General features: G+C 41.9%; 1 protein-coding gene and 1 long non-coding RNA gene across 2 annotated transcripts; both read left to right on the top strand.

Annotated features, from left to right (window-relative positions):
- The first annotated feature begins 13,784 nt into the window (after positions 1-13,784).
- Positions 13,785-21,303, top strand: LOC139449482 (uncharacterized). Its single transcript, XM_071230900.1, has 3 exons — positions 13,785-13,830; positions 17,398-17,467; positions 20,919-21,303. The coding sequence occupies exons 1-3, from the start codon at positions 13,812-13,814 to the stop codon at positions 21,301-21,303; spliced, it is 474 nt and encodes a 157-aa protein (XP_071087001.1). The 5' UTR covers positions 13,785-13,811.
- Positions 21,304-51,573: 30,270 nt separating this feature from the next.
- LOC139449484 (uncharacterized) lies at positions 51,574-58,534 on the top strand. Its single transcript, XR_011652181.1, has 3 exons — positions 51,574-51,663; positions 53,099-53,125; positions 58,215-58,534. It is a non-coding gene; the product is annotated as an uncharacterized lncRNA (long non-coding RNA).
- The last annotated feature ends 2,414 nt before the right edge of the window (positions 58,535-60,948 follow it).

The raw sequence follows: 60,948 nt of genomic DNA, 5'->3' as shown, positions 1-60,948 counted from the left end.
AGTGTAGGTGTATTGGCCTAGACAGTCCTCCAAAGGTCCTACGATGTTACTGTAGGTGTACCGGTCTAGACAGTCCTCCGAAGTCCCTCTATGAAACTGTACATGTAGGTGTATCGGCCTAGACAGTCCTCCGAGGTCCTTCGGTGAAACTGTACATGTAGGTGTATCGGCCTAGACAGTCCTCCGAGGTCCCTCGATGAAACTGTACATGTAGGTGTATCGGCCTAGACAGTCCTCCTAGGTCCCTCGATGAAACTGTACATGTAGGTGTATCGGCCTAGACAGTCCTCCGAAGTCCCTCAATGAAACTGTACATGTAGGTGTATCGGCCTAGACAGTCCTCCCAGGTCCTTCGGTGAAACTGTACATTTAGGTGTATCGGCCTAGACAGTCCTCCGAGGTCCCTCGATGAAACTGTACATGTAGGTGTATCGGCCTAGACAGTCCTCCTAGGTCCTTCGATGAAACTGTACATGTAGGTGTATCGGCCTAGACAGTCCTCTGAGGTCCTTCGATGAAACTGTAGGTGTATCGGCCTAGACAGTCCTCCGAGGTCCTACGATGTTACTGTAGGTGTACCGGTCTAGACAGTCCTCCCAGGTCCCACGATGAAACTGTAGGCGTATCGGCCTAGACAGTCCTCCAAAGGTCCTACGATGTTACTGTAGGTGTACCGGTCTAGACAGTCCTCCGAAGTCCCTCTATGAAACTGTACATGTAGGTGTATCGGCCTAGACAGTCCTCCCAGGTCCTTCGGTGAAACTGTACATGTAGGTGTATCGGCCTAGACAGTCCTCCGAGGTCCCTCGATGAAACTGTACATGTAGGTGTATCGGCCTAGACAGTCCTCCTAGGTCTTTCGATGAAACTGTACATGTAGGTGTATCGGCCTAGACAGTCCTCCGAAGTCCCTCGATGAAACCGTAAATGTAGGTGTATCGGCCTAGACAGTCCTCCGAGGTCCCTCGATGAAACTGTAGGTGTATCGGCCTAGACAGTCCTCCCAGGTCCTTCGGTGAAACTGTACATGTAGGTGTATCGGCCTAGACAGTCCTCCGAGGTCCCTCGATGAAACTGTACATGTAGGTGTATCGGCCTAGACAGTCCTCCGAGGTCCGTCGATGAAAGTGTAGGTGTATCGGTCTAGACAGTCCTCCGAGGTCCCTCGATGAAACTGTAGGTGTAAGTGTAAGTGTAGTCCTCCCAGGTCCCTCAATGAAAGTGTAGGTGTATCGGCCTAGACAGTCCTCCCAGGTACCTCGATGAAAGTGTAGGTGTATCGGTCTAGACAGTCCTCCGAGGTCCCTTGATGAAACTGTACATGTTGGTGTATCGGCCTAGACAGCCCTAGGCTAGCCCTATGGACACAATAGGCTGTATTCATTATAAAGGGTGCATTTCAAATCCACTGTCCAAAATTCCCAGACTACAAGTATTTGATGATATATATACTAGAGTTATTATATATAAAAAAAATTATTAAACGCAGCATAAAAGTTCACCTTGCTAAGTTAGTTTTCTTACATCCAGGTCGAAAATGAGGTTATTAAGGAGATGGGACAGGTATTATCTGACTCTGTCAACATTAAGGTTCCCAAATACCATGCGAAAGTTATTATCGAGGACGAATATTTTCATAAAAAACTCAACATAAAAACATAAAAAGCTTCCATTGAATGTCCCTATTATTGAATAATTTCTTTAACACCATGTCGTAACAACCGACCAACTTGATTACCGGGTGTTCGTGATATGTGACTTGGCTCATCATGTGTTATCGTACCGCGATGGCGCTGGTCGTTGCTCATGTTAACAATCACTCGCGTATATGCTTCACAGGCCGCAGTAATTAATATGGCTGACCAAGTGCTAACGACAGCATAAAATAACATTCAGTCACTATCACTAACCGTTTGACATCACAGTCACCATGACCTCAATTGCAATTTTCAAGTAGTTCAATATCAACCAACCGTGATACGAGCAGCATTATTCTATGACTCATCAAACACACTGACTGTTCAAACGTCGGTAGAAATAGTTCGATATCAGGAAAATGACATGTTTAATGTTTAGAATATGTTAATATTATTCTCTATGAATATTTCCTCATGGAAACAAGTTTCAATGGGACCATAACGAAAGGTTTCGTCCATACGTTAATGAGAAACACCAGCGTCGCATTATCGGACGGAAATTGAAGCTGGCAAGTGTAAATCGTGGGATGTAATATGAGATCGTGGGTGGGTTGTTTTTCTGTGGCCAAGTGGTCAAGCTCTCTTGATGCTGAGTTAATCTTTCACTTATTGTGACGTAACTATTCAAATCCTGAAACGATACCTTTCGACATGGTTTGCGGGTTATTAATTATGTAGTGTGTGTGCGTGCGTGCGTGCGTGCGTGCGTGGGTGCGTGGGTGCGTGGGTGCGTGCGTGCGTGCGTTCGTGCGTGCGTGCGTGTGTGTGTGTGTACATATATATATCACGTACACACACACACTCACACAGGATGAACAGGGATATTGAGAAGGATGAACAGGGATAGTGAGAAGGATGAAAGGGTATATTGAGAAGGATGAACAGGGATAGTGAGAAGGATGGACAGGGGTAGTAAGATGAAGTGGGATAGTGAGAAGGATGAACAGTGACGTAGAGAAGGATGGACAGGGAAAGTTAGATGATGTAGCGGGATAGTGAGAAGGATGACCAGGGAAAGTGAGAAGGATGGACAGGGATAGTAAGATGAAGTGGGATAGTGAGAAGGATGAACAGGGACGGTGAGAAGGATGAACAGGGATAGTAAGATGAAGTGAGATAGTGAGAAGGATGAACAGGGATAGTAAAATGTGGAATAATGAGAAGGATGAACAGGGACGGTGAGAAGGATGGACAGGGATAGTAAGATGATGTGGGATAGTGAGAAGGATGAACAGGGAAGGTGAGAAGGGTGGACAGGGATAGTGAGAAGGATGAACAGGGATAGTGAGAAGGATGAACAGGGATAGTGAGAAGGATGAACAGGGGTAGTAAGATGAAGTGGGATAGTGAGAAGGATGAACAGGGAAGGTGAGAAGTATGGACAGGGGTAGTAAGATGATGTAGTGGGATAGTGAGAAGGATGAACAGGGACGGTGAGAAGGATGGACAGTGATAGTAAGATGAAGTGGGATATTGAGAAGGATGAACAGGGACCATGAGAAGAATGTACAGGGATAATAAGATGATGAAGTGGGATAGTGAGAAGGGTGGACAGGGACCATGAGAAGGATGAACAGGGATAGTAAGATGAAGTGGGATAGTGAGAAGGATGAACAGGGAAGGTGAGAAAGATGGACAGGGATAGTAAGATGATGTAGTGGGATAGTGAGAAGGATGAACAGGGACGGTGAGAAGGATGGACAGGGATAGTAAGATGAAGTGGGATAATGAGAATGATGAACAGGGACTGTGAGAAGGATGGACAGGGATAGTAAGTAGACGTGGCATAGTGAGAAGGATGAACAGGGACCATGAGAAGAATGGACAGGGATAGTAAGATGAAGTGGGATAGTGAGAAGGATGAACAGGGACCATGAGAAGGATGGATAGGGACGGTGAGAAGGATGAACAGGGATAGTAAGATGATGAAGTGGGATAGTGAGAAGGATGAACAGGGACTGTGAAAAGGATGAACAGGGACGGTGTGCAGGATGGACAGGGATAGTAAGATGAAGTGGGATAGTGAGAAGGATGAACAGGGATAGTGAGAAGGATGGACAGGGATGATAAGATGAAATGGGATAGTGAGAAGGATGAACAGGGACCATGAGAAGGATGGATAGGGACGGTGAGAAGGATGAACAGGGATAGTAAGATGATGAAGTGGGATAGTGAGAAGGATGAACAGGGACTGTGAGAAGGATGGACAGGGAGAGTAAGATGAAGTGGGATAAGGAGAAGGATGAACAGGGACTGTGAAAAGGATGAACAGGGACGGTGTGCAGGATGGACAGGGATAGTAAGATGAAGTGGGATAGTGAGAAGGATGAACAGGGATAGTGAGAAGGATGGACAGGGATGATAAGATGAAGTGGGATAGTGAGAAGGATGAACAGGGACGGTGAGAAGGATGGACAGGGATAGTAAGATGAAGTGGGATAGTGAGAAGGGTGGACAGGGACGGTGAGAAGGATGGACAGGGATAGTAAGATGAAGTGGGATATTGAGAAGGGTGAACAGGGACGGTGAGAAGGATGAACAGGTATAGTAAGAAGATTACGTGGGATCGTGAGAGAGATGGACAGGGATAGTAAGAAAATGAAGTGGGAGAGTGAGAATATATATATATATATAATTTTAAGACTGCATGTGGTATTACAGTCTTGTAAGTAAATATATTTTGTAAATGTAAGTAACAAATTCTTTTGGGCTGGATATAATAACTACAGACTTTGAGTTTGGGTTCAATCTTCAATTCTTAAGATCGTTTCTTTTACGCGCTCATCCATGATTTGAGCAGAGAGATGAGAATGACATGATATAGTTGGCCAAATTACTACAGACAAGTACAAATTCAAGTATACGTAGTTGATGTTGACCAACTCTACATATTCCCCCGTGACGATGTCGGGTTTAAGACGGTCCACAAAAACACTATGGTTATTGTAAGAGGCGGCTGACTCAATGGATTGGGTTGTCAGTCTTGGTGTATTAAGTCATCGGCGTGCAATGTTGCTCAATATACCAATTAGTGGTGTGTCCACATCTTCCTGCGTTCCCCAGCTTGAAGAGTTCCCTCTGTCGACATCGCCGAACAACAATACCTGTCCTGCTACAGACCAGAGCTGATGTTCACCTTGAGGGGCTGTGGACCACTAACAGGGATGGAAGAATATCCCCCCTCTGCGCAGACGGTGACGAAGACAAGATCCTGATCTTTTCCACTGATGAGCAGCTGAGGTGTCTTGCAATTATCCAGCCAATCTCGTCGACACCCAGACCTGCGACCCTTAAACCCGAATCAGCGCCCTTCCGCATCGCCCTCCCATTCATAGGAAAAGCCTCCCACATCATCAGCCGCCTCCTCAAACAGCAAGCCAACATCGACACCCACTTCACCAGCTCCAACTCCCTCAACACCCTGCTAAGAGCCAACGGCAGGAACACATCTAAACCCAAAGAGCCTAAAGGTGTAGTCTATAAAATTGACTGCAACTGTGGACAGTCTTACGTAGGTGAAACATCCCGCCCAATCAACACCAGAATCAAAGAGCATAAAACCTCCACCATCAAATCCGACAGCAAATCAGCCATCTCGGACCATATAAGCAACTGTCCCAATCACATCATCAACTGGGACAACGTCCAAATCCTCGCCAACAACCTCCATGATTTCACTGAAAGAAAACTAACAGAAGCAGTACACATTCGCCGCCACAAGCCATCAATCAACAGAGATCAAGGCTATTTCGTCCCACCCGCCTAATATGAACACATCAAACAATAATCACTTATCCTGTTTATTGGCTTCATGACCCTATTGGCTTCCAGCTATGTGTTTTCTGTCCATCGTGTTGTGACAGCACCATCCCTTTGTTGTCACACCTACCAATGTTATCCGACTCATGTATACTATTGTTGTTACTGTTAATCCTCCACCTACTATATATATTCTGCACTATGTCCCTCAGCAACAGCAACTTCAGCCAAAAATTCCAAGATAAACTTAAAACAGAAAACAAACCCACAAAAGAACCAAACAATAACAATCTAGAAATAAATCAACCCTACACAATGGAGGAGCTCCTCTACGTAATCCAAAACAGGAAAAAGGGCACAGCCCCAGGATTAGACCTAACCTCTTACCAAATAATTAAAAAACTCCCCCTAAAACTGCTCCAGGCACTACTCAAACTATACAATCTCATCTACCTAAACGGACAGGTTCCTACACCCTGGAAACAGGCCCTAGTCATACCAATCCCTAAACCTAATAAACCAGCTAATCAAGCTAACTCATATAGACCAATATCCCTAACTTCAAACTTATGTAAAGTAATGGAATCAATGGCTAAAAATAGATTACAACATTACTTAACCCAAAATAACACCATAAACCCAGATCAAAGCGGTTTCACTCCTGGCCGCTCAACCCTAGATAACCTCGCCCGACTAGAACAAGATATTAAGACAGGACAACTAAATAAACAATATACCACAGGCATCTTCTTAGACTTCTCTAAAGCTTTCGACATGGTATGGCACGATGGGCTAATACAAAAACTTAAAAAAATAGGACTCAAAGGTCAGATAATAAACTACATCCAGGACTTCCTAAACAATCGTAAAATAACCGTGTGTATAGACCAAACTCTATCGGACCAATGTCCCTTAGAAAATGGCACTCCACAGGGCAGTATCCTCAGCCCCACCCTCTTCAATATAATGATAAACGATCTATTCGAGGGTCTATCCCCTAAAGTAAACACATCAAAATTCGCGGATGATGGAGCCATCTGGATCCGCACTAAAAGCATGAAAATGGCCACAAATCTACTCCAAAAATCTCTTAATAAAATACAACAATGGGCTGACAAATGGGGCTTCTCCCTTAACTCAGAAAAAACAACAGGAATAGTATTCAAACATAAAAACATGAAACCCGCCTCCCCAATCCTCCAGCTAAACAACCAAACAATCAAATTTCAAAAACAAACCAAATTCTTAGGACTTATTTTCGATGAACATCTCACCTGGGATGCTCACATCCAAAACCTAACAACTAAATGCAGTAAAGACCTAAACACCCTAAGATGCCTAACTGGCTCTAACTGGGGAGCCTCCAAAGATACTCTCCTCTCTCTCTACATATCCCTAATTAGATCAAAACTAGACTACGGCTGCGCCATATACAACACCCTAAACAACTCTCTATCCAAAAAACTTGACTCAATACAATATCAGGCTCTCAAACTCATTACACGCACCCAACATGGCACCTCCTACACCTCACTTCAGGCCTTAACAGGAGAAATGCCACTAAGTCTACGCAGGGAACAGCTAAGCTTAAATTTCTGGGCCGCGTCCCAATCAAACCCTCTCATCCAAAACTTAATAAACCAAAACATCAGCCCTAAAAACCAAGCTCTAGCTCGTAAACACCCCTTACTTACCCCAATATCCCAAAGAATAACAAACTACCTAAATGAACACCAAATTAAAAATCTTAAACAAAACTGCAAACAATCAAATATCTTCACCCCTAAACTTAAAATACCCAAAATAGACACAACACTAGCTAGCCAAATAAATAAACAAACCGACCCAAACATAGCTAAAACTACCACACTAGCATACATACACAAAAATTGGCCAAATTGGTGTCACATTTACACGGACGGATCCTCAGATCCGACCTCCAAACACACGGGTTTCGGAGTCCATACCACACAACCAACTAAAACCACACAATCCTTCCGACTCCCAAATAACCAATCAATATTCACGGCCGAACTAATGGGCATGGCCTCAGCCCTCCACAATCAAGAATCCAAAAACAACCAAAAAATCCTAATACTTACTGACTCCCTAAGTGGACTACAAGCCCTCCAAAACAAAAATACCAAAAACCGACCTAAATTAATAAATCAAATACTTAAAAGCTCCAACGACCTAACAAAAGCAGGCAAACAAATAACCTTCTTGTGGATACCCGCCCACGTAGGAATATACGGTAATGAAAACGCCGATAAAGCAGCTAAACTATCCCTTAAAATCCCAGAAATAAGCTTAAACTTACCCATCTCAAAATCAGAAATTAAAAGTGTAAACAAACAAAAAATCACAAAAAAATGGCATAACCTATATCTAAACTCAAATAGCAAAATCAAAAGAGTGCTCAGCAAACCACTAACCAAACCAAAAATTCTCCATCCATCAAAAAAAATCGACAGAGTAATCACTAAACTCCAAACAGGACACACCAACCTAAATAACCACCTAAAAAAATTTAAAAAACACACTACAGGTAACTGCCCACACTGCAAACAACCAGAAACCCCAGAACACGCACTCATCCACTGCACACACTACCTAACACATCGAACCGCATTACAAACCACCCTCAATCTAAACAAGGCTCTCACTCTAGAAGCAATACTAAACCCACAAAATAAACTAGAAAACTTCAAGGCCTTAGGCGTATTCTTAATAAAAACGGAACTAATAAAACGCATCTAAAACCATAATAACCTACCAAATCAAAATCACATAAACAAACAAGCATCCACCATACCCAGCTCCCTTAGTTCTCCTCCCCAACCCCATCGGCATCTATTCCAAATCTCAAAATTCCCAAATTCTATATAAGCAACCCCTTAAGCCCCCTCTTGGGTTGCACAGACCACCCTCGCCCCTTTCGGAAACACATTAAATGGCCTGGCCGGGCCCGTGTGCGAAATACGCATCAGTCGGAAAGCGCACGTTAAATCTCCAAAGTAAGTAAGTAAGTAACCCTCAGGTCAGATAATAAACTACATCCAGGACTTCCTAAACAATCGTAAAATAACCGTGGGTATAGACCAAACTCTATCGGACCAATGTCCCCTAGAAAATGGTACTCCACAGGGCAGTATCCTCAGCCCCACCCTCTTCAATATAATGATAAACGATCTATTCGAGGGCCTATCCCCTAAAGTAAACACATCAAAATTCGCGGATGATGGAGCCATCTGGATCCGCACTAAAAGCATGAACATGGTCCAAAATTTACTCCAAAAATCTCTTAATAAAATACAACAATGGGCTGACAAATGGGGCTTCTCCCTTAACTCAGAAAAAACAACAGGAATAGTATTCAAACATAAAAACATGAAACCCGCCTCCCCAATCCTCCAGCTAAACAATCAAACAATCAAATTTCAAAAACAAACCAAATTCTTAGGACTTATTTTCGATGAACATCTCACCTGGGATGCTCACATTCAAAACCTAACAACTAAATGCAGTAAAGACCTAAACACCCTAAGATGCCTAACTGGCTCTAACTGGGGAGCATCCAAAGATACCCTCCTCTCTCTCTACATATCACTAATTAGATCAAAACTAGACTACGGCTGCGCCATATACAACACCCTAAACAACTCTCTATCTAAAAAACTTGACTCAATACAATATCAGGCTCTCAAACTAATTACACGCACCCAACATGGCACCTCCTACACCTCACTTCAGGCCTTAACAGGAGAAATGCCACTAAGTCTACGCAGGGAACAGCTAAGCTTAAATTTCTGGGCCGCGTCCCAATCAAACCCTCTCATCCAAAACTTAATAAACCAAAACATCAGCCCCAAAAACCAAGCTCTAGCTCGTAAACACCCCTTACTTACCCCAATATCCCAAAGAATAACAAACTACCTAAATGAACACCAAATTAAAAATCTTAAACAAAACTGCAAACAATCAAATATCTTCACCCCTAAACTTAAAATACCCAAAATAGACACAACACTAGCTAGCCAAATAAATAAACAAACCGACCCAAACATAGCTAAAACTACCACACTAGCATACATACACGAAAATTGGCCAAATTGGTGTCACATTTACACGGACGGATCCTCAAATCCGACCTCCAAACACACGGGTTTCGGAGTCCATACCACACAACCAACTAAAACCACACAATCCGTCCGACTCCCAAACAACCAATCAATATTCACGGCAGAACTAATGGGCATGGCCTCAGCCCTCCATAATCAAGAATCCAAAAAACACAAAAAAATCCTAATACTTACCGACTCCCTAAGTGGACTGCAAGCCCTCCAAAACAAAAATACCAAAAACCGACCTAAATTAATAAATCAAATACTTAAAAGCTCCAACGACCTAACTAAGGCAGGCAAACAAATAACCTTCTTGTGGATACCCGCCCACGTAGGAATATACGGTAATGAAAACGCCGATAAAGCAGCTAAACTATCCCTCAAAATCCCAGAAATAAGCTTAAACTTACCCATCTCAAAATCAGAAATTAAAAGTGTAAACAAGCAAAAAATCACAAAAAAATGGCATAACCTATATCTAAACTCAAATAGCCAAATCAAAAAAGTGCTCAGCAAACCACTAACCAAACCAAAAATTCTCCATCCATCCAAAAAAATCGACAGAGTAATCACTAAACTCCAAACAGGACACACCAACCTAAATAACCACCTAAAAAAATTTAAAAAACACACTACAGGTAACTGCCCACACTGCAAACAACCAGAAACCCCAGAACACGCACTCATCCACTGCACACACTACCTAACACATCGAACCGCATTACAAACCACCCTTAATCTAAACAAGGCTCTAACTCTAGAAGAAATACTAAACCCACAAAATAAACTAGAAAACTTCAAGGCCTTAGGCGTATTCTTAATAAAAACGGAACTAATAAAACGCATCTAAAAACACAATAACCTACCAAATCAAAATCACATAAACAAACAAACATCCACCATACCCAGCTCCCTTAGTTCTCCTCCCCAATCCCATCGGCATCTATTCCAAATCTCAAAATTCCCAAATTCTATATAAGCAACCCCTAAAACCCCCCTCTTGGGTTGCACAGACCACCTTCGCCCCTTTCGGAAACACATTAAATGGCCTGGCCGGGCCCGTGTGCGAAATACGCATCAGTCGGAAAGCGCACGTTAAATCTCCAAAGTAAGTAAGTAAGTAAGTACCCTCATTCATATTAAGACAGGACAACTAAATAAACAATATACCAGAGGCATCTTCTTAGACTTCTCTAAAGCTTTCGACATGGTATGGCACGATGGGCTAATACAAAAACTTAAAAAAATAGGACTCAAAGGTCAGATAATAAACTACATCCAGGACTTCTTAAACAATCGTAAAATAACCGTGGGTATAGACCAAACTCTATCGGACCAATGTCCCCTAGAAAATGGCACTCCACAGGGCAGTATCCTCAGCCCCACCCTCTTCAATATAATGATAAACGATCTATTCGAGGGTCTATCCCCTAAAGTAAACACATCAAAATTCGCGGATGATGGAGCCATCTGGATCCGCACTAAAAGCATGAAAATGGCCAAAAATCTACTCCAAAAATCTCTTAATAAAATACAACAATGGGCTGACAAATGGGGCTTCTCCCTTAACTCAGAAAAAACAACAGGAATAGTATTCAAACATAAAAACATGAAACCCGCCTCCCCAATCCTCCAGCTAAACAATCAAACAATCAAATTTCAAAAACAAACCAAATTCTTAGGACTTTTTTTCGATGAACATCTCACCTGGGATGCTCACATCCAAAACCTAACAACTAAATGCAGTAAAGACCTAAAGACCCTAAGATGCCTAACTGGCTCTAACTGGGGAGCCTCCAAAGATACTCTCCTCTCTCTCTCTACATATCCCTAATTAAATCAAAACTAGACTACGGCTGCGCCATATACAACACCCTAAACAACTCTCTATCTAAAAAACTTCACTCAATACAATATCAGGCTCTCAAACTCATTACACGCACCCAACATGGCACCTCCTACACCTCACTTCAGGCCTTAACAGGAGAAATGCCACTAAGTCTACGCAGGGAACAGCTAAGCTTAAATTTCTGGGCCGCGTCCCAATCAAACCCTCTCATCCAAAACTTAATAAACCAAAACATCAGCCCGAAAAACCAAGCTCTAGCTCGTAAACACCCCTTACTTACCCCAGTATCCCAAAGAATAACAAACTACCTAAATGAACACCAAATTAAAAATCTTAAACAAAACTGCAAACAATCAAATAGCTTCACCCCTAAACTTAAAATACCCAAAATAGACACAACACTAGCTAGCCAAATAAATAAACAAACCGACCCAAACATAGCTAAAACTACCACACTAGCATACATACACAAAAATTGGCCAAATTGGTGTCACATTTACACGGACGGATCCTCAGATCCGACCTCCAAACACACGGGTTTCGGAGTCCATACCACACAACCAACTAAAACCACACAATCCTTCCGACTCCCAAATAACCAATCAATATTCACGGCAGAACTAATGGGCATGGCCTCAGCCCTCCACAATCAAGAATCCAAAAACAACCAAAAAATCCTAATACTTACTGACTCCCTAAGTGGACTACAAGCCCTCCAAAACAAAAATACCAAAAACCGACCTAAATTAATAAATCAAATACTTAAAAGTTCCAACGACCTAACAAAAGCAGGCAAACAAATAACCTTCTTGTGGATACCCGCCCACGTAGGAATATACGGTAATGAAAACGCCGATAAAGCAGCTAAACTATCCCTCAAAATCCCAGAAATAAGCTTAAACTTACCCATCTCAAAATCAGAAATTAAAAGTGTAAACAAACAAAAAATCACCAAAAAATGGCATAACCTATATCTAAACTCAAATAGCCAAATCAAAAGAGTTCTCAGCAAACCACTAACCAAACCAAAAATTCTCCATCCATCAAAAAAAATCGACAGAGTAATCACTAAACTCCAAACAGGACACACCAACCTAAATAACCACCTAATTTTTTTTTAAAAACACACTACAGGTAACTGCCCACACTGCAAACAACCAGAAACCCCAGAACACGCACTCATCCACTGCACACACTACCTAACACATCGAACCGCATTACAAACCACCCTCAATCTAAACAAGGCTCTCACTCTAGAAGCAATACTAAACCCACAAAATAAACTAGAAAACTTCAAGGCCTTAGGCGTATTCTTAATAAAAACGGAACTAATAAAACGCATCTAAAACCATAATAACCTACCAAATCAAAATCACGTAAACAAACAATCATCCACCATACCCAGCTCCCTTAGTTCTCCTCCCCAACCCCATCGGCATCTATTCCAAATCTCAAAATTCCCAAATTCTATATAAGCAACCCCTAAAGCCCCCTCTTGGGTTGCACAGACCACCCTCGCCCCTTTCGGAAACACATTAAATGGCCTGGCCGGGCCCGTGTGCGAAATACGCATCAGTCGGAAAGCGCACGTTAAATCTCCAAAGTAAGTAAGTAAGTAAGTAACCTCATTCAGTCTTGCTCGACAACGGTATAAGGATCTATACCGAAACGTCGCTTTTTACAGTATTAAAGAAGTTGTTATCCAAAAAAATTGTCTCTATCTTGTCTTGCAGAAGTTTATCAGTCTACATGGATGGTACGTTTTCCTGCTGTCCTCATCTCAGAGTGCATAATACATGTACATCTATCCTGTAAATTCCTCAAATTTTTGTTTTCTGGTCTGTTCCACTTAAATGAAAGGTAAACAGGTAACTATTGCTTGACTAACCAACCTTGACTAATCCTGGTAGAAGCTGTCTGACAAATGGGATGTCTGACAATTTGGGAGGTTACCTATACAGACAGAGGGAGTATTGCCCGGCCCTCGGTATCATTAAACCATCAAGCCTGACACAGGACTGAAGGTATGATAATATTCAAGTTATGATCTCGATGAAATATTTCCGGGTGTGAAATTAGCACGACAATGGCAGCACATAGTCGGGTTGTTAGAAATAGTTCCGTGTGCTCCGGAAGCAATAGCAGTTGAATGCATTCACAAAACTCAGCGTGTCACCCTGATGACTTGTGTTTGAGCGATTCACACGGTAATCGCTATCAAGGAAATAAACCTGTCCACATTGAGTTGTATGGATAATTTATTCATTTCCACATCAAATCAAGTAGCATTCGTTTCTACATGTTCTGTTGTGAGCTGCTGTGCATTTCAGAATGACGCATGAGTGAATATTACTACCCATTTATACAATTGGCTTGGCCAAGATGTGTGACTTCCGTACATGTAAGTAAGTTATTTACTGTTAACGAAATGCCAAAGAATGTTTGGTAATTGAACTCTGTGTGTAGGGGTTTATATTTGGTTGGTGTCATGTGGAGAGTTTAGTTTCGTCATAACCGGTTCTTCGGTTGGCTCGCTTTTTTTGCGATATATTAAAGTTGTCTATGTATATAGGTTCATTATTTACATGCAGCCGCCATATAGCTAAAATATTGCTGGCTACGACGTTGAACAACAAACAAACATTCTTTGTCCTATCTGAATAAGGTGGTTCCCGGTATTATTTGTGACACTGAGAAAATTAGAATCATGGTTCCCTGTTGAAATAGTCTTATTTGCTTACATAATATGTACAAAAAGTAATTAATTCGGGTTTCGACGTTGTAACCGAAATAATTAATATGCAATGACCTGATTATGCCAACTAAGACCAGCTGCATGCCATTGCTAAAGTGCTACCTCTAAAGATTAACCTCTTCTACAAGCAAAATGTCGGTAATCATATTTTCATAAAACACATGTAATGTTTTTTAAAATGTTTTTCGTGAGTTCCGGTAAAAGTATTTTTTGTTCTGCTCCTGAAACCGTCATGGTCGTTTAAGGCTGTGCTGAGTTGCGTCCCTTAGGCGTGCCAGAAACCTATGACCGCGGGTTTGAATCCCAGATTAGCCTTCAGTATGTTTTTAGGTTTTTCAGCTCAAAACCCAAGCTCGTGGGTTTCACCAAAGTTGTAAACGGCATAAGAGAAATACTGCACAAAGAGGCGTTAAACCGACTTCACTCACTCATTGTTTTCGGAGGCTCATATATTCGTTTGGTGACCGCTGATCATCCGTATTGCTTGTCGCCTCTTATGGGTTTTTTCAAAAACATTGAAATGAACTGTACCTCCGAATCTGATGAAGCAGGTGTTGAAACATGTTATAATAACCTGATCATGACACCCGCTCATATGGGGCTTTACAAACATTGTAATAAAGTGTTTCTTTTCTTTTAAGTATTTGCACAACACAACTTCATACATGGTAATCTGTAATACCTTGCTTTCTGAAAGGCATTTCGTTATTTATTTTGAGCCCGCTACCAGTTCTGCCACAGGAATAGCGAATATCAGACCGAGTAAATAACGTCAGAAATCAATGCATCTGTATACATCGATGAAATGTCAGACTCTTCCCTGAACAACCCCACCCCAACCCTTACCCCCACAAATCATACCCAATCCCTACCCTACCCCTACCCCCAAACACAATTGTAAGATATGATACAGTCAAATGACAAAGGAAATATACTGATCATGGTCTTGTTTTAGAATATTGAGCGAGTGACTATGGTTCTACGCCGCTTTTAGCAATATTCCAGCAATATCACGGCGGGGGACACCAGAAATGGGCTTCACACATTGTACCCATGTCGGGAATCGAACCCGGGTCTTCAGCGTGACGAGCGAACGCTTTACCACCAGGCTACCCGACTGCCCCTTTAGTAGAATATTGTGATTGTCAAGAAGTTATCCTTTTGTAGAAGCTTTAAAGTGTGTTGTTGATTAATTCGGATGAAGATTGTAATTCTTATTTATCAAGTTTCTAAATCACATTTCTACTGCTGTTTTTACCCATTTCGTTTACCCATTTGTACACCGAAAGGCATTTCGTTTCGGACTCTGATCTCGCTACCAATTCGGGTACTCAGTATTAAAGGACACGTGGAAATGCTTTCAAACGTTACAAGTTATTATTTAGAGATCGTAATATGTTTTTATACTTGTAAAATGATAATTCATTCAATGATAAATGTATTGTCGAATCTGATTCCATTCATAATGAATCATCTTTACGACCTACGTTTACAACATTGTTTGGGCGTCGTGTTGAATTCCTCCTTTTGATAATGGGACGTACACTGAACAATATTGATGCTTTCCTTTTTAATTCGATAAAACTACGGTTGTCTCCATCCGAAACAACCCCGAACGAAAGTACTTTACCTATAACCACTTTATCAATTACCTGCCAAACAGACTTGACATGGGTTATCAAAGATTCTCCCCAAGTTTTCTCACCTGTACAGTCCACTCAGACTGCAGCACTGCTTCCTACCGCACCGATACTAGCTCAAGTTCCCCCACAATCATCTGAATCATCTCAGGAACAGTCATCATCTGAATCAGTTCCAAAACCCCTACCGAGCGGAATTATATATTCATATATAAATATTTCTCATCTGTTATACAGTTGATTAAATAATCAGTAAAACAGCTGATTAACTAATCAGTAAAAGAGTTGATTAACTAATCAGTAAAAGAGTTGATTAACTAATCAGTAAAAGAGTTGATTATCTAAAAAGTAAAACAGCTGATTAACTAATCAGTAAAACTGTTGATTAACTAATCAGTAAAACTGTTGATTAACTCATCAGTAAAACAGCTTATTAACTAATCAGTGAAATAGTTGATTAAATAATCACTGAAACAGTTGATTAACTAATCAGTAAAGCAGCTGATTAACTCATCAGTAAAACAGTTGATCAACTGATCAGTAAAACAGCAGATTAACTAATCAGTAAAACAGTTGATTAACTTATCAGTAAAACAGTTGATTAAATAATCAGTAAAACAGCTGATTAACTAATCAGTAAACCAGTTGATTAACAAATAAGTAAAACAGTTGATTAACTAATCAGTGAAACAGTTGATTAACTAATCAGTAAAACAGCTGATTAACTAATCAGTAAAACAGCTCAATACCTAATCTGTAAAACAGTTGATAAACTAATCAGTAAAACAGCTGATTAAGTTATCAGTAAAACAGATGATTAACTTATCACTAAACTAGTTGATTAAGTAATCAGTAAAACAGCTGATTAACTAATCACTAAACTAGTTGACTAACTAATCAGTAAAACAGCTGATTAACTAATCAGTAAAACAGCTGATTAACTAATCAGTAAAACAGCTGATTAACTAATCAGCTTGTATATTTCTTGTTGGGGCGGTCGGGTAGCCTAGTGGTTAAAGCGCTCACTCGTCACGCCGAAGACCCGGGTTCGATTCCCGACATGGGTACAATGTGTGAAGCCCATTACTGGTGTCCCCCGCCGTGATATTGCTGGGATATTGCTAAAAGCGGCGTAAAACCAAACTCACTCTCTAACTCACTTGTATCTTTGTTGTCAGTGATCATTGTTTATGTCAATTGGGGTCTTGATCCTTTAGATTCCCTCTCTTTAGTAACATGTTGCTTATAAAAATAAAAATGTTAACTTTTACCTCGTTTTTTTTCTATCATTACTATATTCTGATTAAATGACACCCTGGTCTCAGGAGCACAGCTCCGTGACAGACAGCGGAAGACGAGATAAAGTGAGAAGCGAAGAGATTTGACGAAGTGGGGATTGTGAGGAACTGGTGACGTCACGAGCTCTTGGTTTGTTTTGGAGTTAGAACGTAAAATTAAAAATGGCAGAAAAATATATAATTATCATAAGTTGCAGATTTTATGTTTGCGTGTCAATAACGGCATTTAGTTGTTTAGCTAAATATAATTATACACATAAGTTGTTGTTTTTCAGTATTTCCTGCCCTTGTCGGCGAAGCAGGAATCTTTGTTGTCATCATCGTCATCTATTTTGTAGTCAAGCGGTGAGAAATTTATTTCCTCAACACTGATACCCAAAGCTGTCTGTTTTATTTGTTTGTCCCGTCCTGTCTACCTAAATTGCAGTCATGCTACAAAAATAAGTTTCTTTATTCATCCATTTGCCCGCTCTTATGTACATCAGCCGGTTGTAGAAATAACGCAATATTGTGCCTCATTGTGCCCTACCTCGCTTATTGTGCGTCATTGTGCCATACCTCGCTTATTGTGCGTCATTGTGCCTTACCTCGCTTATTGTGCGTCATTGTGCCCCCACCTCGCTTATCGTGCGTCATTGTGCCCTACCACGCTTATTGTGCGTCATTGTGCCATGCCTCGCTTATTGTGCGTCATTGTGCCTTACCTCGCTTATTGTTCGCCATTGTGCCCCACCTCGCTTATTGTGCATCAGTGTGCCCCAACTCGGTTATTGTGCATCATTGTGCCCCACCTCGCTTATTGTGCATCATTGTGCCACACCTTGCTTTATGTGCACCATTGTGCCCCAACTCACTTATTGTGCGTCACTGTGCCCCCACCTTGCTTATTGTGTATCATTGTGCCCAACCTCGCTTATTAGGCGTCATTGTGCCCCACCTCGCTAATTGGGCGTCATTGTGCCCCACCTCGCTTATTGTTCGCCATTGTGCCCTACCTCGCTTATTGTGCATCATTATGCCCACCTCGTTTACTGTGCATCATTGTGCCCAACCTCGCTTATTGTGCATCATTGTGCCCCACCTCGCTTATTGTGCATCCTTGTGTCCCACCTCGCTTATTGTGCATCATTATGCCCCAACTCGTTTATTGTGCATCATTGTGCCCAAACTCGTTTATTGTGCATCATTGTGCCCCACCTCGCTTATTGTATATCATTGTGCCCCCACCTCGCTTATTGTGCATCATTGTACCCCACCTACCTTATTGTGCATCATTGTGCCCCACCTCGCTTATTGTGCATCATTGTCCCACACCTTGCTTTATGTGCACCATTATGCCCACCTCGTTTACTGTTCATCATTGTGTCCCACCTGGCTTATTGTGCATCATTATGCCCCAAATCGTTTACTGTGCATCATTGTGCCCTACCTCGTTTACTGTGCATCATTGTGCCCCACCTCGCTTATTGTGCGTCACTGTGCCCCCACCTCGCTTATTGTGCATCATTGTGCCCCACCTAGCTTATTGTGCATCATTGTGTCCCACCTGAGTTGCTTTATGTGCACCATTGTGCCCCACTCACTTATTGTGCGTCACTGTGCCCCCACCTCGCTTATTGTGCATCATTGTGCCCCACCTTGCTTATTGTGCATCATTGTGTCCCACCTCGCTTATTGTGCATCATTGTGCCCCACCTCGCTTATTGTGCATCATTGTGCCCCACCTCGCTTATTGTGCATCATTGTCACACACCTTGCTTTATGTGCACCATTGTGCCCCAACTCACTTATTGTGCGTCATTGTGCCCCCACCTTGCTTATTGTGTATCATTGTGCCCAACCTCGCTTATTGTGCGTCATTGTGCCCCACCTCGCTAATTGGGCGTCATTGTGCTCCACCTCGCTTATTGTTCGCCATTGTGCCCCACTTCGCTTATTGTGCATCATTATGCCCACCTCGTTTACTGTGCATCACTGTGCCCCACCTCGCTTATTGGGCGTCATTTTGCCCCACCTCGCTTATTGGGCGTCATTGTGCCCCACCTCGCTTATTGGGCGTCATTGTGCCCCACCTCGCTTATTGTGCATCCTTGTGTCCCACCTCGTTTATTGTGCATCATTGTGCCCCACCTCGCTTATTGTGCATCATTGTGCCCAACCTCCCTTATTGTGCATCATTGTGTCCCACCTCGCTTATTGTGAATCATTGTGCCTCACCTCGCATTTTGTGCATCATTGTGCCCACCTCGTTTACTGTGCATCATTGTGCCCCACCTCGCTTATTGTGTATCATTGTGCCCCACCTCGCTTATTGTGCGTCACTGTGCCCCCACCTCGCTTATTGTGCATCATTGTGCCCCACCTCGCTTATTGTGCATCATTGTGCCCCACCTCGCTTATTGTGCATCATTGTGCCCCACTTCGCTTATTGTGCATCATTGTGCCCCACCTCGCTTATTGTGCATCATTGTCCCACACCTTGCTTTATGTGCACCATTGTGCCCCAACTCACTTATTGTGCGTCACTGTGCCCCCACCTTGCTTATTGTGTATCATTGTGCCCAACCTCGCTTATTTGGCGTCATTGTGCCCCACCTCGCTAATTGGGCGTCATTGTGCCCCACCTCGCTTATTGTTCGCCATTGTGCCCCACCTCGCTTATTGTGCATCATTATGCCCACCTCGTTTACTGTGCATCATTGTGCCCAACCTCGCTTATTGTGCATCATTGTGCCCCACCTCGCTTATTGTGCATCATTGTACCCCACCTCGCTTATTGTGCGTCATTATGCCCCATCTCGCTTAATTTTTCGCCATTGTGCCCCACCTTGCTTATTGTGCGTCATTGAGGCCCGACGGCTTTGATTATTGTTCATGTAGTGGGATAATATAAGCGGGGTTTCGGACGTGAAAAGTGGAAATGTGCCATATCTCAGTTTTGCTAGAATACTGCGATGGTACCGTACATATGCTGAAACATCCAAACAAATGTAAGTTCTAAACAATCTTATTTTTTAAGTTTATTTCCATTCATTTGACCAGTATCTTTCCAAAGACCACAGGTCCACCTTTAGTGATCAGCAACAATCTATCTATTTTAATACCTCTGAAGACCCGTGAAGATCCGGGGTAGAATAGGTCTTCAGCAACCCATGCTGGCCGTAAGAGGCGACTAAAGGGATCGGGTGGTCAGGTTCGCTGACTTGGTTGACGCATGTCATCGTATCCCAATTGTGCAGATCGATAATCATGTCAATCACTGGATTGTCTGGTCCAGACTCGATTATTCACTGAAGGCGTCATATAGCTGGAATAGTGCTGAGTGCGGCGTTAAAAAACAAACAAACAAACAAAAGATTCCTATTCGGCATTAAGTTGAGATATATCTGGAAGAATAGCCATCTAAGCTTATCCATATCCGTTTTAGTAACAGTTTGCCAGACTGTGTTAATGAGTACAGAGATATGAAGGTCAATTTCATTCAACCCAATTCAACGACTCAGATAACGTCGATTCATTCAACTGGATTCAACGATTACTGCCGCTACTCTGAGACGGAAATTCATCTAATTTAAGTCAGAATCGAGCAGTGTTCCCTTTTCCAGTTTAAAACAAAGGATCGAAAAGTTTTCTTCATAGTCCTGTGTCTCCGTTATGCAGAACCTTCAAGAAAATATCTTAAATGACAATCGATACATAATTTATATATATTTTCTTATTGTTCATCATCTTTAAATTTTTAAAAACACACTTTGATTTCAATACAAGCAATTGGTTAAATTGTGTTTATTTTCAGTTACAAAAAAAAGAAAGCAAAGAGAGCTTCACCAAAAGAAAGGGTTGCCAGATATCGCCCAGTGTACCCGAAGCCTGAGGGCACCCAGAACGATTATTCAGCTGCTGACGTCGAATTTGTAAATAGAGATCGTCAAACAAATGTCAAACAACCCCAGCATGGTGGTGACGTTAATGAAGGTGATTATGACGTGTTGTGGAAGTGGAATCCAAAGCGGTATAAGGTGGCGGAGACCCAAGGCGTGTACAGTCATCTGGTGATGACAAGCGGGATGAATGAGTGCCCGGACCCAGACCAGTATGACACGACGAGGCGGGTGTTGGCGGAACGACGGGCTAGGCCTGAGGAAGACTTGTATAACAAGATGGCCATACCTAATGTGTAGATACCAGCTATGAAAGCTCACCTGGTCATCATCCATCGTCAGTAATCCCCGTGTTTGAATACGTGCGGTTGCTTTGCTATTCTTACGAAACGATTCCGGCGATGGGGAAACCTGCAGGTTCTGATGACATGGGCAGTACTTCTCGTGAACCATGTGCCGCACCCATTGTTCGGTTTCAGACAAGGGTCGAACGCGCACAAACTTCACGAAGGCTTATTAGACACAGGTTCATTATCTGTACAAAACCTAGACACCCGTCACGATTACACCCAATATCGCCCACTGTATTCACATATATACACCTCATAAACACTTACATGAAGTACTGACGATGCTGGTGACATACTTGCACCATAGTCATGGCGCATTTTCCGTAAGGCCCTACAAAGTCGTATGTTTCCAGTATTTTTGTAAACAGAGGAGAGGACGTGATTTTGTTTGTGACAAGCATGCCAATAGTGGGTCAAATAGAACAGTACATGCGTATCTCTAAAACAACATTCTGATTTTTCCAACACGTTATGTCAGTGGTACAATCTGTGACCCTTCACACCATATTTTAGTGAAATGATCATGTACGGCTCAGCACCCTTTGTTAATGTATGTTCCACATATACCAAAACCATGCAAACTACGGAGAACAACTCCCAAATAGGGAGTTCTCATTAACACATTGTCAACGATCACGACACTTCGTCATGGTAGACATGAGGGCGACAATTCCATGGTGGACGCTCCAGTGACCAAAATGTTATCCGATGCAATTCCTTACTTATATTTCTGCTCCCTTGAATGTTCAGGTGAACACTTTTATTTGTGACGGGTGCCAAAGGTGGTGCAGTATACGCACACTTTTGTGCGAACCCCATCATCACTATTTGATTGTGATTCGTAAACACATGATTATGATATTGTCGGAATCGTACAATGGACGATTTCTTATGAATATGAAAAGGGATTCTAAAATGACCAATGTTATCAGAATCCTCTGGGGTTTCTCACATTTTTTTCCAGGGTATGTGACAATCTCATTAAAATCAGATCTTAGCTCTTGTTTCCGTTAAACAAGACCCGTGAAGATTCCGGGGTAGGAAAGGTCTTCCGCAACCCATGCTTGCCGTAAAAGGCGAGTATGCTTGTCGTAAAAGGTGACTAACGGGTTCGGGTTGTCAGGCTCGCTGACTTGGTTGATGCATGTAATCGATCTCAATTGCGTGGATCGATGCTCATGATATCAATCACTGGATTGTCTGGTCCAGTCTTGATTATTTACAGACCGCCGTCATATAGCTGGAATATTGCTGAGTGCGGCGTTAAACAACAAACCAACCAACCGCTAAACAAAGATCTGCAGACATCCCATTACGGGTTACGTCAGAACTACCTTTCATCCGACCAATCAAAGCGTCGCTTACCAGATCATGGAAGTGACAGTCGGAATGCGTTTTCTAATCATGCAACCTCGAAAACGTTAACACAGGGTATTCCGAACGACAGTTACCGTCCGTGCGACTGATTCCATCAAAATCATCGTCTATCTTTCGCTTCCGTGGGTTAAACATTTGAACGGAAGAGACGTTGCATAGTACGTGGGAAGCACTGCCATACAATCTCAACCATATATAAACAATGTTTGTTTGTTCAGTTTTCAAAAATTTAATCGAGAACTGTGTCAATATATTTTTCAAGCGTAGTCTGAAATGAAGTCACCAGGTTGAAACGAGCGTCGTTAGGCTCGGAAAGCTGCTTTCTAATTGGCTGATGTCGACTTCTTTTTCGCGAAAGGTCGTTCTGACGTGACCTGCAATTGGATGTCCTCAGATCTTTGTTTAGCGGCAGCGAGAACTTAGATCCGATTGAGCTTGGGGTATGTGAGGAACTATTTGAACATGTACGTCTTTTCAGGATGCATGCATTCTACATGCATTATAGATGCATGTAATATCATTCTGGACATAGTCAGGTGATTATTATGTACTAGAAGCTAAATGCATCATACTTTTATTGTATTTGTGGCATCACGAACTATGTAAATTATGTACATTAATGCTTCGTTTCAATATCGCTGTTCTAATATGACTGCCTTTATATATCTCTTGGAAATGTTTTGTTTGTTTTATACCAGCTCTGTCATGCTATTTACTTTGGCAATACCCTTAAATTATGTAGCTTTACTTCTGGATTATGGTATACAGGTTTGTTTTAAACAATTAAATTGATAACAAACGTATACACAATATGATGTGAATAAATCATTATACATCTAGAGAATTTATAATCACTTACTTTTGTTTCTGTAAAAGGCAAGGAAAGTTAGAAAAAAAGATTGCAAGTTTGTTGGGAATATCAATTTTCCAGGAAACATGTAGTCAAATTCCGAGGGAGAAAAATTAAAAATATTCGTAGAAAGTATTTAAATGTCCACCTAAAAGTCCCGAAATCACTCTCTCCGTAATCGGCTTGCAAAACAAACCAATTTGGGGGCGTGGCCTGAAGCTACCTTGCGCAGAGGTGACAACTGGTTTCATTGGCTGAGATGTTTGCCGCGTTTATCTATTTTGTGATTCTAATCCGTTACACATGTACGTTTCTATTTCTATTAACCCTACAAAAAAACACATTGCATGCATTGATGAATGTGTTAAACGATCTTTGACCTTGACAATGTGAACAGTTACAATATTAAAGAACAATCGGTTACTAGCGATTTATTACTAACATTCCGTTTGGGTAATAAAACACCAGCTGCCCTCGGCCCTATGCCACACAACCAATGCTTGTCAGGGAAAATCATAATAATGATTTATGCATCTTGACCTATCACCATCCTGCCACTGGCACATACCCTGACCTTGATCTTTCACTGACAGATTCAAATATTTTAAACGAATTTGAATGGCCGGTCCATGATGACCTTTGTGGAAGTGACCATTTTCCAACAATACTGACGAACCACCTTCAAACAGGTGGAACAAAGGCCAACTGGTATTTATTCTAAACATTGTGTACAGAAAAACGAAAGCATTCGTAAGTCATCTGCGAATCCTCACCTTCTTAAACCATTGTTCGATAATAATTGTAAACAAGCTACAAAAAATAGGAAACAAAATAAACGCCAATCCCCCAGGAACTATGTATCAAAGATAAATTCTCAAGGTATGCTCAAGGTGTGGAACATGATTCAAAAGATTAAGGCAAAGGATCCAAATCTGGAGTTCACCATCTCAAAGATGGTATTACACTTTTAACAACTAAATCTGAAATTGCCAACAAACTTTGGGAAACTTTGGCAAAACATTCATCATCTTCCAACTATAACGGGGACGGTCGGGTAGCCTAGTGGTTAAAGCGTTCGCTCGTCACGCCCAAGACCCGGGTTCGATTCCCGACATAGGTACAATGTGTGAAGCCCATTTCTGGTGTCCCCGGCCGTGATATTGCTGGAATATTGCTAAAAGCGGCGATAAACCATACTCACTCACTCACTCACTCCAACTATAAAACCCTCAATTTCAACGGTTTCAAAAACAGCAGGAAAAAAAGGGTTAAAATTTAACTCTGATAATGGAGACTACAACGAAACTTTTCACTCCATGAATTGCACACTGCCTTAGGGCAAGCTCATGGCACTGCAACAGGAGCCGACAACATATATTATCAGCTCCTGAAACACTTGCCCGATTCATGTTTGGAAACGCTGTGTAATATATTTGATGAAATATGGACAACCGGAAACTTTCCTCCTTCGTGGCACAATGCTATTATCATTCTTATACTAAAGCATGGACGGGATCATACAGATCAATCCAACTACCGTCCAACATCATTAACTAGTTGTGTTTGTAAAACCATGGAGCGCATGGTCAACAATCAGTTAGTCTGGTACTTGGAGAACAATAACCTCCCAGCGACGTCCAGAAAACAGAAGTACCATTGGCCATTTGGTGGCTTTTATTATCATTTATTAAAATTTCCATTGTCAAAAAAACAACATGCTGTATCAATCTTTTTCGACCTATGAAAAGGCGCATGATACAACGTGGAAACATGGTATTTTAAAAGATTTGGCATTTGGATTGAGGGGCAGATTACCTCAGTTCGTATCTGATTTTTCAGACAATTTCATGTACGATTGAGCTCAACTCTGTCTGATCATTTCGATCACGATCAGGGCTCCCTCAAGGCGGCATACTATCAGTCACACTTTTCAGCATCAAAATTAATTATTTCACAAAAGTATTCTTGTCGTGGTAACAATGTGCATACAACAGCAAGACAGCTACAGCTCTGTCTTTACAAAATTATAAAAATGGGCCGATAAGAATGGCTCCAAATTTTCTAAATCCAGAACAAACTGCATTCATTTTTGTCGTAAATACAAACCGCATATGGATCCAGATTTATTTTTAGAAGGTACTCCTATCAAGGTAGTAGAAATTATGTACAATTCCTGGGCCTCATATCTGACCGTCATCTCGCATTCTTACCACACATCAAATATCCAAAGACAAAGTGCCGCAAGGCTCTCGACTTGTTAAAAGTCGTTTCAAATTCCGAGTGGGGAGGGGATCAGACAACTAGACCATGGTTCCACTGTCTGTGGTGGAGCCTGCAAAAGCAATTAAGAAACATAAGACACAATATACCACCAAGGCCTAAGGCTCTGTCTTGGAGCTTTTAGGACCTCTCCCGTGGGCAGTTTTTGTGTGGAGGCTGATGAACCTTCCCTCGAACAAATTTTCAATGCAATACATAACTTAAAGGCATTCAAATAAATCAAATCCAGCATACAATTGCGTTTTCCACCCTCAATATGAAAACCTGTTTCGAAATTTGTCTAACCACTTGGAATTAGAATTCAATCACATAGCACTGCAGCTAAAATAGATCTTAATATTACCCTCCCGACTTCTGTCTTCGTCTCCCTGGAAGATGGTGAAGCCAGGGTAAGACCTCACTCTAACAAAGCTAAAAAAGTATGAAACAAATATTTTGGTATATCAACAAGCATATAACCAATTACGATCAAAATATAATTCTCACAGATCCATTTTTACAGACGGGTCCACGAATGGTGGCAGAGTTGCTAGTGCCACCATCATTGGATCCAGAACTGTCTCCTCAAGAATGCCAGATAATAGTTCGATCTTCACTGCTGAGGCCAGAGCTATATTAACAGCTTTGACCTGTATTAAACATAAACAATAATCTAAACATTTCATCATCTTCTCTGATTCGTTGTCTTGCCTTCAGGCACTTAAAAGTGTCTCGTCATTGTCCCAGACATTTTAGAACTACATAACGATCTTTCCACTAGCCAATGTGACATCGTCCTTTGCTGGTTACCAAGTCATGTAGGCATAACAGGTAACTCAAAAGCCGAAGCTTCAGCCAAAGCAGCTCTTGACAAATCGTTTTCCACACTACGTATCCTTAATAGTGATTTCAAACAAACCATCAAGAGTTATACTCGGGATCTCATGCGAAAGAGGTGGGACACCCAGGTAGGAATCAATAAACTTCATGAATTTAAATAAAGCGACACAACCCTTTCCATATCCAAAAGAAATCTCTGCATAAAGCTGAGTCGATTGTACGATTCCGATTCAGTCTCAGATATCATGCTGTATGACAGGAGATCTGTCATATGGGCTGGTCAGGAACACTGTCAGATATCATGCTGTATGACAGGAGATCTGTCACGTGGGCTGGTCAGGGGCACTGTCAGATGTCATGCTGTATGACAGGAGATCTGTCATGTAGGCTGGTCAGAGACACTGTCAGATATCATGATGTATGACAGGAGATCTGTCATGTAGGCTGGTCAGGGACACTGTCAGATATCATGCTGTATGACAGGAGATCTCTCATGTAGGTTGGTCAGATACACTCTCAGATGGCATGTTGTATGACAGGAGATCTGCCATGTAGGCTGGTCAGGGACACTATCAGATGTCATCCTATAGATATACTACATTGTCTGATCAGGATCATTACTAGGCCAGAACAGTGCATGCAACAGCTAGAACAGATGTAACCTCCAAACGTATGGAACAACAAATAACAATGCAATAAACGCAGTGACAAGAAATACTCCGAGCAACTCACATCCACGCAATGTACATGTATATAGCGTATATACTCAAAAACACAACTTGTTCTCAAAAACTGAGAAGTAAAACTTTACAAGGACGATGATTTCATGTGATTTAAAAGATGACATCATTAATCATTTTAAAAACGTCTTTACGGTGCTGCCTTTGATTAGGCACCGACATGACCAACAAAAGATTTCCTTCGTCGAGAGTACTGGAGAACGTTTACATTTACAATTGTTCATGTAACATTTCATTTACAGTTTCATACATGATCCAGTTGAAATATCAACTCACTGACAGCCTCCCTTATATCTCCTCGCACTAAATTGGGACTAGCATCCATGTGTAGATCTGCATAGTGTATAGAATGCTGTGTATATAACACACATATAAGTAACACCTACGTAATCTCTTCCTACACGTATTTAGACTGGTGCATCCCGTAAAGATTGAGTTTTTAATTTGTCTTCTGCAACCATGCTTGGCTACTGGACGGATCGAGAAATGAGACTGGGTGACTTGCTATATTGTGCGGCATCTTACCTAGGTGCGTCGGGGGCGGTCGGGTAGCCTAGTGGTTAAAGCGTTCGCTCGTCACGCCGAAGACCCGGGTTCGATTCTCGACATGGGTACAATGTGTGAAGCCCATTCCTGGTTCCCCGGCCGTGATATTGCTGAATATTGCTAAATGCGGCGTAAAACCATACTCACACACTCACTAGGTGCGTGGGTCGATGCTCGTGATGTCAATCACTGGATTGTCGGGTCCAATCTAGATTATTGACAGATGTAAATTTACGCCATCATATAGTTGGAATATGGAATGAGACGCTAAACAACAAATACTCTCTGGATGTTGTCTTTAGTACAAAGTGTTACACTAGGGCACTGTATCTGTGTGCTTAGAGTGTTGATTAACTGTTTAAATCAATAGACATAATATTATTGGGTTATTATCAAACGAACAAAGTACATCAAACTTGCCAGGACTAGCCATTTAGCCGAGGTCGTCTTCAGGTGACGTTTTTATGAACATTTTAAGTCCGTTTCAGTAACGTTTGACATCGGGTGAGGTGAAATGATGTTCAACGTTGCGTTCAAGATTGCTGTACTCATATAATGACGTGCATGCACGTGTGTGTGGCTGCTTGTACAGAGTCCCTCGAAAACGTCCCACGGTCAGGAACAAAATTCCTGAAATAACCCTGCTTTGGAAAAGAGTATAATAACTGATAGATGGGTAATGGTAGCATACAAAAGTGATGGGAAATGGGTTAAACATTAGTGCACTTATATAGCGACGCGCATCCTTGTTTTATCCCCTTAATCCCGAGCGACAGCAATGGTGACAACACGTACCAACTTTTAACGTATTTAGGTTTGACGCGGCCAGGGGTTCGAACCACCGACCTTACGCTCTGCTGACACATCACATTAAATAGCAGTGGTAAAACAAGATTTACATACCCGGAAGGTACACGTTACATTACTCGGTGTGTCGGCCTAGACAGCCATCCGAGGTCCCTCGATGAAACTATACATGTAGGTGTATCGGCCTAGACAGTCCTCCGAAGTCCCTCGATGAAACTGTACATGTAGGTATATCGGCCTAGACAGTCCTCCGAGGTCCCTCGATGAAACTATATATGTAGGTATATCGGTCTAGACAGTCCTCCCAGGTCCCTCGATGAAATTGTACATGTAGGTGTATCGATCTAGCTAGTCCTCAAAGGTCCCTCGATGAAACTGTAGGTGTAGGTGTATCGGCCTAGACAGTCCTCCCAGGTCCCTCGATTAAACTGCAGGTATATCGGTCTAGACAGTCCTCCCAGGTCCGTCGGTGAAACTGTACAAGTAGGCGTATCGATCTAGATAGTCCTCCTAGGTCCATCAGTGAATCTGTACATGTAGATATATCGTCCTAGACAGTCCTCCTAGGTCCCTCGTTGAAACTGTACATGTAGGTGTATTGGTCTAGACTGTCCTCCGAGGTCCCTCGTTGAAACTGTACATGTAAGTGTATCGATCTAGACAGTCCTCCGAGGTCCCTCGATGAAACTGTAGGTGTTCCGGCCAAGACAGTCATCCCAGGTCTCTCGATGAAACTGTAGGTGTATCGGCCTAGACAGTCCTCCCAGGTCCTTCGATGAAACTGTAGGTGTTCCGACCTAGACAGTCCTCCCAGGTCTCTCGATGAAACTGTAGGTGTATCGGCCTAGACAGTCCTCCAAAGGTCCTACGATGTTACTGTAGGTGTACCGGTCTAGACAGTCCTCCGAAGTCCCTCTATGAAACTGTACATGTAGGTGTATCGGCCTAGACAGTCCTCCGAGGTCCCTCGATGAAACTGTAGGTGTATCGGCCTAGACAGTCCTCCAAAGGTCCTACGATGTTACTGTAGGTGTACCGGTCTAGACAGTCCTCCGAAGTCCCTCTATGAAACTGTACATGTAGGTGTATCGGCCTAGACAGTCCTCCGAGGTCCCTCGATGAAACTGTACATGTAGGTGTATCGGCCTAGACAGTCCTCCTAGGTCCCACGATGAAACTGTACATGTAGGTGTATCGGCCTAGACAGACCTCCCAGGTCCCTCGATGAAACTGTACATGTAGGTGTATCGGCCTAGACAGTCCTCCCAGGTCCTTCGGTGAAACTGTACATGTAGGTGTATCGGCCTAGACAGTCCTCCTAGGTCCCTCGATGAAACTGTACATGTAGGTGTATAGGCCTAGACAGTCCTCCTAGGTCCCACGATGAAACTGTAGGTGTATCGGCCTAGACAGTCCTCCGAGGTCCCTCGATGAAACTGTACATGTAGGTGTATCGGCCTAGACAGTCCTCCCAGGTCCTTCGGTGAAACTGTACATGTAGGTGTATCGGCCTAGACAGTCCTCCTAGGTCCCTCGATGAAACTGTACATGTAGGTGTATCGGCCTAGACAGTCCTCCTAGGTCCCTCGGTGAAACTGTACATGTAGGTGTATCGGCCTAGACAGTCCTCCGAAGTCCCTCGATGAAACTGTACATGTAGGTGTATCGGCCTAGACAGTCCTCCCAGGTCCTTCGGTGAAACTGTACATTTAGGTGTATCGGCCTAGACAGTCCTCCGAGGTCCCTCGATGAAACTGTACATGTAGGTGTATCGGCCTAGACAGTCCTCCTAGGTCGTTCGATGAAACTGTACATGTAGGTGTATCGGCCTAGACAGTCCTCCGAGGTCCTTCGATGAAACTGTAGGTGTATCGGCCTAGACAGTCCTCCGAGGTCCTACGATGTTACTGTAGGTGTACCGGTCTAGACAGTCCTCCCAGGTCCCACGATGAAACTGTAGGCGTATCGGCCTAGACAGTCCTCCAAAGGTCCTACGATGTTACTGTAGGTGTACCGGTCTAGACAGTCCTCCGAAGTCCCTCGATGAAACCGTACATGTAGGTGTATCGGCCAAGACAGTCCTCCGAGGTCCCTCGATGAAACTGTAGGTGTATCGGCCTAGACAGTCCTCAAAAGGTCCTACGATGTTACTGTAGGTGTACCGGTCTAGACAGTCCTCCCAGGTCCCTCGATGAAACTGTACATGTAGGTATATCGGCCTAGACAGTCCTCCGAGGTCCCTCGATGAAACTATATATGTAGGTATATCGGTCTAGACAGTCCTCCCAGGTCCCTCGATGAAAGTGTACATGTAGGTGTATCGATCTAGATAGTCCTCCGAGGTCCCTCGATGAAACTGATGGTGTAGGTGTATCGGTCTAGACAGTCTTCCCAGGTCCTTCGGTGAAACTATACATTTAGGTGTATCGGCCTAGACAGTCCTCCGAGGTCCCTCGATGAAACTGTACATGTAGGTGTATCGGCCTAGACAGTCCTCCGAGGTCCCTCGATGAAACTGTACATGTAGGTGTATCGGCCTAGACAGTCCTCCGAGGTCCCTCGATGAAAGTGTAGGTGTATCGGTCTAGACAGTCCTCCGAGGTCCCTCGATGAAACTGTAGGTGTATCGGCCTAGACAGTCCTCCCAGGTACCTCGATGAAAGTGTAGGTGTATCGGCCTAGACAGTCCTCCGAGGTCCCTCGATGAAACTGTACATGTAGGTGTATCGGTCTAGACAGTCCTCCGAGGTCCCTCGATGAAACTGTACATGTTGGTGTATCGGCCTAGACAGCCCTAGGCTAGCCCTATGGACACAATAGGCTGTATTCATTATAAAGGGTGCATTTCAAATCCACTGTCCAAAATTCCCAGACTACAAGTATTTGATGATATATATACTAGAGTTATTATATATAAAAAAAATTATTAAACGCAGCATAAAAGTTCACCTTGCTAAGTTAGTTTTCTTACATCCAGGTCGAAAATGAGGTTATTAAGGAGATGGGACAGGTATTATCTGACTCTGTCAACATTAAGGTTCCAAAATACCATGCGAAAGTTATTATCGAGGACGAATATTTTCATAAATACTCAACATAAAAACATAAAAAGCTTCCATTGAATGTCCCTCTTATTGAATAATTTCTTTAACACCATGTCGTAACAACCGACCAACTTGATTACCGGGTGTTCGTGATATGTGACTTGGCTCATCATGTGTTATCGTACCGCGATGGCGCTGGTCGTTGCTCATGTTAACAATCACTCGCGTATATGCTTCACAGGCCGCAGTAATTAATATGGCTGACCAAGTGCTAACGACAGCATAAAATAACATTCAATCACTATCACTAACCGTTTGACATCACAGTCACCATGACCTCAATTGCAATTTTCAAGTAGTTCAATATCAACCAACCGTGATACGAGCAGCATTATTCTATGACTCATCAAACACACTGACTGTTCAAACGTCGGTAGAAATAGTTCGATATCAGGAAAATGACATGTTTAATGTTTAGAATATGTTAATATTATTCTCTATGAATATTTCCTCATGGAAACAAGTTTCAATGGGACCATAACGAAAGGTTTCGTCCATACGTTAATGAGAAACACCAGCGTCGCATTATCGGACGGAAATTGAAGCTGGCAAGTGTAAATCGTGGGATGTAATATGAGATCGTGGGTGGGTTGTTTTTCTGTGGCCAAGTGGTCAAGCTCTCTTGATGCTGAGTTAATCTTTCACTTATTGTGACGTAACTATTCAAATCCTGAAACGATACCTTTCGACATGGTTTGCAGGTTATTAATTATGTAGTGTGTGCGTGCGTGCGTGCGTGCGTGGGTGCGTGCGTGCGTGCGTTCGTGCGTGCGTGCGTGTGTGTGTGTGTACATATATATATCACGTACACACACACACTCACACAGGATGAACAGGGATATTGAGAAGGATGAACAGGGATAGTGAGAAGAATGAAAGGGTATATTGAGAAGGATGAACAGGGAAGGTGAGAAGGATGGACAGGGGTAGTAAGATGAAGTGGGATAGTGAGAAGGATGAACAGGGACGGTGAGAAGGATGGACAGGGAAAGTTAGATGATGTAGTGGGATAGTGAGAAGGATGACCAGGGAAAGTGAGAAGGATGGACAGGGATAGTAAGATGAAGTGGGATAGTGAGAAGGATGAACAGGGACGGTGAGAAGGATGAACAGGGATAGTAAGATGAAGTGAGATAGTGAGAAGGATGAACAGGGATAGTAAAATGTGGAATAATGAGAAGGATGAACAGGGACGGTGAGAAGGATGGACAGGGATAGTAAGATGATGTGGGATAGTGAGAAGGATGAACAGGGAAGGTGAGAAGGGTGGACAGGGATAGTGAGAAGGATGAACAGGGATAGTGAGAAGGATGAACAGGGATAGTGAGAAGGATGAACATGGGTAGTAAGATGAAGTGGGATAGCGAGAAGGATGAACAGGGAAGGTGAGAAGTATGGACAGGGGTAGTAAGATGATGTAGTGGGATAGTGAGAAGGATGAACAGGGACGGTGAGAAGGATGGACAGGGATAGTAAGATGATGTGGGATAGTGAGAAGGATGAACAGGGAAGGTGAGAAGGGTGGACAGGGATAGTGAGAAGGATGAACAGGGATAGTGAGAAGGATGAACAGGGATAGTGAGAAGGATGAACATGGGTAGTAAGATGAAGTGGGATATTGAGAAGGATGAACAGGGACCATGAGAAGAATGGACAGGGATAATAAGATGATGAAGTGGGATAGTGAGAAGGGTGGACAGGGACCATGAGAAGGATGAACAGGGATAGTAAGATGAAGTGGGATAGTGAGAAGGATGAACAGGGAAGGTGAGAAAGATGGACAGGGATAGTAAGATGATGGAGTGGGATAGTGAGAAGGATGAACAGGGACGGTGACAAGGATGGACAGGGATAGTAAGATGAAGTGGGATAATGAGAATGATGAACAGGGACTGTGAGAAGGATGGACAGGGATAGTAAGTAAACGTGGCATAGTGAGAAGGATGAACAGGGACCATGAGAAGAATGGACAGGGATAGTAAGATGAAGTGGGATAGTGAGAAGGATGAACAGGGACCATGAGAAGGATGGATAGGGACGGTGAGAAGGATGAACAGGGATAGTAAGATGATGAAGTGGGATAGTGAGAAGGATGAACAGGGACTGTGAAAAGGATGAACAGGGACGGTGTGCAGGATGGACAGGGATAGTAAGATGAAGTGGGATAGTGAGAAGGATGAACAGGGATAGTGAGAAGGATGGACAGGGATGATAAGATGAAATGGGATAGTGAGAAGGATGAACAGGGACCATGAGAAGGGTGGATAGGGACGGTGAGAAGGATGAACAGGGATAGTAAGATGATGAAGTGGGATAGTGAGAAGGATGAACAGGGACTGTGAGAAGGATGGACAGGGAGAGTAAGATGAAGTGGGATCAGGAGAAGGATGAACAGGGACTGTGAAAAGGATGAACAGGGACGGTGTGCAGGATGGACAGGGATAGTAAGATGAAGTGGGATAGTGAGAAGGATGAACAGGGATAGTGAGAAGGATGGACAGGGATGATAAGATGAAGTGGGATAGTGAGAAGGATGAACAGGGACGGTGAGGAGGATGGACAGGGATAGTAAGATGAAGTGGGATAGTGAGAAGGGTGGACAGGGACGGTGAGAAGGATGGACAGGGATAGTAAGATGAAGTGGGATATTGAGAAGGGTGAACAGGGACGGTGAGAAGGATGAACAGGTATAGTAAGAAGATTACGTGGGATCGTGAGAGAGATGGACAGGGATAGTAAGAAAATGAAGTGGGAGAGTGAGAATATATATATATATAATTTTAAGACTGCATGTGGTATTACAGTCTTGTAAGTAAATATATTTTGTAAATGTAAGTAACAAATTCTTTTGGGCTGGATATAATAACTACAGACTTTGAGTTTGGGTTCAATCTTCAATTCTTAAGATCGTTTCTTTTACGCGCTCATCCATGATTTGAGCAGAGAGATGAGAATGACATGATATAGTTGGCCAAATTACTACAGACAAGTACAAATTCAAGTATACGTAGTTGATGTTGACCAACTCTACATATTCCCCCGTGACGATGTCGGGTTTAAGACGGTCCACAAAAACACTATGGTTATTGTAAGAGGCGGCTGACTCAATGGATTGGGTTGTCAGTCTTGGTGTATTAAGTCATCGGCGTGCAATGTTGCTCAATATACCAATTAGTGGTGTGTCCACATCTTCCTTCGTTCCCCAGCTTGAAGAGTTCCCTCTGTCGACATCGCCGAACAACAATACCTGTCCTGCTACAGACCAGAGCTGATGTTCACCTTGAGGGGCTGTGGACCACTAACAGGGATGGAAGAATATCCCCCCTCTGCGCAGACGGTGACGAAGACAAGATCCTGATCTTTTCCACTGATGAGCAGCTGAGGTGTCTTGCAATTATCCAGCCAATCTCGTCGACACCCAGACCTGCGACCCTTAAACCCGAATCAGCGCCCTTCCGCATCGCCCTCCCATTCATAGGAAAAGCCTCCCACATCATCAGCCGCCTCCTCAAACAGCAAGCCAACATCGACACCCACTTCACCAGCTCCAACTCCCTCAACACCCTGCTAAGAGCCAACGGCAGGAACACATCTAAACCCAAAGAGCCTAAAGGTGTAGTCTATAAAATTGACTGCACTTACTTACTTACTTTGGAGATTTAACGTGCGCTTTCCGACCGATGCGTATTTCGCACACGGGCCCGGCCAGGCCATTTAATGTGTTTCCGAAAGGGGCGAAGGTGGTCTGTGCAACCCAAGAGGGGGGTTTTAGGGGTTGCTTATATAGAATTTGGGAATTTTGAGATTTGGAATAGATGCCGATGGGATTGGGGAGGAGAACTAAGGGAGCTGGGTATGGTGGATGTTTGTTTGTTTATGTGATTTTGATTTGGTAGGTTATTGTGTTTTTAGATGCGTTTTATTAGTTCCGTTTTTATTAAGAATACGCCTAAGGCCTTGAAATTTTCTAGTTTATTTTGTGGGTTTAGTATTTCTTCTAGAGTTAGAGCCTTGTTTAGATTAAGGGTGGTTTGTAATGCGGTTCGATGTGTTAGGTAGTGTGTGCAGTGGATGAGTGCGTGTTCTGGGGTTTCTGGTTGTTTGCAGTGTGGGCAGTTACCTGTAGTGTGTTTTTTAAATTTTTTTAGGTGGTTATTTAGGTTGGTGTGTCCTGTTTGGAGTTTAGTGATTACTCTGTCGATTTTTTTGGATGGATGGAGAATTTTTGGTTTGGTTAGTGGTTTGCTGAGCACTTTTTTGATTTGGCTATTTGAGTTTAGATATAGGTTATGCCATTTTTTTGTGATTTTTTGCTTGTTTACACTTTTAATTTCTGATTTTGAGATGGGTAAGTTTAAGCTTATTTCTGGGATTTTGAGGGATAGTTTAGCTGCTTTATCGGCGTTTTCATTACCGTATATTCCTACGTGGGCGGGTATCCACAAGAAGGTTATTTGTTTGCCTGCCTTAGTTAGGTCGTTGGAGCTTTTAAGTATTTGATTTATTAATTTAGGTCGGTTTTTGGTATTTTTGTTTTGGAGGGCTTGCAGTCCACTTAGGGAGTCGGTAAGTATTAGGATTTTTTTGTGTTTTTTGGATTCTTGATTATGGAGGGCTGAGGCCATGCCCATTAGTTCTGCCGTGAATATTGATTGGTTGTTTGGGAGTCGGAAGGATTGTGTGGTTTTAGTTGGTTGTGTGGTATGGACTCCGAAACCTGTGTGTTTGGAGGTCGGATTTGAGGATCCGTCCGTGTAAATGTGACACCAATTTGGCCAATTTTCGTGTATGTATGCTAGTGTGGTAGTTTTAGCTATGTTTGGGTCGGTTTGTTTATTTATTTGGCTAGCTAGTGTTGTGTCTATTTTGGGTATTTTAAGTTTAGGGGTGAAGATATTTGATTGTTTGCAGTTTTGTTTAAGATTTTTAATTTGGTGTTCATTTAGGTAGTTTGTTATTCTTTGGGATATTGGGGTAAGTAAGGGGTGTTTACGAGCTAGAGCTTGGTTTTTGGGGCTGATGTTTTGGTTTATTAAGTTTTGGATGAGAGGGTTTGATTGGGACGCGGCCCAGAAATTTAAGCTTAGCTGTTCCCTGCGTAGACTTAGTGGCATTTCTCCTGTTAAGGCCTGAAGTGAGGTGTAGGAGGTGCCATGTTGGGTGCGTGTAATTAGTTTGAGAGCCTGATATTGTATTGAGTCAAGTTTTTTAGATAGAGAGTTGTTTAGGGTGTTGTATATGGCGCAGCCGTAGTCTAGTTTTGATCTAATTAGTGATATGTAGAGATTGACTGCATACTTACTTACTTATATTGGAGATTTAACGTGCGCTTTCCGACTGCAAGCGTATGTCGCACACGGGCCCGGCCAGGCCATTTAATGTGTTTCCAAAAAGGGGAAAAGTGAGTTTGTGCAACCCAGGAGGGGGCTTTAGGGGTTACTTATATAGTAATTTTGAAATTTTGAGATTTGGAAAGAATGCCAAGAGTGGGTGGGGGACGAACTAAGGGAGCTGTGTGTGTTGGGTGGTTATCAAATAAGGTAGTTTTGGTTTTAATATTTTATTTGGGGTTTAAATGCGACTATTTAGTCCTGTTTTTATTAGGTATATGCCTAAGGCTTTGAATTTTTCTAATTTATTTTGTGGGTTTAGGATTGATTCTAGTGTAAGTCCGGTTTTAAGATTTAGGGTGGTCTGTAGTGTTGTTCGGTGTGTTTGGTAGTGTGTGCAGTGAAGGAGTACGTGTTCTGGTGTTTCTTGTTGTTTGCAATGTGGGCAGTTTCCTGTTGTGTGTAGTTTAGCTATTTTACGGTGATTATTTAGTTTGGTGTGGCCTGTTTGTAGTTTGGTAATTATTCTGTCGATTTGTTTGGATGGGTGTAGTATTTTGGGTTTATTTAAGGGTTTTTTGAGTACTTTCCTGATTTGGCTATTTGAGTTTTGGTATATATTTTGCCATTTTTTGTTAATTTTTTGTTTAGTGACACTTTTGATTTCTGATTTTGAGCTGGGTAAGTTTAAGCTTATTTCTGGGAGTTTAAGGGATAATTTTGCTGCTTTATCTGCCTTTTCATTTCCAAAGATTCCTACGTGGGCGGGGATCCAAATGAACTCTATTTGTTTACCTACCTTAGTTAAGTTGTTTGAGCTATTGAGTATTTGATTTATTAGTTTGGGGCGGTTTTTAGTGTTTTTATTTTTGAGGGCTTGTAGTCCACTGAGAGAGTCGGTTAGGATGAGGATTTTTTGGTGTTTTTTAGATTGCTGATTGTGTAGTGCTGAGGCCATGCCCATTAGTTCGGCCGTGAATATGGATTGGTTGTTTGGGAGTCGGTAAGATTGTGTGTCTTTGGTTGGTTGTGCGATGTGGACTCCGAAACCTGTGTGTTTTGAGATCGGATCTGAGGATCCGTCTGTGTATATGTGACACCAATTTGGCCAATGTTCATGTATGTATGCTAGTGTGGTGGTTTTAGCGATGTTAGGATCGGTCTGTTTATTTAGTGTATCGGCTAGTGTTGTGTCTATTTTTGGTATTTTAAGTTTTGGAGTGAAGATATTGGATGATTTATTGTTTTGTTTAAGATTATTTATTTTGTGTTCGTTTAGGTAATTGGTTATTCTTTGGGAAATTGGAGTAAGTAGTGGATGTTTCCGGGCTAGGGCTTGGTTTCTAGGGCTAATATTTTGTTTTATTAAGTTTTCGATTAGTGGGTTTGATTGGGACGCGGCCCAGAAGTTTAGGGTAAGTTGTTCCCTACGTAGTTTAAGTGGCATTTCTCCTGTTAAGGCCTGGAGTGAGGTGGAAGAGGTGCCATGTTGAGTTCGTGTGATTAGTTTTAGGGCCTGATACTGGATTGAGTCTAGTTTTTTAATGAGAGAGTTGTTTAAGGTGTCGTAAATGGCACTGCCATAGTCTAGTTTGGACCTAATTAGTGATATATAGAGTGAGAGGAGGGTGTTTTTAGAGGCCCCCCAGTTGGAGCCGGTTAGGCATCTTAACGTGTTTAGGTCTTTGCTGCATCTGGTTACAAGGTTTTTAATGTGAGCATCCCAGGTGAGATGTTCATCGAAGATTAATCCTAAGAATTTGGTTTGTTTTTGGAATTTGATTGGTTTGTTGTTTAGTTGGAGGTTTAGGGTGGCGGGTTGCATATTTTTGTGTTTAAATACCATTCCTGTGGTTTTTTCTGAGTTTAGGGAGAAGCCCCATTTGTCAGCCCATTTTTGTATTTTATTTAGAGATTTTTGTAGTAAGTTTTGGGCCATTTTAATGCTTTTAGTGCGGATCCAGAGGGCTCCATCATCCGCGAATTTTGATGTGTTTACTTTGGGGGATAGTCCCTCGAATAAATCGTTAATCATAATATTGAAGAGTGTTGGGCTTAGGATGCTGCCCTGGGGAGTGCCATTTTCTAGGGGACATTGGTCCGATAGCGTTTGGTCTATGCCCACGGTGATTTTGCGGTTTGTTAGGAAACTTTGGATGTAGTTAATTATTTGACCTTTAAGTCCTATCTTTTGTAGTTTTTGTATTAGTCCGTTATGCCAAACCATGTCGAATGCTTTGGAGAAGTCTAGAAAGATGCCTGTAGTATATTGTTTGTTAAGTTGGCCTGTTTTAATGTCCTGCTCTAGTCGGGCGAGGTTATCTAAGGTTGAGCGTCCAGGAGTGAAACCGCTTTGGTCTGGATTTATTATGTTGTTTTGTTCTAAGTAGTGTTGTAACCTGTTTTTGGCCATTGATTCCATTACTTTGCATAAGTTCGAAGTTAGGGAGATTGGTCTGTATGAATTAGCCTGGTCAGCTGGTTTATTGGGTTTGGGGATTGGTATGACCAGGGCTTGTTTCCAAGGTGATGGGACCTGTCCGTTTAGATATATGAGGTTATAGAGTTTCAGAAGAGTTTGGAGTAGTTTGGGTGGTAGTTGTTTAATTATCTGGTATGAAGTAAGGTCTAAGCCTGGGGCTGTGCCCTTTTTCCTATTTTGTAGGACGTGGAGTAGTTCTTCCATTGTGAAATGGAGATTAATTTCTAGGTTATTATCTTTTGGCTCTTTGGTAAATTTGGTTTCTGCTTTTAGTTGTTCCTGGAATTTTTGGTTGAAGTTGCTATTGCTACTGACGGCCGAGAAGTGATTTGCTAGGTTATTAGCTTTTTCAGTGGGGTTTGTTGAATTGTTTACGTTGGGAGTTTTTTTATGACGTTTAATGCCCCTAATGGCGTGGATTTTGCGCCAAACTGTTCTGGCGTCTGTATGATGGTTAATTTCTTCGCAAAATTTTTTCCAGTCTCTTGTTTTAGCTGTTTTAACTAAGCTTTGTACTTTGTGATTTAGTTCATGTGCTATCTTTAGGTGTTTGGAGTCACGTTTGGCTTTATTGAATGCGGATTTGCGTTTACGCCTCGTTTGTTCTATCTCCTCGTTCCACCAAGGAACCGAGGGTTTGCCTATGCTGGTTGTTTTGAAAGGAATGGAGTTTTTAGCTGCGTTTATTATATAGTCAGTGAGGTTTTTACAGTAGATTTCGGGGTCGTTACTTTCTAGGTCAGCTAGGTTAGCCTGGTTGCAAATGTCCTGAAATTTGTCCCAGTCGGCTTTGTTGTAGTGGAATTTAGGTTCCTGGTTTGGGGCTGGTGATGGGATGTTTACGTCTCCTATAGTTATATTTATGGGGAAGTGGTCACTACCTAGTGGTACCCCGTGTACTTCCCATTGAATACTTTGGGCTAAATCTGGGGTGCATATGGTTAAGTCGATAGCCGACATTTTGTGGTGTATTTTGTCGTATCTAGTAGGTTGGTTGTTATTTAGTAGTATTAGGTCATTTTGTTCTATCCATTCTGAGATGAGTTTTCCGTGTTTATCTATTTTATCTTCTATACCCCAGGTAGGGTGGTGGGCATTAAAGTCTCCTAGGAAGATTGTAGATTTATTGCCTATTTGGAGGAGGGTGTTTAAATCCTCAGGTTTGACCTGTTTTTCTACCCAGTGGTATATATTTATGATATTAATTTTTTGGTTGTTATTTGTTATTTGGATACCGTTTGCTTCTAAGTTCGGTGTGTTTATTTTTAGTTCTTTGTAGCTTAAATCTTCCCTGACGTATATGATTAGGCCGCCTCCGGCTCTACCTGGGTTTGTTTTGGCTCGGTCAGTTCTTATTGAGTTATAGTTTGGTAGGGTGAATTTAGATCTGGTAGAGAATTTAGTTTCCTGTATACAGACTATGTGTGGACCTTTGTCTCGTTTGAATTTGGCTTTTAATTCCTGGCCGTGGGAGGCTAATCCGTTGGCGTTCCACTGAAATATATTTAGTCCTTCCATTTTGGGGGATGAGAGGTTATTAGTTTGTTTTGAGTTTTAGGTTTTGTTTAATTGGTAGCTTCCCTAAGTTGAGAGAGAAATAACTCAAAGGAGAGAGTTGTGAGTTTTAGTTTTTGTGCTACTGAGTGAAAAGCTTTAATACTAGCATTTGGTGAGTTTTGCTTATGCATGTAGGCTAGGAGTAGTGTGAGGTTATTAAGAGTTTTAGTGCTGGTTAATTGAGGATTTTTGCGCCTGAAGTTTTTGTTGGTTTTAGGGGCTGAGAAAGTGATTTCATTTATTTCCTCGGTGGAAGAATACTCGTCTTCGTCGGTTAGGTTGGTTTTTATTGTTTGAGTTTTCATTGGGGAGGCTTGTGGAGGTGTTTGTGGTGTGGGGTGTTGAGTTTGTGCTTGCGTGTTGGGTGTAGCTGTGGTTTCCTCAGTGTTTGAGTTTTTTTGTTGTGGTTGCTTGTGGGGAAGTGTTGTTGCCTTGTGGGCTGTAGAGTGTCTGGCTGAGGGTCGTAGTGTGTCTGTGGTTTTGCTGATTGACTGCAACTGTGGACAGTCTTAAGTAGGTGAAACATCCCGCCCAATCAACACCAGAATCAAAGAGCATAAAACCTCCACCATCAAATCCGACAGCAAATCAGCCATCTCGGACCATATAAGCAACTGTCCCAATCACATCATCAACTGGGACAACGTCCAAATCCTCGCCAACAACCTCCATGATTTCACTGAAAGAAAACTAACAGAAGCAGTACACATTCGCCGCCACAAGCCATCAATCAACAGAGATCAAGGCTATTTCGTCCCACCCGCCTAATATGAACTCATCAAACAATAATCACTTATCCTGTTTATTGGCTTCATGACCCTATTGGCTTCCAGCTATGTGTTTTCTGTCCATCGTGTTGTGACAGCACCATCCCTTTGTTGTCACACCTACCAATGTTATCCGACTCATGTATACTATTGTTGTTACTGTTAATCCTCCACCTACTATATATATTCTGCACTATGTCCCTCATTCAGTTGCAGTTTGTACCCCAAGCGAGCAACACCTCCCAAGCCAGCACTGAGCATTGCCTGATAGCCAGCCAAGGAGAACTCCAACATCGACAATCAGTTGCAGTTTGTACTCCCAGCGAGCAACACTTCCCAAGCCAGCACAGAGCATTGCCTGATAGCCAGCCAAGGAAACTTCACCATCGGTAATTATCATCACGTTATCCTTTCATCCTTACTCACATACTCTTATCACTCTCACCAAATTAATCACAAAACCCCTAAATCCTTAAAAAAAACAACAACAACACTCAAACACACCCTTTAGTCTCAAACCAACACCTTACCCTCCCCCATCTCCTTAACACAGCACGCTCTCATTTCTATTCACTACCCACGCCCACCACTCAAACGCACCCTTTGACCCAACTCCTAAAAACCCAAAACACCTAATCCCCCCTTCACAACGCACGCTTTTTCCTACTCACCACCCACGCCCACCACTCACCTATCACTCCACTCCTTCGACTTAATATTTCCTAATCCCAGTTTCCACTAACCCCAGCCTTCCAGCAAAAAAATAAATCTCTAGGGTTCAGGCACCACACATCACAACTCACCCAAAACATGACAGACACACGCATCATCTCACACGCAGACACCCCAGATCCTGATTTACCCACACCCGCGGAAGCGCACAACACCTCCGGGAGGACAGTCGAAAACATTGTTCCGGACGAGTATGGCTCAGACATGGAACATACCACCCCCACCAAACCAGCCAACTCGCCTCCACAATACACAAACCCAAAAAAACGTAAGCTCGACTCATCCACTCCACCACCTTCTCCCACACCCTCCCCGGCTTCCTTCATCACCACCTTCGCACTATACTTCTTCGCCGCAGGCTCAGCATCAATCCTAACTAAACAACTCTCACCAGACAGGATAGGTTTATGGTTTAAACGCGAAAAAATCCATTACAGCAACATCAAAAAAGCAAATAAAGGTTACCAAATAATATTCCCAAATCAAGATTCATTCAATGCAGCTAAAAAAATAGTACAAATTTTTCACGTAACCGTAACAAAACAAATTCCAAATTGGCAGCAATTCACCCGAGGGGTAATAAGAGTAAACCCTAGAGAAACAGCCGAAGACCTAGAACTCTACACCCAAGAAGCAAACACAAATCAATACCCTCAACCCCAAATAACAAGCACCCGCAGGATAACAACAAACAGAAACGGCAAAACGGTCCCTACATCAATCGTTATTGTAAACTTCAAAAAAAATGCTAAATTTCCTGAAGCCCCTAATCACATCTCTTTCGGTGCCCACACTAAACTAGAAGTTAAACCATACATCAAACAGGTCAAACAATGTTCTAACTGCCTTAGATATAACCACACGGCCACCCAATGTACATTCAAAAAAACTAAATGTAAAAAATGCGCCCAAACCGATTGCCCAGGTACATGCTCTCCCTGGTGCATCCATTGCAAATGCATAAAACATACATCACTCTCAAACCAGTGTCCGCACAGACATGCCCTAACACAACAGGCCAACAAACACATAAACATAGATTCGGCCAAAATCCAAACAAGAAAATATGCACCACCTACATCCAAACCTCTCCTCCCCACACCACACTCAACCACCACACACAAACTCTCGGATTCAATCTGGGGCAACCACATAGAAACCGCACCCACCACTTCCACACATCACCTCTCACAGCCACCTACCAACTCCCCCATAACATCAACACCCGCATGCAAAGCAAACAGCAAAACCACAGGCACACAACGACCCTCAGCCAGACACTCTACAGCCCACAAGGCAACAACACTTCCCCACAAGCAACCACAACAAAAAAACTCAAACACTGAGGAAACCACAGCTACACCCAACACGCAAGCACAAACTCAACACCCCACACCACAAACACCTCCACAGGCCTCCCCAATGAAAACTCAAACAATAAAAACCAACCTAACCGACGAAGACGAGTATTCTTCCACCGAGGAAATAAATGAAATCACTTTCTCAGCCCCTAAAACCAACAAAAACTTCAGGCGCAAAAATCCTCAATTAACCAGCACTAAAACTCTTAATAACCTCACACTACTCCTAGCCTACATGCATAAGCAAAACTCACCAAATGCTAGTATTAAAGCTTTTCACTCAGTAGCACAAACACTAAAACTCACAACTCTCTCCTTTGAGTTATTTCTCTCCCAACTTAGGGAAGCTACCAATTAAACAAAACCTAAAACTCAAAACAAACTAATAACCTCTCATCCCCCAAAATGGAAGGACTAAATATATTTCAGTGGAACGCCAACGGATTAGCCTCCCACGGCCAGGAATTAAAAGCCAAATTCAAACGAGACAAAGGTCCACACATAGTCTGTATACAGGAAACTAAATTCTCTACCAGATCTAAATTCACCCTACCAAACTATAACTCAATAAGAACTGACCGAGCCAAAACAAACCCAGGTAGAGCCGGAGGCGGCCTAATCATATACGTCAGGGAAGATTTAAGCTACAAAGAACTAAAAATAAACACACCGAACCTAGAAGCAAACGGTATCCAAATAACAAATAACAACCAAAAAATTAATATCATAAATATATACCACTGGGTAGAAAAACAGGTCAAACCTGAGGATTTAAACACCCTCCTCCAAATAGGCAATAAATCTACAATCTTCCTAGGAGACTTTAATGCCCACCACCCTACCTGGGGTATAGAAGATAAAATAGATAAACACGGAAAACTCATCTCAGAATGGATAGAACAAAATGACCTAATACTACTAAATAACAACCAACCTACTAGATACGACAAAATACACCACAAAATGTCGGCTATCGACTTAACCATATGCACCCCAGATTTAGCCCAAAGTATTCAATGGGAAGTACACGGGGTACCACTAGGTAGTGACCACTTCCCCATAAATATAACTATAGGAGACGTAAACATCCCATCACCAGCCCCAAACCAGGAACCTAAATTCCACTACAACAAAGCCGACTGGGACAAATTTCAGGACATTTGCAACCAGGCTAACCTAGCTGACCTAGAAAGTAACGACCCCGAAATCTACTGTAAAAACCTCACTGACTATATAATAAACGCAGCTAAAAACTCCATTCCTTTCAAAACAACCAGCATAGGCAAACCCTCGGTTCCTTGGTGGAACGAGGAGATAGAACAAACGAGGCGTAAACGCAAATCCGCATTCAATAAAGCCAAACGTGACTTCAAACACCTAAAGATAGCACATGAACTAAATCACAAAGTACAAAGCTTAGTTAAAACAGCTAAAACAAGAGACTGGAAAAAATTTTGCGAAGAAATTAACCATCATACAGACGCCAGAACAGTTTGGCGCAAAATCCACGCCATTAGGGGCATTAAACGTCATAAAAAAACTCCCAACGTAAACAATTCAACAAACCCCACTGAAAAAGCTAATAACCTTGCAAATCACTTCTCGGCCGTCAGTAGCAATAGCAACTTCAACCAAAAATTCCAGGAACAACTAAAAGCAGAAACCAAATTTACCAAAGAGCCAAAAGATAATAACCTAGAAATTAATCTCCATTTCACAATGGAAGAACTACTCCACGTCCTACAAAATAGGAAAAAGGGCACAGCCCCAGGCTTAGACCTTACTTCATACCAGATAATTAAACAACTACCACCCAAACTACTCCAAACTCTCCTGAAACTCTATAACCTCATATATCTAAACGGACAGGTCCCTTCACCTTGGAAACAAGCCCTGGTCATACCAATCCCCAAACCCAATAAACCAGCTGACCAGGCTAATTCATACAGACCAATCTCCCTAACTTCTAACTTATGCAAAGTAATGGAATCAATGGCCAAAAACAGGTTACAACACTACTTAGAACAAAACAACATAATAAATCCAGACCAAAGCGGTTTCACTCCTGGACGCTCAACCTTAGATAACCTCGCCCGACTAGAGCAGGACATTAAAACAGGCCAACTTAACAAACAATATACTACAGGCATCTTTCTAGACTTCTCCAAAGCATTCGACATGGTTTGGCATAACGGGCTAATACAAAAACTACAAAAAATAGGACTTAAAGGTCAAATAATTAACTACATCCAAAGTTTCCTAACAAACCGCAAAATCACCGTGGGCATAGACCAAACGCTATCGGACCAATGTCCCCTAGAAAATGGCACTCCCCAGGGCAGCATCCTAAGCCCAACACTCTTCAATATTATGATTAACGATTTATTCGAGGGACTATCCCCCAAAGTAAACACATCAAAATTCGCGGATGATGGAGCCCTCTGGATCCGCACTAAAAGCATTAAAATGGCCCAAAACTTACTACAAAAATCTCTAAATAAAATACAAAAATGGGCTGACAAATGGGGCTTCTCCCTAAACTCAGAAAAAACCACAGGAATAGTATTTAAACACAAAAATATGCAACCCGCCACCCTAAACCTCCAACTAAACAACAAACCAATCAAATTCCAAAAACAAACCAAATTCTTAGGATTAATCTTCGATGAACATCTCACCTGGGATGCTCACATTAAAAACCTTGTAACCAGATGCAGCAAAGACCTAAACACGTTAAGATGCCTAACCGGCTCCAACTGGGGGGCCTCTAAAAACACCCTCCTCTCACTCTATATATCACTAATTAGGTCCAAACTAGACTACGGCAGTGCCATTTACGACACCTTAAACAACTCTCTCATTAAAAAACTAGACTCAATCCAGTATCAGGCCCTAAAACTAATCACACGAACTCAACATGGCACCTCTTCCACCTCACTCCAGGCCTTAACAGGAGAAATGCCACTTAAACTACGTAGGGAACAACTTACCCTAAACTTCTGGGCCGCGTCCCAATCAAACCCACTAATCGAAAACTTAATAAAACAAAATATTAGCCCTAGAAACCAAGCCCTAGCCCGGAAACATCCACTACTTACTCCAATTTCCCAAAGAATAACCAATTACCTAAACGAACACAAAATAAATAATCTTAAACAAAACAATAAATCATCCAATATCTTCACTCCAAAACTTAAAATACCAAAAATAGACACAACACTAGCCGATACACTAAATAAACAGACCGATCCTAACATCGCTAAAACCACCACACTAGCATACATACATGAACATTGGCCAAATTGGTGTCACATATACACAGACGGATCCTCAGATCCGATCTCAAAACACACAGGTTTCGGAGTCCACATCGCACAACCAACCAAAGACACACAATCTTACCGACTACCAAACAACCAATCCATATTCACGGCCGAACTAATGGGCATGGCCTCAGCACTACACAATCAGCAATCTAAAAAACACCAAAAAATCCTCATCCTAACCGACTCTCTCAGTGGACTACAAGCCCTCAAAAATAAAAACACTAAAAACCGCCCCAAACTAATAAATCAAATACTCAATAGCTCAAACAACTTAACTAAGGTAGGTAAACAAATAGAGTTCATTTGGATCCCCGCCCACGTAGGAATCTTTGGAAATGAAAAGGCAGATAAAGCAGCAAAATTATCCCTTAAACTCCCAGAAATAAGCTTAAACTTACCCAGCTCAAAATCAGAAATCAATAGTGTCACTAAACAAAAAATTAACAAAAAATGGCAAAATATATACCAAAACTCAAATAGCCAAATCAGGAAAGTACTCAAAAAACCCCTAAATAAACCCAAAATACTACACCCATCCAAAAAAATCGACAGAATAATTACCAAACTACAAACAGGCCACACCAAACTAAATAATCACCGTAAAATAGCTAAACTACACACAACAGGAAACTGCCCACATTGCAAACAACAAGAAACACCAGAACACGTACTCATTCACTGCACACACTACCAAACACACCGAACAACACTACAGACCACCCTAAATCTTAAAACCGGACTTACACTAGAATCAATCCTAAATCCACAAAATAAATTAGAAAAATTCAAAGCCTTAGGCATATACCTAATAAAAACAGGACTAATTAGTCGCATTTAAACCCCAAATAAAATATTAAAACCAAAACTACCTTATTTGATAACCACCCAACACACACAGCTCCCTTAGTTCGTCCCCCACCCACTCTTGGCATTCTTTCCAAATCTCAAAATTTCAAAATTACTATATAAGTAACCCCTAAAGCCCCCTCCTGGGTTGCACAAACTCACTTTTCCCCTTTTTTGAAACACATTAAATGGCCTGGCCGGGCCCGTGTGCGACATACGCTTGCAGTCGGAAAGCGCACGTTAAATCTCCAATATAAGTAAGTAAGTAACCCTCATTCATATTAAGACAGGACAACTAAATAAACAATATACCAGAGGCATCTTCTTAGACTTCTCTAAAGCTTTCGACATGGTATGGCACGATGGGCTAATACAAAAACTTAAAAAAATAGGACTCAAAGGTCAGATAATAAACTACATCCAGGACTTCTTAAACAATCGTAAAATAACCGTGGGTATAGACCAAACTCTATCGGACCAATGTCCCCTAGAAAATGGCACTCCACAGGGCAGTATCCTCAGCCCCACCCTCTTCAATATAATGATAAACGATCTATTCGATGGTCTATCCCCTAAAGTAAACACATCAAAATTCGCGGATGATGGAGCCATCTGGATCCGCACTAAAAGCATGAAAATGGCCAAAAATCTACTCCAAAAATCTCTTAATAAAATACAACAATGGGCTGACAAATGGGGCTTCTCCCTTAACTCAGAAAAAACAACAGGAATAGTATTCAAACATAAAAACATGAAACCCGCCTCCCCAATCCTCCAGCTAAACAATCAAACAATCAAATTTCAAAAACAAACCAAATTCTTAGGACTTTTTTTCGATGAACATCTCACCTGGGATGCTCACATCCAAAACCTAACAACTAAATGCAGTAAAGACCTAAACACCCTAAGATGCCTAACTGGCTCTAACTGGGGAGCCTCCAAAGATACTCTCCTCTCTCTCTCTACATATCCCTAATTAAATCAAAACTAGACTACGGCTGCGCCATATACAACACCCTAAACAACTCTCTATCTAAAAAACTTGACTCAATACAATATCAGGCTCTCAAACTCATTACACGCACCCAACATGGCACCTCCTACACCTCACTTCAGGCCTTAACAGGAGAAATGCCACTAAGTCTACGCAGGGAACAGCTAAGCTTAAATTTCTGGGCCGCGTCCCAATCAAACCCTCTCATCCAAAACTTAATAAACCAAAACATCAGCCCCAAAAACCAAGCTCTAGCTCGTAAACACCCCTTACTTACCCCAGTATCCCAAAGAATAACAAACTACCTAAATGAACACCAAATTAAAAATCTTAAACAAAACTGCAAACAATCAAATATCTTCACCCCTAAACTTAAAATACCCAAAATAGACACAACACTAGCTAGCCAAATAAATAAACAAACCGACCCAAACATAGCTAAAACTACCACACTAGCATACATACACAAAAATTGGCCAAATTGGTGTCACATTTACACGGACGGATCCTCAGATCCGACCTCCAAACACACGGGTTTCGGAGTCCATACCACACAACCAACTAAAACCACACAATCCTTCCGACTCCCAAATAACCAATCAATATTCACGGCAGAACTAATGGGCATGGCCTCAGCCCTCCACAATCAAGAATCCAAAAACCACCAAAAAATCCTAATACTTACTGACTCCCTAAGTGGACTACAAGCCCTCCAAAACAAAAATACCAAAAACCGACCTAAATTAATAAATCAAATACTTAAAAGTTCCAACGACCTAACAAAAGCAGGCAAACAAATAACCTTCTTGTGGATACCCGCCCACGTAGGAATATACGGTAATGAAAACGCCGATAAAGCAGCTAAACTATCCTTCAAAATCCCAGAAATAAGCTTAAACTTACCCATCTCAAAATCAGAAATTAAAAGTGTAAACAAACAAAAAATCACCAAAAAATGGCATAACCTATATCTAAACTCAAATAGCCAAATCAAAAGAGTTCTCAGCAAACCACTAACCAAACCAAAAATTCTCCATCCATCAAAAAAAATCGACAGAGTAATCACTAAACTCCAAACAGGACACACCAACCTAAATAACCACCTAATTTTTTTTAAAAAACACACTACAGGTAACTGCCCACACTGCAAACAACCAGAAACCCCAGAACACACACTCATCCACTGCACACACTACCTAACACATCGAACCGCATTACAAACCACCCTCAATCTAAACAAGGCTCTCACTCTAGAAGCAATACTAAACCCACAAAATAAACTAGAAAACTTCAAGGCCTTAGGCGTATTCTTAATAAAAACGGAACTAATAAAACGCATCTAAAACCATAATAACCTACCAAATCAAAATCACATAAACAAACAATCATCCACCATACCCAGCTCCCTTAGTTCTCCTCCCCAACCCCATCGGCATCTATTCCAAATCTCAAAATTCCCAAATTCTATATAAGCAACCCCTAAAGCCCCCTCTTGGGTTGCACAGACCACCCTCGCCCCTTTCGGAAACACATTAAATGGCCTGGCCGGGCCCGTGTGCGAAATACGCATCAGTCGGAAAGCGCACGTTAAATCTCCAAAGTAAGTAAGTAAGTAAGTAACCTCATTCAGTCTTGCTCGACAACGGTATAAGGATCTATACCGAAACGTCGCTTTTCACAGTATTAAAGAAGTTGTTATCCAAAAAAATTGTCTCTATCTTGTCTTTCAGAAGTTTATCAGTCTACATGGATGGTACGTTTTCCTGCTGTCCTCATCTCAGAGTGCATAATACATGTACATCTATCCTGTAAATTCCTCAAATTTTTGTTTTCTGGTCTGTTCCACTTAAATGAAAGGTAAACAGGTAACTATTGCTTGACTAACCAACCTTGACTAATCCTGGTAGAAGCTGTCTGACAAATGGGATGTCTGACAATTTGGGAGGTTACCTATACAGACAGAGGGAGTATTGCCCGGCCCTCGGTATCATTAAACCATCAAGCCTGACACAGGACTGAAGGTATGATAATATTCAAGTTATGATCTCGATGAAATATTTCCGGGTGTGAAATTAGCACGACAATGGCAGCACATAGTCGGGTTGTTAGAAATAGTTCCGTGTGCTCCGGAAGCAATAGCAGTTGAATGCATTCACAAAACTCAGCGTGTCACCCTGATGACTTGTGTTTGAGCGATTCACACGGTAATCGCTATCAAGGAAATAAACCTGTCCACATTGAGTTGTATGGATAATTTATTCATTTCCACATCAAATCAAGTAGCATTCGTTTCTACATGTTCTGTTGTGAGCTGCTGTGCATTTCAGAATGACGCATGAGTGAATATTACTACCCATTTATACAATTGGCTTGGCCAAGATGAGTGGCTGTTGTAAGTATGTTATTTACTGTTAACGAAATGCCAAAGAATGTTTGGTAATTGAACTCTGTGTGTAGGGGTTTATATTTGGGTGGTGTCATGGGGAGAGTTTAGTTTCGTCATAACCGGTTCTTCGGTTGGCTCGCTTTTTTTGCGATATATTAAAGTTGTCTATGTATATAGGTTCATTATTTACATGCAGCCGCCATATAGCTAAAATATTGCTGGCTACGACGTTGAACAACAAACAAACATTCTTTGTCCTATCTGAATAAGGTGGTTCCCGGTATTATTTGTGACACTGAGAAAATTAGAATCATGGTTCCCTGTTGAAATAGTCTTATTTGCTTACATAATATGTACAAAAAGTAATTAATTCGGGTTTCGACGTTGTAACCGAAATAATTAATATGCAATGACCTGATTATGCCAACTAAAACCAGCTGCATGCCATTGCTAAAGTGCTACCTCTAAAGTGTTAACCTCTTCTACACGCAAAATGTCGGTAATCATATTTTCATAAAACACATGTAATGTTTTTTAAAATGTTTTTCGTGAGTTCCGGTAAAAGTATTTTTTGTTCTACTCCTGAAACCGTCATGGTCGTTTAAGGCTGTGCTGAGTTGCGTCCCTTGGGCGTGCCAGAAACCTATGACCGCGGGTTTGAATCCCAGATTAGCCTTCAGTATGTTTTTAGGTTTTTCAGCTCAAAACCCAAGCTCGTGGGTTTCACCAAAGTTGTAAACGGCATAAGTGAAATATTGCACAAAGAGTCGTTAAACCGAGTTCACTCACTCATCTATTGTTTTCGGAGGCTCATATATTCGTTTGGTGACCGCAGATCATCCGTATTGCTTGTCGCCTCTTATGGTTTTTTTCAAAAACATGAAAATGAACTGTACCTCCGAATCTGATGAAGCAGGTGTTGAAACATGTTATAATAACCTGATCATGACACCCGCGCATATGGGGCTTTACAAACGTTGTAATAACGTGTTTCTTCTCTTTTAAGTATTTGCACAACACAACTTCATACATGGTAATCTGTAATACCTTGTTTTCCGAAAGGCATTTCGTTATTTATGTTGAGCCCGCTACCAGTTCTGCCACAGGAATAGCGAATATCAGACCGAGTAAATAACGTCAGAAATCAATGCATCTGTATACATCGATGAAATGTCAGACTCTTCCCTGAACAGCCCCACATCCACCCTTACCCCCACCCATCATCCCCACTCCCAACCCTACCCCTATCCCTACCCCTACCCCTAACCCCTACCCCTAACCCCTACCCCCACCCCAAACCCCTACCCCCACCCCGGCCTCACCCCTACCCCTGTCCCTACCCCCAACCCCACCCCCAACCCCACCCATCATCACCTGCCCCATCTCCTCCCGCAACCATCATCACCACCATGCTGTGTAACACAATGTGCTTTCATTTCAGCCTGGTGCTGTTTTCAAAAGCCAGAAGGTACGTTTGTTATTATCATTTTGTCTCTGTTATATATATCTATAGACACCAAATGCGTCTAATTTAAGCGTGCATATCTTGTGTTTCAAGTTCTCATTTCACGTATACAAAAAGAATGAACACTGTTAGATCCATTCTGTGTTTTTTTCAAACACAATTGTAAGATTCAATACAGTCAAATGACAAAGGAGATATACTGAATGTAACTCTGTGATCATGGTCTTGTTTTAGAATATTGAGCGAGTGAGTATGGTTCTACGCCGCTTTTAGCAATATTCCAGCAATATCACGGCGGGGGACACCAGAAATTGGCTTCTCACATTGTACCCATGTCGGGAATCGAACCCGGGTCTTCAGCGTGACGAGCGAACGCTTTACCACCAGGCTACCCGACTGCCCCTTTAGTAGAATATTTTGATTGTCAAGAAGTTATCCTTTTGTAGAAGCTTTAAAGTGTGTTGTTGATTAATTCGGATGAAGATTGTAATTCTTATTTATCAAGTTTCTAAATCACATTTCTACTGCTGTTTTTACCCATTGCGTTTACCCATTTGTACACCGAAAGGCATTTCGTTTTGGACTCTGATCTCGCTACCAATTCGAGTACTCAGTATTAAAGGACACGTGGAAATGCTTTCAAACGTTACAAGTTATTATTTAGAGATCGTAATATGTTTTTATACTTGTAAAATGATAATTCATTCAATGATAAATGTATTGTCGAATCTGATCCAATTCATAATGAATCATCTTTACGACCTACGTTTACAACATTGTTTTGGCGTCGTGTTGAATTCCTCCTTTTGATAATGGGACGTACACTGAACAATATTGATGCTTTCCTTTTTAATTCGATAAAACTACGGTTGTCTCCATCCGAAACAACCCCGAACGAAAGTACTTTACCTATAACCACTTTATCAATTACCTGCCAAACAGACTTGACATGGGTTATCAAAGATTCTCCCCAAGTTTTCTCACCTGTACAGTCCACTCAGACTGCAGCACTGCTTCCTACCGCACCGATACTAGCTCAAGTTCCCCCACAATCATCTGAATCATCTCAGGAACAGTCATCATCTGAATCAGTTCCAAAACCCCTACCGAGCGGAATTATATATTCATATATAACTATTTCTCATCTGTTATACAGTTGATTAAATAATCAGTAAAACAGCTGATTAACTAATCAGTAAAAGAGTTGATTAACTAATCAGTAAAAGAGTTGATTAACTAATAAGTAAAACAGTTGATTATCTAAAAAGTAAAACTGTTGATTAACTAATCAGTAAAACTGTTGATTAACTAATCAGTAAAACTGTTGATTAAATAATCAGTAAAACGGCTGAATAACTAATCAGTAAAAGAGTTGATTAACTAATCAGTAAAAGAGTTGATTAACTAATAAGTAAAACAGTTGATTATCTAAAAAGTAAAACAGCTGATTAACTTATCAGTAAAACTGTTGATTAACTAATCAGTAAAACAGCTGAATAACTAATCAGTGAAATAGTTGATTAACTAATCACTGAAACAGTTGAATAACTAATCAGTAAAGCAGCTGATTAACTCATCAGTAAAACAGTTGATCAACTGATCAGTAAAACAGCAGATTAACTAATCAGTAAAACAGTTGATTAACTTATCAGTAAAACAGTTGATTAAATAATCAGTAAAACAGCTGATTAACTAATCAGTAAACCAGTTCATTAACAAATAAGTAAAACAGTTGATTAACTAATCAGTAAACAGCTGATAAACTAATCAGTAAACCAGCTGATTAACTAATCAGTAAAACAGTTGATTAACTAATCAGTTAAACAGCTGATTAACTAATCAGTAAAACAGCTCAATACCTAATCTGTAAAACAGTTGATAAACAAATCAGTAAAAGAGTTGATTGACTAATCACTGAAACCGCTCATTAACTAATCAGTTAAACAGCTGATTAACTAATCAGTAAAACAGCTCATTAACTAATCAGTCAAACAGTTGATTACCTAATCGGTAAAACAGCTTATTAACTAATCAGTGAAACAGTTGATTAACTAATCAGTAAAACAGCTGATTAACTAATCAGTAAAACAGCTCAATACCTAATCTGTAAAACAGTTGATAAACTAATCAGTAAAACAGCTGATTAAGTTATCATTAAAACAGCTGATTAACTTATCACTAAACTAGTTGATTAACTAATCAGTAAAACAGCTGATTAACTAATCACTAAACTAGTTGACTAACTAATCAGTAAAACAGCTGATTAACTAATCAGTAAAACAGCTGATTAACTAATCAGTAAAACAGCCGATTAACTAATCAGTAAAACAGCTGATTAACTAATCAGCTTGTATATTTCTTGTTGGGGCGGTCGGGTAGCCTAGTGGTTAAAGCGCTCACTCGTCACGCCGAAGACCCGGGTTCGATTCCCGACATGGGTACAATGTGTGAAGCCCATTACTGGTGTCCCTCAACACTGATACCCAAGGCAGTCTGTTTTATTTGTTTGTCACGTCATTGTGCCCCACCTCGCTTATTGTGCATCATTGTGCCCTACCTCGCTTATTGTTCGCCATTGTGCCCCACCTCGCTTATTGCGCGTCATTGTGCCCCATCTTGCTTATTGTGCGTCATTGTGCCCCACCTCGCTTATTGTGCATCATTGTGCCCCACCTGGCTTATTGTGCGTCATTATGCCCACCTCGTTTACTGTGCATCATTGTGCCCTACCTCGTTTACTGTGCATCATTGTGCCCCACCTCGCTTATTGTGCATCATTGTGCCCCCACCTCGCTTATTGTGCTCCATTGTGCCCCACCTCGCTTATTGTGCGTCATTGTGCCCCACCTCGCTTATTGGGCGTCATTGTGCCCCACCTCGTTTATTGTGCGTCATTGTGCCCCACCTCGCTTATTGTGCATCATTGTGCCCCACCTCGCTTATTGTGCGTCATTGTGCCCCACCTCGCTTTTTGTGCATCATTGTGCCCCACCTGGCTTATTGTTCGCCATTGTGCCCCACCTCGCTTATTGTGCATCATTATGCCCACCACGTTTACTGTGCATCATTTTGCGCCACCTCGCTTATTGTGCATCATTGTGCCCCACCTCGCTTATTGTTCGCCATTGTGCCCCACCTCGCTTATTGTGCGTCATTATGCCCACCTCGTTTACTGTGCATCATTGTGCCCCACCTCGCTTATTGTGCATCCTTGTGCCCCACCTCGCTTATTGTGCATTCTTGTGTCCCACCTCGCTTATTGTGCATCATTATGCCCCAACTCGTTTATTGTGCATCATTGTGCCCAAACTCGTTTATTGTGCATCATTGTGCCCCACCTCGCTTATTGTATATCATTGTGCCCCAACTCGCTTATTGTGCATCATTATGCCCCACCTCGCTTATTGTGCATCATTGTGCCCCACCTCGCTTATTGTGCATCATTATGCCCCACCTCGTTTACTGTGCATCATTGTGCCCCACCTCGCTTATTGTGCATCATTATGCCCCACCTCGTTTACTGTGCATCATTGTGCCCCACCTCGCTTATTGTGCATCATTGTGCCCCACCTCGCTTATTGTGCATCATTGTGCACCACCTCGTTTACTGTGCATTATTGTGCCCCACCTTGCTTATTGTGCATCATTGTGCCCTACCTCGCTTATTGTGCGTCACTGTGCCCCACCTCGCTTATTGTGCATCATTGTGCCCCACCTCGCTTATTGGGCGTCATTGTGCCCCACCTCGCTTATTGTGCATCATTGTGCCATACCTCGCTTATTGTTCGCCATAGTGCCCCACCTCGCTTATTGTGCATCATTATGCCCACCTCGTTTACTGTATATCATTGTGCCCCACCTCGCTTATTGTGCATCATTGTGCCCCAATTTACTTATTGTTCGCCATTGTGCCCCACCTCGCTTATTGTGCATCATTTTGCCCTACCTCGTTTACTGTGCATCATTGTGCCCCCACCTTGCTTATTGTGCATCACTGTGCCCCCACCTTGCTTATTGTGCATCATTGTGCCCCACCTCGCTTATTGTGCATCATTGTGCCCCACCTCGCTTATTGTGCGTCATTATGCCCCATCTCGCTTAATTTTTCGCCATTGTGCCCCACCTTGCTTATTGTGCGTCATTGAGGCCCGACGGCTTTGATTAGTGTTCATGTAGTGGGATAATATAAGCGGGGTTTCGGACGTGAAAAGTGGAAATGTGCCATATCTCAGTTTTGCTAGAATACTGCGATGGTACCGTACATATGCTGAAACATCCAAACAAATGTAAGTTCTAAACAATCTTATTTTTTAAGTTTATTTCCATTCATTTGACCAGTATCTTTCCAAAGACCACAGGTCCACCTTTAGTGATCAGCAACAATCTATCTATTTTAATACCTCTGAAGACCCGTGAAGATCCGCGGTAGAATAGGTCTTCAGCAACCCATGCTGGCCGTAAGAGGCGACTAAAGGGATCGGGTGGTCAGGTTCGCTGACTTGGTTGACGCATGTCATCGTATCCCAATTGTGCAGATCGATAATCATGTCAATCACTGGATTGTCTGGTCCAGACTCGATTATTCACTGAAGGCGTCATATAGCTGGAATAGTGCTGAGTGCGGCGTTAAAAAACAAACAAACAAACAAAAGATTCCTATTCGGCATTAAGTTGAGATATATCTGGAAGAATAGCCATCTAAGCTTATCCATATCCGTTTTAGTAACAGTTTGCCAGACTGTGTTAATGAGTACAGAGATATGAAGGTCAATTTCATTCAACCCAATTCAACGACTCAGATAACGTCGATTCATTCAACTGGATTCAACGATTACTGCCGCTACTCTGAGACGGAAATTCATCTAATTTAAGTCAGAATCGAGCAGTGTTCCCTTTTCCAGTTTAAAACAAAGGATCGAAAAGTTTTCTTCATAGTCCTGTGTCTCCGTTATGCAGAACCTTCAAGAAAATATCTTAAATGACAATCGATACATAATTTATATATATTTTCTTATTGTTCATCATCTTTAAATTTTTAAAAACACACTTTGATTTCAATACAAGCAATTGGTTAAATTGTGTTTATTTTCAGTTACAAAAAAAAAGAAAGCAAAGAGAGCTTCACCAAAAGAAAGGGTTGCCAGATATCGCCCAGTGTACCCGAAGCCTGAGGGCACCAAGAACGATTATTCAGCTGCTGACGTCGAATTTGTAAATAGAGATCGTCAAACACATGTCAAACAACCCCAGCATGGTGGTGACGTTAATGAAGGTGATTATGACATGTTGTGGAAGTGGAATCCAAAGCGGTATAAGGTGGCGGAGACCCAAGGCGTGTACAGTCATCTGGTGATGACAAGCGGGATGAATGAGTGCCCGGACCCAGACCAGTATGACACGACGAGGCGGGTGTTGGCGGAACTACGGGCTAGGCCTGAGGAAGACTTGTATAATAAGCTGGCCATACCTAATGTGTAGATACCAGCTATGAAAGCTCACCTGGTCATCATCCATCGTCAGTAATCCCCGTGTTTGAATACGTGCGGTTGCTTTGCTATTCTTACGAAACGATTCCGGCGATGGGGAAACCTGCAGGTTCTGATGACATGGGCAGTACTTCTCGTGAACCATGTGCCGCACCCATTGTTCGGTTTCAGACAAGGGTCGAACGCGCACAAACTTCACGAAGGCTTATTAGACACAGGTTCATTATCTGTACAAAACCCAGACACCCGTCACGATTACACCCAATATCGCCCACTGTATTCACATATATACACCTCATAAACACTTACATGAAGTACTGACGATGCTGGTGACATACTTGCACCATAGTCATGGCGCATTTTCCGTAAGGCCCTACAAAGTCGTATGTTTCCAGTATTTTTGTAAACAGAGGAGAGGACGTGATTTTGTTTGTGACAAGCATGCCAATAGTGGGTCAAATAGAACAGTACATGCGTATCTCTAAAACAACATTCTGATTTTTCCAACACTTTATGTCAGTGGTACAATCTGTGAACCTTCACACCATATTTTAGTGAAATGATCATGTACGGCTCAGCACCCATTGTTAATGTATGTTCCACATATACCAAAACCATGCAAACTACGGAGAACAACTCCCAAATAGGGAGTTCTCATTAACACATTGTCAACGATCACGACACTTCGTCATGGTAGACATGAGGGCGACAATTCCATGGTGGACGCTCCAGTGACCAAAATGTTATCCGATGCAATTCCTTACTTATATTTCTGCTCCCTTGAATGTTCAGGTGAACACTTTTATTTGTGACGGGTGCCAAAGGTGGTGCAGTATACGCACACTTTTGTGCGAACCCCATCATCACTATTTGATTGTGATTCGTAAACACATGATTATGATATTGTCGGAATCGTACAATGGACGATTTCTTATGAATATGAAAAGGGATTCTAAAATGACCAATGTTATCAGAATCCTCTGGGGTTTCTCACATTTTTTTCCAGGGTATGTGACAATCTCATTAAAATCAGATCTTAGCTCTTGTTTCCGTTAAACAAGACCCGTGAAGATTCCGGGGTAGAAAAGGTCTTCCGCAACCCATGCTTGCCGTAAAAGGCGAGTATGCTTGTCGTAAAAGGTGACTAACGGGTTCGGGTTGTCAGGCTCGCTGACTTGGTTGATGCATGTAATCGATCTCAATTGCGTGGATCGATGCTCATGATATCAATCACTGGATTGTCTGGTCCAGTCTTGATTATTTACAGACCGCCGTCATATAGCTGGAATATTGCTGAGTGCGGCGTTAAACAACAAACCAACCAACCGCTAAACAAAGATCTGCAGACATCCCATTACGGGTTACGTCAGAACTACCTTTCATCCGACCAATCAAAGCGTCGCTTACCAGATCATTGAAGTGACAGTCGGAATGCGTTTTCTAATCATGCAACCTCGAAAACGTTAACACAGGGTATTCCGAACGACAGTTACCGTCCGTGCGACTGATTCCATCAAAATCATCGTCTATCTTTCGCTTCCGTGGGTTAAACATTTGAACGGAAGAGACGTTGCATAGTACGTGGGAAGCACTGCCATACAATCTCAACCATATATAAACAATGTTTGTTTGTTCAGTTTTCAAAAATTTAATCGAGAACTGTGTCAATATATTTTTCAAGCGTAGTCTGAAATGAAGTCACCAGGTTGAAACGAGCGTCGTTAGGCTCGGAAAGCTGCTTTCTAATTGGCTGATGTCGACTTCTTTTTCGCGAAAGGTCGTTCTGACGTGACCTGCAATTGGATGTCCTCAGATCTTTGTTTAGCGGCAGCGAGAACTTAGATCCGATTGAGCTTGGGGTATGTGAGGAACTATTTGAACATGTACGTCTTTTCAGGATGCATGCATTCTACATGCATTATAGATGCATGTAATATCATTCTGGACATAGTCAGGTGATTATTATGTACTAGAAGCTAAATGCATCATACTTTTATTGTATTTGTGGCATCACGAACTATGTAAATCATGTACATTAATGCTTCGTTTCAATATCGCTGTTCTAATATGACTGCCTTTATATATCTCTTGGAAATGTTTTGTTTGTTTTATACCAGCTCTGTCATGCTATTTACTTTGGCAATACCCTTAAATTATGTAGCTTTACTTCTGGATTATGGTATACAGGTTTGTTTTAAACAATTAAATTGATAACAAACGTATACACAATATGATGTGAATAAATCATTATACATCTAGAGAATTTATAATCACTTACTTTTGTTTCTGTAAAAGGCAAGGAAAGTTAGAAAAAAAGATTGCAAGTTTGTTGGGAATATC

The sequence above is a fragment of the Haliotis cracherodii genome, unplaced genomic scaffold (genome assembly GCF_022045235.1).
Source record: "Haliotis cracherodii isolate W230 unplaced genomic scaffold, xgHalCrac1.p SCAF_8, whole genome shotgun sequence".
In the NCBI taxonomy this organism is placed as follows: domain Eukaryota; kingdom Metazoa; phylum Mollusca; class Gastropoda; order Lepetellida; family Haliotidae; genus Haliotis; species Haliotis cracherodii.
This window is presented reverse-complemented; position numbering and strand designations above follow the sequence as displayed.

What these genes read in the sequence shown, in the direction of transcription:
- LOC139449482 (XM_071230900.1), top strand. An exon ending in ATCTATTTTGTAGTCAAGCG is followed by an intron (nt 17,468 to 20,918) that starts GTGAGAAATTTA and finishes GTTTATTTTCAG; the next exon opens with TTACAAAAAAAAGAAAGCAA.